At 40.8% G+C, this 56,743-nt stretch overlaps 6 protein-coding genes across 11 annotated transcripts; 3 read left to right on the top strand and 3 right to left on the bottom strand.

Annotated features, from left to right (window-relative positions):
• Positions 1-12,320: 12,320 nt before the first annotated feature.
• Positions 12,321-12,629, bottom strand: RB195_019600 (uncharacterized protein; the record flags this gene model as incomplete). The annotated part of the gene is made up of 1 exon (XM_064187526.1): positions 12,321-12,629. One exon carries the CDS (start codon positions 12,627-12,629, stop codon positions 12,321-12,323), a length of 309 nt encoding a protein of 102 aa, XP_064043407.1.
• Positions 12,630-16,268: 3,639 nt separating this feature from the next.
• Positions 16,269-33,551, top strand: RB195_019599 (uncharacterized protein; the record flags this gene model as incomplete). Of its 3 annotated transcripts, XM_064187525.1 has the most annotated exons (26): positions 18,964-19,052; positions 19,521-19,615; positions 19,677-19,828; positions 22,265-22,335; positions 22,394-22,568; positions 22,620-22,688; positions 22,740-22,812; positions 24,886-25,003; positions 25,216-25,297; positions 25,505-25,599; positions 25,663-25,784; positions 26,044-26,176; positions 27,529-27,620; positions 29,299-29,363; positions 29,702-29,797; positions 30,724-30,853; positions 30,923-31,101; positions 31,212-31,301; positions 32,291-32,380; positions 32,467-32,585; positions 32,651-32,708; positions 32,769-32,924; positions 32,978-33,103; positions 33,170-33,298; positions 33,394-33,468; positions 33,525-33,551. In XM_064187525.1, the coding sequence occupies 26 exons, from the start codon at positions 18,964-18,966 to the stop codon at positions 33,549-33,551; spliced, it is 2,706 nt and encodes a 901-aa protein (XP_064043404.1). The 3 variants fall into 3 exon arrangements, with proteins under 3 accessions (XP_064043406.1, XP_064043404.1, XP_064043405.1); XM_064187524.1 differs by lacking the exons at positions 18,964-19,052; positions 27,529-27,620; positions 29,299-29,363; ... (10 more) ...; positions 33,394-33,468; positions 33,525-33,551 and adding exons at positions 16,269-16,385; positions 16,629-16,763; positions 17,278-17,441 and having other exon boundaries at positions 26,044-26,180; XM_064187523.1 differs by lacking the exons at positions 18,964-19,052; positions 19,521-19,615; positions 19,677-19,828; ... (9 more) ...; positions 27,529-27,620; positions 29,299-29,363.
• Positions 33,552-34,790: 1,239 nt separating this feature from the next.
• RB195_019598 (uncharacterized protein) lies at positions 34,791-35,326 on the top strand (the record flags this gene model as incomplete). The annotated part of the gene is made up of 2 exons (XM_064187522.1): positions 34,791-34,994; positions 35,276-35,326. 2 exons carry the CDS (start codon positions 34,791-34,793, stop codon positions 35,324-35,326), a joined length of 255 nt encoding a protein of 84 aa, XP_064043403.1.
• Positions 35,327-35,683: 357 nt separating this feature from the next.
• Positions 35,684-38,146, bottom strand: RB195_019597 (uncharacterized protein; the record flags this gene model as incomplete). Of its 2 annotated transcripts, XM_064187520.1 has the most annotated exons (4): positions 35,684-36,031; positions 36,214-36,288; positions 37,529-37,609; positions 38,087-38,146. In XM_064187520.1, 4 exons carry the CDS (start codon positions 38,144-38,146, stop codon positions 35,684-35,686), a joined length of 564 nt encoding a protein of 187 aa, XP_064043401.1. The 2 variants fall into 2 exon arrangements, with proteins under 2 accessions (XP_064043401.1, XP_064043402.1); XM_064187521.1 differs by lacking the exon at positions 36,214-36,288.
• Positions 38,147-38,364: 218 nt separating this feature from the next.
• On the top strand, positions 38,365-38,917 carry RB195_019596 (uncharacterized protein; the record flags this gene model as incomplete). The annotated part of the gene is made up of 3 exons (XM_064187519.1): positions 38,365-38,424; positions 38,483-38,671; positions 38,732-38,917. The coding sequence occupies 3 exons, from the start codon at positions 38,365-38,367 to the stop codon at positions 38,915-38,917; spliced, it is 435 nt and encodes a 144-aa protein (XP_064043400.1).
• Positions 38,918-41,177: 2,260 nt separating this feature from the next.
• On the bottom strand, positions 41,178-46,929 carry RB195_019595 (uncharacterized protein; the record flags this gene model as incomplete). Of its 3 annotated transcripts, none has more annotated exons than XM_064187517.1 (15): positions 41,178-41,334; positions 41,428-41,582; positions 41,667-41,819; positions 41,977-42,075; positions 42,197-42,302; positions 42,386-42,493; positions 42,558-42,662; positions 42,730-42,801; positions 43,196-43,281; positions 43,346-43,504; positions 43,562-43,611; positions 43,672-43,731; positions 43,805-43,924; positions 46,683-46,777; positions 46,844-46,929. In XM_064187517.1, 15 exons carry the CDS (start codon positions 46,927-46,929, stop codon positions 41,178-41,180), a joined length of 1,611 nt encoding a protein of 536 aa, XP_064043397.1. The 3 variants fall into 3 exon arrangements, with proteins under 3 accessions (XP_064043397.1, XP_064043399.1, XP_064043398.1); XM_064187518.1 differs by having other exon boundaries at positions 46,692-46,777; XM_064187516.1 differs by having other exon boundaries at positions 43,562-43,731; positions 46,692-46,777.
• Positions 46,930-56,743: the final 9,814 nt, after the last annotated feature.

The following is a 56,743-nucleotide window of genomic DNA, read 5'->3' as shown; positions in this document are numbered from 1 at the left end:
CAGGTTACGTTTCTTTTGCGACAAGGAAGAACTTCACGAATACAATCCGGAAGAATAATTGCAAAAGTGCGCCGGGTACGAACAAGCAACAGGTAAACAGGAGGACAGATTCCATGGAAAACCTTTGTAGTCCACAGGAAATACGACACAACAAATTGCTCGATTTACTATAAGCTCCCATCGCTCTTGCTTCTACATGAAAACACTTGGCGCAGACCATATACAATTACAATTAAAAAGTAGTGAGAGTTTTCAAATAAAACAAAACCTGCTCAATATTCTTCAAATTTACAGCTTATCAAAATCAATACGACGTCTCCAAATTTATTTTATCCCCTTCAAAATAATGACCTACGGCTGAAACACTTATGCCAGCGCTTCTACTATTCTTTAGAACATTTTCTGTACTCGATTTCCGGGATGGACTTGAACGCCTCTTCGGTGCCCTAAGGTCAATGAAATCGTCCACATACTCCGCCTACTATTCTCTTCCATTCTTTTTTTTTTGTTGTTTTTTTTATTTTAGTTGTTACTAGTTTCGGTGGCATCAAAATCTGTTATTATTCCCTTTCTTTTATTTTTCTATTATCATACAAATGGTTATAAGTATAACTCACAAATTAATTAACAAATAAACAATAACCACTTTGGCTTTTTTAGCCAATTCCACAGCCCTACATTAAGATATCAGTGATGTCGTTCCGCTACTCGGTTCTCCTCGAGCAAAGCCTGGCGTGCTGCGTCAAATCACGCAATGGATTTCCACTCTGCTGCACTGAAGTTGAGGATCTGTACCAATGGCTGTCGTACTGTTAAAGAGGTTTTTCCAACATGTACGAGTAAATCGGAAAGGCGCTTTCTTTTTGTTTCAGTATTTTTGACAAAAAAAAAAGCCGTCTTGTCTGGGAATGTGAAAGCACCCTGAAATATTCATTGACACTAATTCATCTTTGAAGGTGTAACTTGATATAGAGATTGCTATCGTCTCTGCAACCTATTAAAGAATACCGCGTGAAGCCAACGGCCGCATTAAAACTCGACGACAAATCCATCATATTCTTCTGCAACCTCTATGCTGTAACTGTCACGTCAAATTGCGGAACTTGATGGGACGTTAGTATTCACCTAACGTACATAAAAGGAAATTCGAGAGTAGAATTTCGTCCGAGTTTCAGGTATGCCCATTGCTGTGTTTCTCCAGATGTGTGGAGTAAATTTTCGTATAAAAGCGATGATCGTTTGACAACGCATTCAAACGATTGGCACAAATTCGCAAAAAGAGACAGGTACCCTCGCTCTAAGCCTTTCTAATTGCGACCATCTGACTAACGAGACATATAACGCTGTCAGAAAAAAATAAAACTTGTTTCAAAGAAAAATAGCCCTATTATAAAAATTAAATGGCGAATCTAGTTTTTAATATTGGTTCTCCAGTGATTAACATGTTGGAATTGCAAACCAGTGCTTGAGAATGGAATAGATTATGTTGCTCTTCAAGGATAACTGGCATACTCTTCGATGCATGAGGAGTGGATGATCATTTCAGGCTGTTCCTCCATAAGTTTTCGGTCATCCTGAAAAGTACAGACTCCTATGACTCAAATCGTTCATACAAACTATGCTTTGCGCAGAAGTAAAAGCAAACAAGTCCAAAAATAAAGTGGTCATCTGCCGCTGCACGACGTATCACGATGAGCTGCGCAATAAAAGTATCTAATAGTCATCTAATCATCTAAGCAGTTAATTTTAAGGTTAGTGTGAAATATTCGCCAGCAGTCTTGAAAATATAATCTCGATTTCGAGAGCTCCTAACACTAGAACGAATTCACGCAGACGGGAAGGAAATGAAAGCTAGAAATCATCTTCACACTTTTCCGGAATAACGTTCGACACTTTTTGGAATGCAAAAGTGTATTTAAATTCGCGCCCATTGTTTTGCGTTGTTACATTATTTAGTCAGTGCAATACAATGAAACATTGCTGTTCTCGTTCTTGATGTGAAAACCATCTGCTTGGGAAGGAAGAAACATATATTGCCAGTGAAGATTCGTTCCAGAACTTAGTTTCGGCTGGTGAAGTCGTTTTCTTTCCATGAAGTCCCAGTGAACCAGAGACAAACCACAAACAACCACAGACAAAGTGAACTCAACGAAGAAGGAGGGATTGCGAATATAGAGAAGGAAGGCAGAGTTCATGGAGAGTGTTTCTTTTAATTTCTAGAAAGGAGGAATTCATTTTGAAGGCTTACAAGTCTTGTGAGCTCCATACATCCCTCAGCTTTATACATGTTTTGTTTTGGAACGAATTTACACAACAGGTGCATGCGCCCTTTAAAAATGAAAAAGGAGCGAATGGAAATATTGCGGCTGCAAAATTGAGAAACAAAAAAGGCTGTAACTGGACCACGCACTAAACTCAAATGTCATCTGCATAGCTTTAATGGTGGGAAAAGAGTTGATCGCTCCCAACCGTTGATGCATTGGACGATTCACGAAAGTAATTCACCCGGGATGTTTAAATGAACACGAAGAAGGAGCTGAACGGAGAAGCAGGGGATAGTGCAGCGTGTTTAGCATTTGCACCCGCCAGAGAAGGCGAACCAAAAGTTCCGATGCCACCATTTTGACTCGGGAGTTCTTGCAGCACAGACAGACATTGCTGCTACTGTCAAGAAGTTACTTATTACTCGCAGAGCGATTGAGAAATGTGTTGTTGTTGTTGTTGTTTGTTATTTTCATGTTTAACAGGTGCAAACACCAACCACCCAGTACTCGCTGCTCCAGATGAGGAGAAATGTCCCGTCTTCATGATTTGGTGGAATATATAATGAAAGCCAAGCACAAATGGATCGGTAACATTGCGAGGAGAATGGACGAGTGATGGACCAAAACAACGTTAGAGTGAATCCGAAGAGATGCCAAACGCCCACGAGGAGGACCGCCAACGAGACCGGCTGTGTTCGCTGCACGGATGGACCAGCTGAGAGCTCGAGGGCTCACACAACTCATGGACACCATGCATGGAGCTATCAAGGGGAAGAAACGACTGGAAACGATGCTGGGCACCACATCTTCACTGAAACTGTGGTGGGCCATCTGCGCATCTTAGTAAATAAGTTTATAGAACGTGAAAAGGAGGAAAACTGTAGAGAGTAACTTAATTACTCTCGATTTTCGAGTGACTTTTTCTATTATACTGTATATAATACATATATAATATTTTCTACATTTAATGTATACAACATTTTCTACCATTTGGAGTAAAATTATGGAAGATTTTTTCTTCATATTTTGTGCGAAATTCTTCTTCTACGTATCTTTTGCTAACCTATCTTCCCTTTGCATAGCCTTGTTCCTCTCTCAGTGTAAAAACTGGTAAAATTGCAGCTTCTCCACAAAACCACGTCTTCGGTAGCATGTGCTTGGTAGTGATATTTTCATTTTGATATCCAGGAGAGTTTCTTTTTTTGGGAATTTCACCGTGGTGAATAGTCCGTCGATCAAATTTCATCTATTGCCCTGGAGTTAGATTTAAACCCAATTTCCTTTCATTAATGATTCCCTGGTGCGAACTGTGTGGATTTAAAAATAGCATTTTTTCCCTGAATGAGCATAAGAATTTTTTGTTGTTTTCATTATATTCGCTATATTCAGAAACTGCCGTTTGAAAGGCCTTGAATATGTCTCATTCAGATTAGTAATGTAAATGGGCTATTCAAGATGAAGAGCGAATTCCCGCGTAATCAAGAGAAATTCTTCCTTAAAGTTCAATTTAGAGCCTTATATATATATATATATATATATATCCAGAAGCTTCCGAAGATACGTAAACTATGCATCTTTTACCTTAATTTCTTAGCAAAGCCTCTGAAACATTTAGAACACTCCTGATTTGCTAACAGTAACCATCCCATATCTCCTGAGTGAAATGAGTGAAACAACTGAATCATTCATGCTTGCGATGCGGTGTGGTGGGTCGTGCGGTGATAGCAGCGCGACCACTGCCTCAGCAAGGTCCATATATCCTAGTCCATATCCTAGTGCCTACCATCGCTTTTTTCTTCCGGGAAAAGAAATTAGTAACAAATTTGCCTGTGCGGATAAGAACACTGAAATGGACTATGATCTCGTATCGTGGTCCCCCTTCGCAAGCATCGCATGGAATTTCTGTAGCGCCTGTCTCCAGAAGTCTAGAGTCCATAGAAAAGTGCCATTTTTGTTGCACTACAATGTGATCGTACAAATAACATCACAGATAATGAGATGTGTCACAAAATAACCGAATTGGTAATAGCAAAATACTTATTGAGGAATTTGAGCATTCTATAGCATCTCCTCTATTCTTCCCTTGCCATTTATACCCTGGCACCCCGTATTTCAATCATTGAAACACTGCTGGAGGTGTGTTTTCTTAAAACACTTTGGCAGCCTTTGGTGCTCCTCTCCCCTCCCTCCCTCCCTCCCTCTCCACTGCCCCACCCCCATCAGTTTTGTTCTTGTTTAATTCATTGGCAAAAATTGAGTTCCTTTCAACTCGCTTCCAACTCTTAGTTTTCAGAAACAAGAGAAATGGAAGAAGCACAGAAAGCTGTACTCAATTATTCTTCTTATTCACGTAAATAAAAACTGCTTTATAGAAAATGTATCGTACGTCGCCTTGGTGAAACAATCATCATCTCGTAAATCAGGCGCCATCTTCCCAACACCCTCTCTCTCGACCAAGAGGTTTCGAAATCTCCTTATAGTGGAAGCAGCCGTCATCAACAGCCTGGTCTTCTGGAACCTATTTTTCGCCTATGCCACCACTTAGTGTTACTTGTTCATTTTTTATCCGACATTATCGCTGAACAGGCCATGCAGCGAGTGCTGTTAGAATATCAAGCGAGGATTCGAAAGATGTGCCCATCCTCGTAGAGAAACCGTGAGGGAGAGTGAATACGCAGATCTGTGACTGATCTATCACATCCAGCTATTTTCCACATAATTTCAAGGAAGACCTTTGGATTGCCTTTGTACCTCTAGGGTAAAGAACTTTGTACCTCTATGGTAGAATTTCTTCGAAGGAAAAAAGTGGGAGCAAACTGTTTGTTTATGAAACCAACTCATACTAGTTACTACATAGTAGTCATATTTTGTTTCTAAGCTCAGCTTCCAAAGCTGTGGCTCAAAAACGGTTTCAATGGCTTGCACCAACAAACACACAGATACTGATCTTTTCAATTAGCGCACATCTAGGAGGTCTAGAAAATCCCCTTCTGAGTCTTCAGCCAATGTCAGTCCGTGACTGACGCATGACTTTATCTACGATAAAGCGTTTCCATGAAATTTCTCATTAAACACAGAGATTTCAAGAGCGGTAGCTAAGTACTACAATTATAAAATAAGACAACTCATTGGCCATTTCTCTCTTGAAAAATGGTGAAAAAAATAAACAGAATCTTTAAAAAAATGAAAAATAAGTTCGATAACACCACAAGATTGGTCATCTTACGCCATTGAAATTTCCTCGGTTTCCTGCATGCAATGAGTCTTCCTCAAGAACTTTATAGATTTTATTTGTTCCCTAATTTGAGGGCAAACCACAGCTTTTTCACACAACCGCCAACTTCTCTCGTTAACTGAGAAGTGACGTTCACGCTTCGCGTGCTACTGCCTAAACAAGGAAATTGTTTTCGATCGCGAATGTCTTCTGGTGATTTTTCGTCGTTTCGACGCTATGTGGCGGCTCGTCTGACGGCAAAAATGAGGCAGGAGAAGCAGCGGCTCGCTGCGCCTTTTCCTCCGCCGCCAGATTTGATTTTTCCCGTCGCTTATTCGATATTCGCTCCTATACACGGTCCACATCCCATCATTTCTCGCCATTCGCACTCTTTCGAGAAGTAGTGTCAGAGTCTAGCGCTGTGCTGTGTTGGGAGACGCTCTACTTTTTGACTTGGGGTGGACCGCATGGAATAACAATTAAGGTGTTGTCCCTCCCATCCCTCAAGTTCCTCCTAATCGTCAGCACTAGAACTTCCGCCTTCGTACTTCCATCTTTTTTATTGTATATTGAAGAGTTCGAATTTCCGGATTTTGACTAAAAGCTCCGGAAAGCTAAAATCTGCAAATTCAGCAATTCAAATAAGAAACCCTGAAATTCCTTTTTTGAAGCAGAATCCTTGAACAGGCAAGCAAATTGCGGCAGTTTAAATGCTACACCCGATACAAAATCTAAGCAGTACTTGCTGGACGAAGATACTTCAATCTCATTCATTTTTCGATAGGAACGTTTCTCGATGAATAAGAAATTGTACTTCTTTCTGACATCCTTATACATGACGATTTGAAGCATGATGTGACTCAAAAATTCTGTGGAATCTAACTCAAAGATCTTATTACATTTACTCGGTCTTTCTCTCTTCTTCTTAGTGATACAAATATGTATGGCAAAACATTGAAGCTTAGACTTCAGTCTTCAGAAAAATCCCCCAAGAAAATGGCTTGGAGTCCTCGGAGGGCCGCTAAATCTTCTTTTTTTCCAACATCCCTACTTTTTCCAATATCCATAGCCTACATGTTCTGCACTTTTGGAACGCGTATGTCTTCTTATCCATAAATCCGCAGTTTATTCTTCTGTTTCGCCTGGTTCTCATTTCTACCGGATGAGCATAGTGGTTCTATAAACTCTTCTCTGAAGTTTATATTGATTTCAAGAAAGGATTGTTGCCCTCTTCCATAGTTTTTAGTGCGCAAATTGTTCTTCATTCATTGCAATGTCGTCCACATGCTATCCACTACAAAAAGATCGAAAAATTCACCCGGTATTGCTTCCTCACTTTGGTACAACTGAATTTTGATGCTGAGAAGGAAGCGTTGGTCCGTCGGATTGCTGGAGAGCGAACTCCCTTGGGAATGCACGCACGCACTTGATCGTGAGAAGGCCACATACACCAAGTTCGAAATTAATGTCTAAACGGCTGGTGGACCCTCGTAGCAAAAAAGTCAAACTCCGCAATCAGTCCACACTTCTCTAATCCTTTCAGTAAGAAGTTAACCTCTTTGCTTCCGCACATTCTGTGTCCCGCCCTCATCTCCAAGCTCAACACGTCCCTACTCTAACGATCGTTGAGGTTTTTTCATACGTAAGGTGACACCAGTGAGGACTAGTTGCTAATAACTACACGCTGTTTATAAACGGTCTTGAAATTTCGTGGCGAAGCTGTTTTCTCGGGAATCGTCGTTTGACAAATTGCTACTCCCACGGGAAAATCCTCACATTTCCGGCTGCCCCTATCGTTTCGAATACGCTGCCCCTCTCAAGTTATTATTTGATAGATCAAAAGCTTACTAATTAGAAACTTCACACTCTTTCAAGAACATTTTCCTTTTTTTTTGTTTTTTCTACTAATAAAGTTCTCTTCGGAATGTCTCTGATTTCAAATCTCTCTGTAATAAGCTTACTTCTCTCCCAAGGAGATCAACGAATACCTCAAAAGAAAATGTAAAATAAATCGAATAAATGCTCACACTAAAGCTAGGCCTTAAAAACTGCTAAATGTTGCAGAATTTCCTGGTTTACTTCAGCTTAAGGGATATTTCGCTGTCCAGAATTCTTTGAAACGGCTTTTGCCGAAATATCAAATGTCCAAATGCCATTTGTGTACATTTTTGATTATCCCAGTGCTATGGCCACTGTTAGGAAAAAAACTTCTTAAGCAAACATATTTATAAAAATTCCAAATCCATGTAGAAATTTGTATTCTAAAAAGGCGTTTCTAGAGAATGTTTCCTTTTATTAGTCTTTCTTTATTCTTCAATACGTAACGCTTAAATATGCTGTTTATAAATTATAATTTAATAATTTACAATTTATTTTATAATTTAATAAGATTTATAATTTCTTATTGCGATGTTCTCTTATGTGTCTCGTGTAATTGAAATGCAGTCATTTGTTCTAATGATCCGGATTATCTGGGAGAGCATTTGAGTTGGGAAGATCCGCTGTCCCCTGTTTCTGACTCTGGACGTGAGTTTCCAGCACATCTGCATCTCCTACAACTTCTCCTCTGTTTGAATTGAGAATGTCGATGCTAAACGATTTTATCCATGATCTGCATGCACTTCCGTGTGCAAATAACTTTTTCTTTGTTTTGAATTGCTCTTTGAGGAAATTGTTACTTTTTTTAAACTGGTTAATTAAGTCCAATTACTTAGAATACGCTCTACTGGTAAGAAACACCAATGCAGTCACGAAACAGTGATATTGAATCTGTACTATGTACAAGAATTAATATTAGATATATTATAGACGTTATATTAAAACTTCTCTTCCCAAAATAAATTCTCCCCAGGTTCCAGATCCAGAAGTGTTCTTCCATAACTTTCAATCCACTGCGTCCTTCCACATGTGGTCTCAGGCGGGTGTTTAGTGTGAGAGGCAACGATATTCGACTACATTCAAGCTTAGATGTCCGCAAACCATGGTGCACGGTGCAAGCAAATCCTGCGTCGAATCTAATTTCTCGGCAATTTTGAGGCAAAAAAAAACTATCGCTGACGAAAGTAAACGGTAATTTGCATCTTTCGTGCAAAAAAGAAAACCGTAGAATTCTTAGGAAGAAAATCCGTGGATGTTTAACGTAACACTTTTCTAACACTTGTAACCTACTTCTAAAATATTCAGTAGATTTTAAAGAACTTTTTTTCTTACGTTAATCCGCAAAATTCATGCATCGACGTAACCCGTTAGATGTCTGTTTCTGATGTGTATAATGTTTAAAAACACTTTCGAATGGGTTTCATATTTTTCTTACGATAGATTACATCTGCCTAAAATTACCCCGCTAATTATTTATCAACTATTTTTGTTTTCTAGAGAGGCGCTTGTTATTTTGCTCCCGAAAACAATTTATTTTTAAATCCTCTTTCAGTGCATATCGAAAAGTGTTAGGAGCAAATGCGATTTTCGTATCTTCCCACTAAAGGCATTTCAGCGGCGAAACCTCTTCCTTACTTCCGCATGCATGTTTTTCAGTACACAGATTCCAGACTGTCATATTCCTCTCGTCGCTAGAGCCACGCTGAATGAAGGCGCCAAAGTTCTGCGACGATGTTCGATTGTCATGAACTTTTGTCCCATGGGCTGTCATTCCATGGGCGGAAAAAAACGGGAACTTCCCCAGTGAAAAACTATTTACGACAAACGTATTCGGTTAGCCGGGCGATCGAAGCCTTCATGTTGTTCACTCCACGGAATACCCAGAAGAGTTCTCTGAGTCCTCCACAGATGTTTTCCGAGTGGTGGATATGTGTGGATTCAGCACGATTCCGCTGCTCAATTAGACCGATTCAAGTTTTTTTTCGACTCTGTCAAAATGAAATTTACTCAATACGAGCATCATCAGGAACCGCACACTATCTTTACAAAGATCTTTTTTCTGGACACGACAAACACTTGACAAAAATACTTGGATTTTTTTGTATTCATGATTTCATTACACTCTATTTATTACATTATTTTTTGAATACTGAAAGTTCAGTAAATCAAGAATTTTTCAAAAATATTCCTTTCAATTCCAATAAATAGAAGAGGATGAATTGGTTTGTGGGCACTTTTTCTTTTTATTCCGCTTTGTTCTCTGTGTTTAAGGAATTACGTTTGAAAGATAAAAATTTTTTATTTGCCGAATTTTCATAACTCGAATGAATAATGTTATAAATAAGGTGTAATGAAACAAACCTTTTATCATTTATGTTTTTATTTTACGTTGTGTACATTTATCTGCTCATTTTATTATTTTTTACTCCAGAACTCTTTACTATTAATTATACCGTACGTTGTAGACCTTTGTCTTTCCTGAAATTCTGGAGTGTGACGCACAAGTTATGTTTCCTTCCTCTCTAATTCCTGTAGGATTTAACATTTGGAAGATACTTCATCTTTATTCTCCGGCAAACAATTTTTCTTTAACTTCAGTTTTTGTTCCACATTAGTCTCTCATTTTTAACGTATTTATTGCTTTACTCTCAAAAACTTTTCCGGAAAAGTACTGAAATAGAGAAAAAGAATGCTGTAGTTAACATGTGCAAACCGTTGAGAAATCTTCTTTGGGAAACTTTCTGATGTTAGGTCAGGATAATCATGAAAATGCAATTTTATTGGACGGAGTGAGTGAGGTTTCAACGTACCTATAAGGAGATTTCGTTTGAAAATCTTCATTAGAACGTGAATCGATCATTTATTACGACAACCGCCTACTCCGCTGGTCATCTTTCGTTGTTTTTATCGTATCAGCATTCTCCAAAAGCTCTCAAAGACGTAAATTCATTCATCTTGCCCGCGATTCATGTTTCACTTCTTTTATTCTCGGAGCCGGATGACGCATTCAAGAAAAGGAGGGTACGTGGCTTGTGAGAAACATTCCCTATTCACATCAAAAATCGGTCAACACCCTGAAAAGGGAAGCGATTTCAAAAACAGCGAAACACACAATGAAATCAGCGCCTCAAGTCAACCTCTTCAGTTAGCAGTTCGTTCGTAGCATAACCCATCCTCGTTACTTCCGTCAGCTGGCGTCACGAACAAAAGAATGCATACTCTCTTGAGAATCGTGCTTTGAGGTGACTGGATCTCACATACTCTTGGAAAATGCTGCGACCAGTTGTCAGAGGGTTTAGATGAAGGTCCTCGTACCGTGGAGTCCCTTCAAGTCGGCATCAAATGTGTTCAAGCGGTTGAGCACGACGATTTTTCTATTCATTATCACACCCCCTTCACCATCCGTTTTGCTCAAAGGCATCACCCTACGACTATACGGCTTCGGATGTTCCGGCGCTTCTGGCGCGCTATTTTCTACAAGTAGTTCGATTGGAGCGCCCCACCCTTGTGCACGCGCCGCGTCTTTCGGGCCGTTTTTTTCTCTCGGCAATTAGGAAAAAATGGACGGAATCACCCCCTTCTCCATAATCTACGATCCCGTATACGAATGCTCCACCTGAAATCCGTACCACCTCAAATTCGTGAGGTGATGCCTTCAAATCGAACACACATCACGCTCACCCCGCTGAGAATGTTTGAATGAGAACCATACGTGCGCCCGGGTCTCTAACCGTCCCTGTCCCACCTTAGCTGAGTTATTGTGAGAACCGGGGCAAATCAAAGACACCTCTTCGTCGATTCTGTGCAATAGCTGATTGCTGCTTATGATTCCTTTTTGGGACGTGAATGCGTCAGTTCAGAGATTACACTGTGATTCGTAAATATACGATCCAAGTTTCTCTCACGCTTGAAGCGTGGAGGTGGCCACAAACTGTGTGTCACATCGTTTGGGAAAGAGGGTTTGTGTTCTCCCTCACTTTTTTGTTCTTTGGCCAGTTGAATGCAGATTGCGCTACTCGCGAGATGTACATTCAAAAGGGAAGGACAGTTTTAAATGTAAGGTCTGAGCTCAACTTACGGCAAAATCAGGTGATGCCGCAAGTTTTTCTTTGGTGGATTAAACAAGACTCAAGAAGCGTTTCATAACGCCACGTTCTACAGAGATTTTGTAGCATTTCATCTATGAATACCACGTGGGACTGTAGGGAACCAGTGCTAAGTAGGTGTTAGGGTTAAGAAGGTGTTAGATGGGTCAGACGAGGCGCGATTGATTCCAAAAAGGCTGATCAGCGCCAAACACTGTTCTTCACCATTCAGACAGCGCCAACAGGTGAAGGCCCTTCACTCAGCAATCCACAAGCCATGCTACGATGAGATTTGTCGTGCGCGTTTTAGTATTTTTTTTCTTTCTGAGTCGTTGAGGCTATGAGCTCATCTGCGTTGAAGATTGTCAGTAATGATTTCGTTTACTGTGATTTTGCAATCAATTACGCTGCAACTAATAATGTCCTATTTTTCAATTCCTGGAAGTTGTTGAGCACATATTGTGTGAATTCCACTTAAACCAAGAAGCTCATCTTATCCGCTCCCCTAGGATTTCTGCCGAAGCACTTTGCGTGGAGGAACATGAAACCTATCGTGACTGCTAGACATCAAGAAATCAACATAAACAAAATTAGGGGGCATGTTAAGGTTCAAGCGTAAAAACAATGTTTTTCTCCCATAGCCGTTAAAGAAGAAAGGAAATTATGAAAAATTCTTATAACAGCAAAAAGTTATCTCTGTAATTTGTGTCCATACTGTAGTGTTCGTTCTCTACATTCTCCTTTACCTTCGTAACATTTCTTTATCCTTCTTTTAAATAATGTACAAACTAATAAATTTATTCATAGAAATTCTGTCTTATTTAGAGGAATGTGGCGGAGTTTACTGAGGCAAAAGAAGGTGACGGAGCAGTTTTTACGTCACTCAGAATTCAGCAGATCGCTAGGACTTCCGATGACGGTAGCTTTAGGTGAGCAATTTGGTTCGAGTCTAAGTTTGGTGAGCGTTGAGCCGCTATTCAGCCGAGTTTTTGCAGTATGCGCCTGCTCGATTCCACTGCTCATCTTCGTGTTGATGCCGTTTTCGTTGACCACCTTGGCGGGGCCATCAACACTTCTGGCTATGTTGATCACTTTTCTCGTGGTCTTGATGTCATGTGGGTTCTTGGCATTGATGTCGAAGCTAACTCCAAAACATGGAACATGGAACTCCGAAACTCTAGGTTCCATCTTCGTGGATGTCGAAAAATTTCAAATGAGCAAAAACAGTAGATTTAAAATCTTAAAAACATTCAAGCACTTGGATTGAGTGATCACATACAAAACGAAAACGATAGAAACGCATCGCCTTCTCTTTGAAAATATTCAGAGTAGTACTAAGAAAAGTTATTTTTGGTACATCCTAGTGTACCTATAATTTCGGATCACCTGCATCCTCAACTCAAGCATCCTTAGATTTTCTCGGAAAATCGCAAATACCAAGAGATAACTGCTTATGTGAATCTAAGACTGCAGCAAGAGCACACGAATAAAGTTCATAGCAGAGTACAAAACTGGCAAAGTACCAGTTTCTCTCCTCCTTTTAAAGAAATACTTAATTAGAACCTAGTGTTTTGCAGTACAATCAAATTATCAAGTAATTTTTGAACGTTCAGTTTTTTCGGACTGTTGAATGGAGCTCTGAGAAACATATGCCGGCTATCATATTTCTGTTTAGAAATATTCTGACGTACATAAAAATTCAAGGTACATTAGCTTACACGACATTTTGCAGAAATAATACGCCCAGTGCTCATTTTTAATTAGTCGTATTGCTACAAAAAAATCAAAGTAATTCAGAAATTACTGCAACAAAGGATTGTTCCGGTAAGAATTGTTTAAGTTTGAGAAGAATTGAATTGTAAGGTCTGAGACAGTTGTAGGAGTAGTGAAACAATGGTGTTATGCAGAGCCATATCCGACGTTAATTACAAGAAAGAAGAAAATAGCAAGGTGAAACTATTATAAAGTTTGGATCAAGTTTGGACCAAGTTTGGACTGCATAGGCTTGACCCCAAAGTGGTCAGCTCGGCTTGAATTTGCTTGCTAGCTAGATAAAAAGCACCTTCTTCTGACGACACAGAAAAAGTCTGGATGTATCCTTGTATAGGAAGTAACCATGTATAGACCTTATGTATTAAAATGAAGGTCGTATTCCGTTTTTTCCCCACCTGTAAATCTCATTCGTTCGTCATTCACGTGATTCGCCCAATATTTTTTTTATTTCAATTTGAATTTATGGCTAAATAAAGTGCTAAGAATTCCTACGTTCTAATCGAAAATTATTTTGGAAGAATTCTTACTGATGTGGTACATGGGATACATTACAAGAAGTCAAAAGTTTGAAAAGAATGGGAAAAAACGAAAAAGAAAAGGATTTTCAGAAGAAGGAAAGATGCAGAAAAGAGTTTTCCAAAAACTTTAAGTACAGAAGTAGTCCAAAGAAACCTCTCTTCGAATTGTCAAATTAATTTTCAGGTTTTTGTTGTTGTTGTTGTTGTTTAGAAGAGACAATCAGTATCAATTACTTGTTTGCTTGATCTGTTTGTAAGTTCTAATACTTGTTGCTCAATTTATTTACTGACTCATCTTATCCCAGTTAACAAACAAACAAACAAACGGGAAAGAGGTGTTAAACACAAAGTATTGAAGAAAAAATGAGCGTCGTTAATTGCACCGCGCGTCTCCTGATACAGTTATAATCCCTAAAATAAATTATTTTCTTTTTTTTTTTTTTTTTTTTCAAGACGCCCCGCCCACGCCACCCTCCCCACCCACTTCGCCGCGTCTGTCACTCTTACGACGATTTTTTCCACCGCGCTTACAGCTCTTATGATGCGCTTTTAAAGTAAACGGAAGGAAAGTACCTGGTATTACATCTTGTTTGAAGGTTACATAAAGTGTGCTTGTAAATTAATATAAAGAAAGGAGGAATGAAATAGGTTTGTATAAGTGATATGCCATTTACAAATGAAATTTAGAATAAAAATCCTTTTGGGGTTTAAAAATTTTTAAAAAAAAAAAAAAAGAAAAAATGTCTTATCGATTCAGCGAACTACCTTTTCGTTCTCTACTGATTTCAAAACCAGCAAACTCGGATGACAATGGTTTTGCCGTTGATCACCAACCTAACATCAAAAAACACCCAATAGTATGACGTCTCCGAAATTAGGAAGACCGCATAGGGCGTGTTGATAGATCCTTCTACCAACGGATCTGAATTTTGTTTACTTTTTTACTTATTACGCTCGATGGCGTGCGAAACGGATATGGCAAGGATGAATACAAATAAAAGCAGAAAATGCGGAGTAAAAAAGCACTAAAAAAACCGAATGAGCAGGGATTAGTCCCGTGTACTCCCGTGTTTCGGATTATTAAGTGATCAAATCCTTCCCAAACTCGGGAAGTTAGCTGTTAAGACCTCAGGAATAAAAATTAATGGTTATCGGCTGATAGTATGTTTGCTGCAATAATACGCATTTGAATTTTTCGATTTCTTCTTGCAAAACTCTTACTAACTCAAAAACACTGAGTAATGCTGAGTAATGCAGGTCCCATTTTGCCCAAGTTTTATAAGGTAATCTACAAAAATCTAAGGTGGACCTTATATAAGTAATATAGTAGCACGTTTTATCGAATAAAATTAAAAGAATGTTGCTAGAAGAAGTTAAGAAATGAGTTAGGCATCGTTTCCGATGGAAATGTATTCACAGTACGTTAAGAAATTCTGAAATGTTTTTTTTTGGCTTAGTAGCGAAGTTTGCTTTATTTCTTTTCCATTTTATCTTATTTCATTGGAAGAAACAATATTTTCGAACACCGATTTTTTGTTGACAGTGTAGGATTTCCAAAAGAAGACAAAGGAAACCGGAAAGGTGTAGATTTCTTTGTACACAGTTGAACCAGCGGATGTATGTAGTCATCATTTTGGCTTCAATTATTCTTAGAGTATCGCTTTATCGATCATGCCTTTGAACAAAAAAAAAGAATATTTGAAGGTGTTGCGTAAAGGACTCTCCTTATTTCATTGAAGCACTGACACCACTTATTCTCAGCAAGAGCTTGAATTGAAATTCCTTCTTCCATCGTGATAGAATTTGAAGTTATTTGAAAAGAACATTAACTTTCTATCTCCTTTACATCATTTGCGTTTCAAAACATCTATTTAACAAATATATTTGTGTTTCGCTTATCATTTGAAGCCTCACTTTAGCGTTTCTTTGCTGCTGTCTTAAGACCTCAAAATCGAGAATGTGTCCGTTCATCAGAGTATACACCTTTTCCGATTTTTTTTCGTAATTCCTGACTCGCTCGCTCTGGATTACACTGGTCACTGAAACTCTGGTAACCGTTGTCCTACGATAGTGTTCTGGACTTGGGGAAAATATTTCGTATGGACGCTTCTCAACTTCTACAGAAGGAGAAGAATCTCCCACCCCGTGTGCAGCAAACAAATCCGGCTTTACTCTACAGGAAAAAAAAAATTGACGAAATTCTGATGGTTTCTGTTCCTTTCTGTTCTTGTTTGTGGCATGGTGTTATAAAATAAATAAATAAATAGTTTACAGCTCTTCACCTGGCAGAGTTGTCTTGTGCGCTGCCGAAAAATTGCGTTCTGTACCAGTTCACTTATGTCACACTTGGAGAGTTACCTGCCTTCATTGTCGCTTGGACAGCAGTCCTTGATTCAGTGTGCATCTCTACCATACTTTGTAGAGCGTGGAGTGACCATGTGGTATGCAAATGATTTTTTATTTTCAAATTTCCTTCACTTCCTGGTAAAACATAATTCTATAGAATTTGCTGTTCCGTCGATATCTCCATTCTTACATGACCCTCCGGTTGCTTCATCGTGATTCTGGATTATGGATTATCAGCGAGGAGTATGACTTCACAGCGTTGTGCGCTGCACTTTTTTCCGTAATTATTCTCTGCTGCAATTTGCGGGTAAGTACATACTTGACGTCAAGCGTGTTCACCCGGATGAGCGCTACGCGTTCGCACGCTTTTCCGCATCTTGGCAATCCCCACTTTTTTCCTCTGCCCTAGCCGTATCGAAGAACAAAGACGTTTTGCACCAACCTGATTAGAATAATTCGGCGACGACTAGAAGTAGTATAGATCTACGCGTCTTTTTGTGCAAATCGATTGACCCTTCACGGAATCGAATCTAATATCAGTGTTTTGCAGGTGGTCGGCACCGTTTCACTGTGTTTAGTTGTGGTCGCAGTTCTAATGACTGCCAGCTGCACAATGGTTGGTTTTTTCCATGCAGACCCACAGAACTGGATCGACGCGAATTTTTTCCGATTCGGCTTTGATGGCGTAAGTTAACTTGTGCATCGTTATTCTGGCAGTTAGAGAAAAAATCAAACATTTTTTCTTGAACGTCATATAAACCACTAAATAATAATGTTGGGACTCGAGAATAAGTATTTAGGATTACTGTAAGAAAAATACAGGAAGCACTGCATGATTTTGGCTTTTTTGTTTATCGAATTATTTATTAAATTTTCTAAAAGAATGTGATCCAATTCATGCAGGGCAAGGTATTTTTAATTTAACAAAGTTAGGCAAAATAAATCACTAAGAATCTTATCTTAGAATGCTTCCATGCTTGCCGAAATCGCCACCAATGCATTGAACTCTGAGCAGTTTGCGCAATAATCAACTAACCTTAAGACTGTGTTAGAAAAGAGGATGCCAGCAATTGTTTCTAATTATTTTCGGCCGACAAATCACTCAAATCCGAGAAAGAAGTTCATATCTACTGCACAAATACTGTTACTGTACATACTATCGCAACTTACAGTGAGCTCCACAAGATCATCTTGTTCAGATTTTAAAAGCTGTGAGCGCACTGTGCTGCGCGTTCGCTGGAGTCGATGCAACCTCGTATCTTTTCGAGGAAACTAAGAATCCACGAAAGAAGGTGCCCGTTCTTCTGCCAATGATGGTCACCTTCCTCTCCTTGTTCTTTTTTGTTGTTGTAATGATTTTCAGGTAAGTGCAGTACAGAAATGTCACTGTTTTTTTTAGAACTGTTGAGATAAAGCAACATAACTGCATAGATAGCGTAATCATAATGAATTTTACCACTTCTAATCACTTTGCTTCGTTTTTCGAAGAGCCATCAAGCACTTTGAGGAGTCACATAACATCTATCACACGTTTTTTTGAACTCTGCTGTACAGTAGGTAACAAAATGCGCAACCGGAGTGATCCGCGTCCGCTCCGACGGCAGACAGTAGTGTTAGGGGCTTATCAGCACGGGAAACCTGCATCATCGACTAACCTGTCGTCAGAGACAGATCATCAACTCAACCCGCGAATCGTTAGCGTCCCGTTAGCGCGGTTGAACTCGGCTCAATAGAGACTGTACACGCTTTTGTTCTCGAAAAGCAGCCCCAGGATGAATGCGTATAGCAATCCCAACCAGCATTCGCTGCGTATTCATCTAAAAAAATAATTCAAGAAGCAGATGAAGACAATGACGTAAGCCGTGAGAAGCAAATAGCATTCTTTCCAGTCTTTCAATGGACGTCTCTAAACTTCCTCAAAACGTGCTCGTTCCGGAAATGTTTTCTGTTCTGAATGTACCGGCAGCCAAGTTGGTTCTTTCTTCTTCCCAGATTAATTTCAATAGCAACAGAGTGCTTTATTTTTTCTTTTTTTTTTGTTTTTTTTTGTTTGATAGTGCGTACATATTTCTCTTTTTCTATCGCTACTGCATGAGAAAAAAGCAATTCTAATGATATTAACGATGAAAGAGTAATTCCCCACGGTAAGGATTTTCTCAGTGGAATCATTGATTTAATCTAACATTCGGTAACAACCTCAATCAGAGATGTATCTGCGAGGTGGAACAGCTTCTACTGGTTACTTATTTTATACTAGTTGACTACTAGTGGATTACGGAACTTGGATAACGACAGAGTCCTCCCCTTCTATCGCGTAATAGGTGGCTTAGTAGGAGAAAGGGTGCAACAGAAACTGGTACTCAGTTTCTTCAATATAACTAGGCAGAAAGCGGCGTAGTAGCGCAGACGGTAGGAGGTTCCGTTGTGGGTGCACAATCAACAGGAGGTTCGAATCTGCCCTAGAGCCAACCAAGCCTTTCATCCTTTTGGGGTCGATAAATTCGTACCAGATTTGTTTGAGGGGAAAAATGCTGGCCTGATACGCAGTCTCCTTCCGCAAGTCATTGTAAGGCTGCACGCGCGTTTATAAACCCCAAACGAAGCCTGAGTTGAAGTCGAACGCGTAGACGCATCCCCTTAGGGATTGGTCAGTGCCGTCCACGTTGTCCTACCTGACGGAAATGGACGTAATCACATTCGTAGTCATGAACACCATTATCTATGCGCGGTGAGATTCAAATATCGTGAGAGGGTAATATTGTGAGAGGGTCCCTTCAACTAAATGACGTCCCAAACTTCTCGCTTGTTCCATACATCCATGATTTACGTACATACAACAAATTGTTGCTTAGCTAATAGCAAATCTTTGCTATAGAACTTCTTGCATGAAACTAGAAACAGTGGACAGAGCACGCTTGCAGCAGGGACAAGAAGACCTGAAGCCTGCTGCAGCTGCGCAGGGGCTGCTCTCGATGTGAGACCCTCACGCAGCTTTGCAGTTCGTAGTTTTGGACTGAAAGAGGGTCCCATAGCGACCTCGACCGAACTCCAATTGGGTCAGGTCATTTTGATATATTTATATCTAACAAACACTCTTGCCAGAGACTTAATGAGAGCACCACTCGTTCCTACAAGGTACGTGGATCTTTTTTGATAGCGACCTCCCAAATGACTTTTCTATTTTATTGGTATATACGGGTCACAATTTGTTCAGAGTTCACTACGAAGCCGGCTTCCAACGCATGCGGTTTGTTGCAAAATGAGTGCACGGCTTTTTTTAGACAGCTTTTCTTTTTTGTTCTCTTCTTGCCCGTTGTTTTCGCTTGCTTCTGGCCATTTTTCGACAATTTCCCTTCAATCACAAAAAAGCGTTCTGTGCAGACCGCTAGATCGCTTCCATTGAAAGAAGACCCTTCTTCTGAAACACAATGAATACTTTTAGATACATGCTAACAGTGTCAGCCGTCTGTGGATTGTCCGGTGCGGCGCTTTCCTCATTTCTTCCTGGTTCGCGGATAATTAACGCTTTAAGCTCAGGTAAACACACGAATGAACGATATTTCGTTACTGTCCTCTTGAAAACTCTGAGAATTTCCAGATCGCCTCCTGCCGTTACCTGCTGACATGACGCGTCGTCCTGTGATGTCGGTCTTTATATTCTCCATTCTTGTCTCATTCGGCCTCCTCATAGACCGTAACGTGCTGCTGATGCTTGTGTTTTTTACAACTCCTCTCAAGATGATCATTGCTGTAAGTTGACAGATTCAGAATTGAAATCCCCTGTCCAGCTGTTCAGTTTGCAGCGGCATATATATATATATATATTATATATATATATATATATATATATATATATATATATATATATTATATATATATATATATATATATATACCAGTCTGGATGTCCGGCTAAAGTCGGACTTCAGACTTTTGGTGGTTTTAGCTTCGCTCCCCTTCACTGATCAATGAAAGTTAATGGGTGTGGTGTTTTATGTAAAATTACATTTGTGTTTTTTTTAACAACGCTTTCCTTCTCTTCTTTATATTATAAATTAAGGCGAAAGGTTACGGAGTTTTCCTTCCAAACGCGTCAATTCTACATTTGGAGAATATTCGATCATCAGCTACAAACACTCCTTCGATGCCAGAATAATAGATAATAGAATAGATACAATTTGAAAGCATTACTCGAAGTATGGGTGTTCCTCCTGTTTTCCCCCAATATTTATCACAGAATGATGTTTTAACATAAAATAACGTGAAAGACATCATCCTACTGATAAAGATAACGTTCCACGTCAAATCACATAAACATTTTGCTACTATTTAAGCAGCCAGTTTCTGAGAACGGTATGCTACAAATTTGAGGCGAACGAAGAAGGAAATAGGCACGCGGAGGAGTCATAAATGTGAAAAGCAAAGCGCCTAGTGGTCACGGCTATGAAACGGCTGCAACTATTTATCTTTTGCGTCATGAACACTAAGTTATTGCGCACAAATGACCGGGTCCACCGACGCCGGCGCACCAATCTGACGCCGTTGGGCCCGTCGCCCCCCCCCCTTCATAGGTATCTGGCGCCGGCGCACCAATCCGACGCCGGTGGACCCGTCACACCCCCTTCTATAGGTAACTGGCGCCGATGGACCCGTCGCACCCCCTCTTTTTGAATTTCGTGACTCACACACACACACACACACACACACACACACAGACACACGTGACAGAATAAGCCCGTTATTATTCTGTCACGTGTGTCTGTCTGTGTGTGTGACGTGGGGTCTTTTTCTTCTTCTATATATATATATATATATATATATATATATATATATATATATATATATGGGATATCAAGGATTAGGAAGGAAAATTGCTTAATTTATATAAAAAGGGTTAAAAAAAACTAATATTATATATATATATCATGATCATGATATATATATATATATTTTTTGACCAAGAAGGCATCGTATGACTAGAAAAAGCTCTTTCTCATTACTTAAGCTCACCATCTAACCACTCCCAAACTGAGGTTTTATTCTTATCTGAAGAACCTCTGCGGATCCATCACTAGAAACTTTTTCAATAGATTTTTTCTTTCCAGCTTCCAATTTTGCTTTCCAGCCAAGCACCTCTGAGTTAACAAAAAATCTTTGTTAGGTGTTGTCATCAACAGAACTGATGTCTGCCCGAAGTCCCTCATCCAAAATGCGTGTCCAGGTGGCGAAAACACAGAGCGAACCGACAGGCTCTAAGCTGAATATGGACGCACATCGAGACCAGCTAAATAACTGTAGAAGAAACCTTCACGCCATGCTCTAGTGCAATACATCAGGCCGTTTTGATGGAATTGTACGTCAATATGTGTGCGTTGTGAACGCCATCACACGGAGAACAACTATCAAACATTTGCAGAGTCTGGCCGACATCGAGGATACTAGTTCTCATAGAAAGGGATTTTGTCATGATCGTTATGGGACTGGGCTGCAGTAGCCCAGTTGGTAAGAAGTTCTGCTGTGCAGCATGATCCATCAGAGGTTCCATACCGCCGTAGGGACAACCGAGCCTTTCATCCCTGCGGGGTTGATAACTTGGTAAAAGGCTTGTCTGGGAGGACAACACTGGCTTGATACATCCGCTAGCCCCCACCGTTCAATGTATAGGTTAGATACGCATCCGTGAACCTTAAAGGATTCTGAGCTGAACTGAACGCGTTGGTGCATCCCAGGCGGATTGATTAACGCTGTTAATGATTTTATCTTCTTTGTCGTTACTGATAAGTTCATATACCACTGACGAATGATCACTATATATCATTATTCGCCAAAGTCGCTGATTTCGTCCAACTGAAGCCAAAACGACTCGAATGTGAAGGGCACCACCGACAAACCGACAACTTATCAGTGTGGCGGAGCTATGTACGCTCGACCTACATTCGGGTTTGTCAGAAAAGCAAAAACCACTGCTGACTTCGCCGCGGATGCTTTGTGAAATTGTAGAGAATCTTTCATCCGAAATTCAAAAAACCATAGCCATTGACAAGGCAAGATCGTCCACTAATAAAGGGATGAGGATCGTAAACGGTATTCGTAGTTGGGTTTTAGAAAAAAATTGTTTTCCAACAGTCACTTACCTGAAGTGAGACCAGTAAGGAAAATGTACCTGATATACAGCCTAGCCATTTAGGTTTGTCTGGTTGTGCTCCAACACTATCGCCCTGATCCAGTTGGAATCCCACAAGAGACATGTCAATATAAGTATGAGAGGTCACGGTCATTACTGTAACTGGCCTTAGAAATTGCTGATGTTCTCCAGGTCCATACGCAAAAAACGACAACAAGTTAGTTTGACTGAAGAAGACGGTAGCATCGTGACCAGCACGTTGACGCATGACGGCGACGACAGCGACTGTTCCGTTGACACTTCCGTTCTCTTGCAGATGGCAGTCGCAAAAAAAGAAACTTTACGTCTTCAAGGACGACTAGAAAAGGTTGCCTTTTCCCAGTTTAGGTCGTTCTATTCATAGTCAGAGTGTTTTCAGAAACAGGATAATTACCTCTCAGAAAAAGTGCCCGTACTAGCAAAATCCGTCTCACACTACAATTCAATGGTAAATGATTTCTCCTACTAGAAATTACGCAGCTGTGAGATTTGCTTCCAGGCACCAGTAGCGGAATGTCCAGAGGTGCACAATTGCATTGCAGACCCATGTTCTATACGGGAGGACTCAGACGGTGAGTTGGTGTAACTGAAATAACAATTTGCCGAACTATTAAGAACTTCTAACTCTGACTTAAATAAATAAAGAAATCAGAAATTGCATGGAAAGATTGTCAAAAAAATTGCTTGTTTACTTTCTAGTTACTGTATTTGTTTACATCTGTCCTTACCCTATTTCTCGCACATTCTTAGGACAATTAGCACGGAATATTCCTTTGCAAAAACGATTCGACTCATGGCGCGCCTCTGCGTTCGTAGTGAGGCTATCGCTAGCTCCAACCAGACTGCGAAGTCCCACCGCGATGTTCCGAGCGCAACCGTCTATTCATCTGCATCACAATAGTGATCGTTTTGACCCGACCACAGTATCGTGTATTTTATTAGAAAAAGAAATCTGCTTACTTATTCAAAACATTTGGTAGAACAGCAACTAAACGTTGACAGAAAGATATGTCAATTGACAAAAAAAAAACTGAAGAAGAAACTGGAAAGAAAGTTCAAGTCATCTCACAAAATTGGAGATATTAGGATCTTACCTGGAATGAACAGGGCATTTCTCGACTATGCTTTTGAATCGCGCCCAGTTCTTTTGGAGCCGTTGTTCCCCTTCCTTTTTTCTTCTTATCCTTAGCCTTCTAAATAGTATTTCTCAATGTTTTCTTTTTATTTATAAGTCCTGGAGTTCGTTGTACTCATTCGTTTTCTTTTTCGTGCTTATTGCTTCCGTCCACTTTTCCGTTCCCTTGTTAATGTTGCACTGCCTTCACGCTTTCACTGGGCTAAAGCTCTATCTCGAGTACATCTTTCTGCCGCTCCAATCTTCCTCGCATTTTACATGCAAAAGCATGACGACAGCACAGCGAAAGAGCACACTACGAGTTAAGGCATCAGCCACTTATAAAAAAGAAATGGTTGTCTACGCGTGAGTAGGTGGTTTACAAAGATGTGCTCAGTCCTATCTCAGACCTTCCTCAAAAACCAATGACGGGAAACTTGTGATCCAGCGTGGACCTCCCTTTAACCCAATATATATTTTGTTTAACACATGCAGCGTAGTAAGCAACACGATTACACAATCGTTCTTCGTCAACGCCAACCCGATGTCTTATTTGGTTCGGAATAAACTCTTAGCTCTACGATTTCCTATTCTGAGATTATTACCAATTTAACGTAATTTGCGTCTCGCTCAGACAAATCATTTCAAAAGGGCGGAGAAGTCTGCTGTTTAGTTGGTGGCAAATTCCATGCGGTTCTCATTCCAGTCCAGCACGAATGGAGGCTAAAATGTTCTACCTTAAACTCTTCTCTCCTTTTCCGTTCCTTAAGGGCATCACCCCACGAATCTGAGGTGGTACGGATTTCAGGTGGAGTATTCGTATACAGGATTGTAGACTATGGAAAAAGGGGTGATTCCGTCCATTTCTTCCTAATTGCCGTAAAAAAACGGCTCGGAAGATGCGGCGCGTACACAAGGCTGGCGCGCTCCGATCGAACTACTTGTGGAAAATAGCGCGCCGGAACGCCCGAAGCCGTATCGTCCGGGCCGTTTTTTACGGCAATTAAGAAGAAATGGACGGAATCACCCTTCTCTCAATAATCTACGATCCCGTATACGAATACTCCACCGGAAATCCGTACCACTCCAGATTCGTGGGGTGATGCCTTTAAACCCTTCTCTCCTTTTCCGCTCCTTAGGTTCACATTACTCTCTCATGTTATTAGCCATATTTCGTCCCCCAGATTCTGCTGGTTTGACGAAGAAACATTGTTCGATACTATTTTTGAACTCTGCCTTTCTTTACCTAAAATCATAATTTTGGACAACTCTGATGTTGACGTGAAACCAACTCCACTACTGAACATCTCAAACTTACTGGAAAGCGTTTTGTCCAAGACATCGAAGTTTGAAATCTGCCTCTGCCAGATTTCAGTCGTGCAAACTATTCCAAGTTACGGAAACATCTCGCTTGTGTAGACTGACAAAAAGTCTTCGACAAGTTTGATATACAAAAGATTCCAATCAAAACATAAAATACGCAATAATTGGAAGTATAAAAGCATGAGCTCACTAAGTCCAGTGAATTCAGATGATGGTCCACATCAAATTCACCTCTACAGTCGGGAAGTACCGGAACTACCTTTTGTTGAGAGTTTTCGTGGAGTCGATCGACCATCAACTCCTGTGGACGCCAATGAACAATACAGGTATCCATACTATAGTGTTAATGAGTGCTTGTTCCATGAAGAGCTTTGTCCGAAATATTAGAAATCTTGGGATGTAATAACTGAGCAAATCCAGCATTGATTGATTGCTTGCTTGGATTGCTTTTGAATCCTCTACAGATTGGTGTCATCTACAATTCCTGGTCTACCTGGTTCATAAATCGAATCTGTTCTAATTAATTGATTGATTTCAGGAAATCCAAGTGGGTTCTGACCCTCTTCATCACATCATCAGTACTTTTCACCCAGCTGGCGGTTGTCTCTGGCTTTGACACTGTGAGTATGAACAATCAAATGCGCTGGTACACAACGCTGGCCCTTGGCCTATTTCTGCAGTGCTGATAGGCTAATCCGAACACAAACGCTCGCCCGGCGCGACGCGCCGCGTCTGCAGGTTGAACGCATTTGGCGGCGACTGCGTACTAGCCTGCTCGGATCACTGCCTCATTTTACCTCTATCATCTGTAAAGTGTTAATTCCTAGGTCTCCTCATCGATACTACTTTCACTGTTCCTTGCTGTTGTGTTCCTATCCATCATGTTAGCATCGAAGCTTTCTACCAACCATCACTTACAGAGGTTTGTTCCTCTCTCCTTTTTCGAGATGTTGTGATTTAGAAAAAAGTGAAACTGTACTTGCAGGAGACAAGCGAGAGTCCTCTTCTTCCCGTACATGTCCTACTTCACGCTCTTTCTCCTCATTTTTGTTCTTTCGACGACTAAAACGTTTACGTTTCTCTTATTCAACAGCTGGATACTTACAGGTACGGAAATTCTGTAATTACGGGCATTTAAAAACTGGTTCTACAGTCGGTCGAAAATCACGTGGTCCCAACGCTGCGTTCCATCAACCGTTCGCTCTCAAAAGTCTACGGAATTTTATTTCGGAATGCTCATTTTTCCCTGCGAGAGCAAAGCTGTAAGTGGGTGTCCCACAACGAAGGCATCGCCGACGTTTGACAACGGAACGCAGCGCGAAGGTCTGGTGAGGTTAACCCTGCGATCCCAATGTGCAGGTTTCAGGTGTACTGCTATATTTCATCTACGGCCACTGGAATAGCACTCAGAAACATCGAATTCACGATGGTTTTCATGAAGACGATGATGCTGAGATGTACCGTGCAATTATTGGCAACGACTACGCGATACAGTCCGAGTGACCGTTACTTGATAGTGATCCTTAACCAAATCTTTCCATTGTGCTGGTATGTGAGCGGTTTCAGGAAATCACAGTGTCGTCTTAGGAATCCTTTGGTCGTTTTTACGCTAGCTAACGGTAATTTGAATCCAGGGAAGCTTGCGAGATTTCTAAGATAAGATGAAATCCCTACTCCACACAACTCTTATCACGTGGTATCTCGTGTAGTAGAGAAAACTGCCTACTCGAAATAATTGAGTTGTACCATAATGGTAACTGTAATATTGCGTGTTCATCACATTTTGAATGCATGACATATGTATGTGTGTTTTCCATAAATAAATTATTTTTATTGGTCTACGTAGTTTTGGCTACATCGTGCCAGTTTCATTTTGCGACCATGTATTGCCAGAAAAACTGCAGCTAATAGTTAAGAACGCACCTTAAACTAAATAGAAGACTTGGCTTCGACAGAAGCTATGTACGCTATGAGCGCAGCAGTTTTTCTGAACTGTTCAGAATTTTATTCTCAGCTCTCTCTTCTTTCAATATATTCAAATGATGCAATTTACTTTCAAAACGAAATGGATTGAGTAAATTTGACTTTCAAACGAGGACTTCATTCGAAAAAGAGCCCGTGACACCTCAGCAAATTATGCCATCCGGAAAAAGCAGCTGTGCAGAGTCTAGGAAGAACCAATAAATGAAAAGCTTCAACGTCAACGAGATTTTAACAGAAAAATCACTATTCTATAACAACAATAATTAAAAAGAATTTATGTTTTCTGCAAATCACATTTGATTTGCGATAATAATCCTCGGTTCATGCTGAACGATTTTCCCTTTCTCCGCTCAACCTCAATCTCAACCCCGATATTAACTTTTGAATAACATTGATACAAAGTTACCTCTGGAAAAAGAAAAACAGCAGTTCAAATTAGTGATTGCTTCCTCCAGTGGAGCAAAAAGCACAAAAAGTTCCGTAAAAACACTCATGTATACTTTGGAAGGTTATTCGGCGCCATTTTCATCCCTTATTCTCCACAATAACATAAGAGTAACCTTTATTAACGGTTTTTCCCACAATTCATTCTATTTTCATCATTCATTCAAAACATTGCAAAGGAAATCCTAACAACGATGTAATCGATAGCACAAAAGGTTCCTTCATCTTTTAAAAGGTCGGTCCTTGTCGTGATAGAAGCGATACAAAATTTAAAAAAAATAATAATAGTACTCGTAGCTATCGTCACGTAAAAACTGGTAGAGTGCTCCTTCAGTTGTGGACTCGGTACTTACCTAAAAAAGTTCGATGAAAATATTTTCGAAGAAATCGATGGATTTCTAAACAATCTTTGAATTTCTTTCAGATCCCTCAAACGCGACGCTGTCCATATTCGCCTGAAATATCTCGATTATTCATCATTGAACGATGATCTCGAGAAGAAAACTTCAAGATTCTGTATGTGCACGATCCAGCAGTGCTCTTTGGATTTTCTGAAATTGCGATAGGAATACCGTAGGACTGTCAGCTAGTCTGATAGATAAGAATTGGGGATCAAACCCTATTGTTTATGCCAGAAAACTGCGTTGGATTTTGGAACAACTAAGTCACGAAGACATGGGGAAGTCCACCCAACACCTAGCAGCTGACCTTGACCTTTAATTTGTGACAACAAGTTGGTACGAAGAGAAGTGAAAGACATCCCGGTGACATAAAAGTGCGAGTCTTTCACTACTTCATTGATTTTTCACCGCGTGAGTGATCCACGCGTCACATCCTGCGCGGTGACTTGTGAGTCAGGCGAGAAAATTTGCAGCAGTAGACGGTTTGAATAGCAGATATTTCCATGGTACCTTACAAAAACTTATGTTCAACCGGTTTTATAGATTTCGTATTCGCAAATCGAGTAGTGTTCGGTCCTAGGAATAGAAAGCAGAATGAAAGGAGTTAGGACTAAATAAAAACAGAAAGAACAACGAGCTCCTGCGCCCTTTTTCGTTTTATGTGGGAATAATAACGTCGTGGTTGCTGTAATTCGCACAGAATGGAACTGTTTGTATAGTAGATTAATTTAAATTTAATTTAATTAAAAGGCATGATATTTTGCTCACATTCATGTGGCAGAACGTTTTTGTTTTGTTATCGAGCTTGCAAACGCCATTTAGAACAGATGAAATCGATAGATATGTAGGATCATGGCGAGATATTTTGAAGAGGAGAAAGAAATAGAAAACACAAGAAATATCACAGACACATTTAACTGATCAAATCGTATTTATTAATCTGACTTCCTCTCAATGTTTGTCAACCATTCCTAGATACATTTCCACCTAATTTAATAATGTATCCAACAAATGAATGCAATAAGCGATCTGCCAGTGGTGCTTTCTTCACGAGTTCTTCTTCAGTTCTTCTCTATACCTTCTTTTGTATCTTATCTGAATTTTTTATTCTCTTATTAGAGTTATTAATACTTGGTTCTTATTAGAAATTTGGAATTTCTTATTAGAAATTTTCCTTCAAAATGCTCTTGAAACGTGTTCATATGTTTATGTATGAAGGTGGAAATAAATAATTTGCAAATGAATATTGTAGGCGTAAATAATTCAAACGAAAATTAGGTTAACTGAATAAGAATAGGATTGGATATTAGAAAAGTTGGGGAAAATTAGGAAATGACAGACTTTTCTCAGGAAACTACGATCTTCCTAGATCAAAGTCGTCGAAGATCACGTGCCAGCCTTCGTTCGTCGTACTTTCTCCACTGCTCACTTTGCACTTGCGGTGGCACTTCCACATTTCTCCCTTTTTACGACCGTCGAATTTGTGCTCTCCTCCGTTGAAAACATACCTTTTCTGCAACGTATAACAAGATTTGACTGTACCCAAAAAAACCTTAGTTTTATAATGCTAAAATTTTTACTTTCAAGAAACATCACGGAATATGTTTCAGAGAAACGTTCATACCAACACCTCATGCATTCGCATGCGTACTTCCTCCAATTGTTTCTTTTTTTGAATGGTTCTTTGATTTTTTTTTTCGACGCCTCTGTCCGATTTATTGTCAGTTCATTGAGACGTTAGATTGGAGAGAAACGGTGAATACCACTTCAGAGAACGATATCGATCGATTTAGTTAACTTCTTCGATTTTCTACCCGCATTTCAGGACCTTCTGGACTTTATCAGAATAGAATTTTATGTGAATTGAATTGTGAAGTGCTTTAATTACTACAAAGATCGGGAATTAATGCGATTTTTCTTTGTAAAATTGAAACGAAATGATTTTTACACACTTCCATTCTCAGCTAATGATGTAATCATCTTTTGCACAGATGACATTCTTTCTTATAGGCAAATTTCCAATTCTGGAGTTGTGTGGTGAAGACGGTTTTATTGATGAAAAAATTGAAATTAAAAAATGACAATCAATATTATGTTCCGAAATTCCTCATACTGAACTATTCAAAGAAGGAAAATTATTTGTTAGAAAAACCTGTCAGGCATAGAATCCTACCCGAATACTGGCCTACTGTTCAGATGGGATCGCTGACGTCATTCGTATCGAATCCGAAGAATCTCACGCAGATAGCGGAAGGAAAGACAAAAGTGATCTTTGATGTCAACGGCCACGAGGTAATCTTCTTCTCGTATTTTTCCAGAAATGTCTCATATATGCTAACTAGTTTCCGACTTTTTACGTATGCAAAGATTATATTTATTCTTCGGTCAGAAAAATCCCATTCATGGTGGAATGTGAGGTAAGAGGTTACGCTCAATATTAAAAAAAAACTAATGGCTTTTTTTACGTGACCGTATGATTTCCCCCTGGATGGTTCCAAATAGGAGACGGTTTTTATCATTGTAGCTGACAGCGTAGGCTGCATCCCCAATACATGCCATGACAAAGGGGCTGCTTGTGCTCCCTTCCTGAGATTGCATCAGGGTCTTCAAGGCACTTTTCGGATTTCCCAGCAATCACCTAACTGTTCAAGAAATAAGCTAAACGCGAGTGTGCAGAGATTAAACATAGATTCAGCGCTGGCCTCTGATCACTCAGCTCGACTTTTGGAATGTTGTGCTCTTTTCGCTGCAACCAGAATAACAATTACGCGCTCATCATTTCTACGACACACAACTTGACGAGGAAATCGAATCATCTACTGGGAAATTTCTTTAACTGTCAAAATGGCAATTATCCGTAGGGAGCTGTGTTCTCTCCGAAATCACTTACCAAGACACAAATGGTGCAAAATCGCGTGTATGTGATTAGGTACGTAGCGGAGCGGTTTTCAAGCGTTCTTGGATGCGATTTCCAGATCAAACGGCACAGCTAAGCTGTTTAGGTCACTTTACGCGTAGAGTAGATCCGTCAAAGCACAATGGATCGTAGAATGCGCCCTGCAGCTTTCTTTCACTGTATTCCACTTGAGTTGATGTGGGTAGTCGTGATGGATATAAACAAATTACGCGACTTGCAGCGGAGCCTGCATTATCATATTGAGAGCTACGCGTAGAGAGACTCCTAGGGAAAAGACAGAAAATCCCTTTTTCTATTAAAGGGCTTTGTTCTCATACGATCGAAAGATCAACTGACCGCTTTCAATGCCGCTCGCAAAAATCTGTTGGAGGGCAAGGCTCGGATCGCCAACAAGACAACGACGAGCGTATTCAAGTATCTGCAGGACATAGGTAGTCACCGCTTTCACTCACTTTTCTGCTTCTGCTGCTGCACTGCTTTGCCCAGCGATACTCTTTTAGGACTTGAAACACATTTTGTGGAAGAAGCAAGTGAGACGGATTTCATCGCGAAGAAATGCCAAATGATTCCTATCGAATGGGTAGCCAGAAGAGTTGCCACAGGATCGTTCCTGAAAAGAAATCCGGGTGTCCCACAAGGATATCGTTTCCATGAACCGAAGATCGAGACTTTTTTCAAGGTCTTTCTCACCTTTCTTACTACACTATTTTTGTTCCACTGAGCATTCTTTTTTCTAAATTACCATAGTTTTTGGAAATATTTGTTGTCGTTATAACAAACAACTTCTAGGATGATGCCAACGACGATCCACAATACTCTGATGAGCAAATAGAATGCGCCAACTTTGAATTCAACGGAGTGAAAATAGGGAAACCAGAGGTAATTTTACTCAAAAGCACTTCCAAGTAGTGAGAAAATGAATTTAAAAAAAAATCATGCTACATATCCATCGGAGAAGTGGTGTCTAGAACAGCGTTCAGTAGTTTTCCCCTATTTTCTGCAGGAGCAGCGTTTTCTCGTTGAACGTTGCCCTGTTCCCGTAAAAGTTATTCCCAAAACCTACTTTTTAATAAAGGACATGGAGACAAAGAAATCCAAAAATCAAAAACCTTTATCCCCGCCTCCCTTCGAGGCACAAGGCGCTGAAAGTTCGTGTAAATCTTATACAGGTTTTCATTGAACACGTACCACAGAACTGACGATGTTCGGATTTCTAAGTGATTAGGTAAGGATAGGAGTGTAGTTCACGAGAACGAGCATGGTCACGCTCCATCCACACTACATCACTAGTCATCCAGAAAAGGCGTGTGAAATAATTTGGTTGCACCGGTATCCACAACGATGCAGCTTACTACGCGTAGTAGAACGGTGGGGATACGAAACGCAGGTTGGAGAGTGTCTGCTGCTTTTTTAGTTGCATTAGTTAGATTACGGATGGTTACGGAATTGCCCGCATTCTATCGCGTAACCAGGTGCATTGTAAGGTGGACAGGCTCAATCAAGACTGTCTCTCACGCTTTTTTTCTGTACTGCGTTGCGGAATTAAGCCTTCACAGTCGTGAACTGCACCCGATGATGCGAGATGCTGTCTTCGACCCAACTGAGGAACCAAAGGTCCTGCACAGATGTCGTTAATGAACATTGCCTCAATTTAGTTTGGTCTGAAAATATGCACTGCTTGGACGACTCCAAACGTCCTCAATTTCTGGTTAGAAACATAAACGCAAACCGTATTCAATCTAATGCACACAGTTGCGTTTCTCATTGGATCAATGCATCACATATTAGGCTGATTTTCGTTTCACGCTTAGGATCCGTTGTCTTTCCCTTGATTTTATATGTTTTGTGGATTTTTGTTGTTTTTTTAGATCGTTTTGATGAAGAAAATGACGTCTGTAATATTCCGTGCACTTGAAAAAGCTTGGAACAAAGCTAACTGCGCCCTAATCGACATGAAGGTTAGCATTTTTGACCCAATTCCTCTTCCAGTAAGCAAGTTGTGGGGGATGTCATTCATATCTGTTCAAATATTCTTCGTGTAAAGGTAGAATACGGTGTTACTACCGATGGAAGGATCGTATTGGCTGACGTAATCGACAATGACTCGTGGAGAGTTTGGCCACACGGTGACAAACGTCTACAGTTGGACAAACAGTTCTACAGGTAATCTTGACTCACTATTTAGATTCGCAGAGGCAGTTTCCACTTATTTTCATCGGAACTTTTAGAGAAATGAAAGAAGTGACATCAGAAGCACTGCAACAACTTATATCCAACTATGAAAAGGTTGGTGAGATGGAAACCTCCTCGCGCTGTACGCGATAATCATTCAACATCGTCGTTAAGGTAATGGAACTGACGGCTGGCTTCTCCTCGACGTCCCAGTGTCGGGCTGTGATTATTATGGGTTCGCCGGCCGATTTGTCGCATTGCGAAAAGATCGCCGCAAGCTGCAAATCGCTGGGAATCACTCCAATCCTGCGCGTCAGCTCTGCGCACAAGGTGTCGCCCGTGCGAAACCACGTGAGCTTTCGTAAATTTTTCATGATTTTCAGACCACTCGTGAAACATTGGAAATTCTGGCTGAGTATGAGGACACGGATATACCTACAGTGGTCGTAGCAGTAGCCGGACGCTCGAATGGATTGGGGCCAGTGCTGGCGGGGAACACTTGCTTGCCAGTCAGTTTGCTCCTCCTTGCAATCGCATAGCAAATAAAAGTAAAGCGAAGCGGGAGCTCATTTGAGGTGATCAACTGCCCTCCAGTGACGGAAAACAATGTTTTGACGGATCTGTGGTCATCGCTGAGGATGCCATCAGGCATCGGCTGCAGCACTGTGATGGGAGCAGAAGAAGCAGCGCTCGCTGCCGCAAAGGTGCGACTGTGTAATGTCTGGGCTGCTATAATTCATGCAGCGACCTCGAAAATTCCACAGAGTCCATAAATTTGTCCAAACATGCAGTGATTTAGATTCTGGCATCACATGATTACATGATTTTCGGCAAAATTCTATGCCTGAGACTGAATAACTCGTACAAACTTCTGGTAATGTTTTCGATGTAGAAATCCGCTTAACAGCAACTGATAAAAATCTTTTGCAGGAATCAGAAAGGACCCTGCAGAAATGACGAATGAATATGGGTTGATAGAGCATGTCATAAGAAATTTCCAGACTTCTACTTAGAAGATTCAATAAATTTATTAGTTTTTCGACTTTTTTTTTGTTGTTGTAGAGTGCGTGCAACACGTGGAATGACGTCAGAACGCCGTTGAGGTTGAGTTTGAAGCGCCTTTTTTCTTCAAGACTCAGTCGCACGGGGATCTACAGTGGGTAGTCAGTGAACATAGTGGAAAGGGCGCAGTGATCGCGAATTTTTGACCGGACTGTTGTTCTTCTAAGCCTAAAAACGCTTCCGATTCTTGGCAAATATGCCGATTAGGTAGCGAAATTAAATCTGACTTTATTTTGGCTAAGCCCATTCTACGGGAAGACTTCAATACCGCATGCAGTAGCGTCCGTTTGAGCATAGCTCGCTGCTTTGCCACCAAACAATACTTAAGGTGGGAGATGGATGCCCTAAACCACCACGTTGTCTTGGAAATCAAAAACCTTAGGTTCTCAAGCCCTATGTCACTGTGTAATATGAGCCATTCGGTAGTATTCAGTAACCGAGAAGATTTCAGAGCAGAATGGTGGTATTGCGCGAAACTTATCAGCAATAGCATGACCGAATGGAGATGATTTTTGGTGACGAGCTGTCCTCTGTAACAGTGGATAGAAAACTGAGTAGAATAAAGGATAAGGTTTCTGGTGTTAATCAGTCCGCTTGGGAGGCGCCCCACTTTCACTTCAATTCAGAATCGTTTGAGGTTTACGAACGTGTAACTGGCCTATAAAATGGCTTGCGGGGCTAGCCGATGGGTCAAGTCAGTGTTTTTATCCTCCCAGACAAGTCTGGTGCCAATTTATCGACCCCGGAGGGATGAAAGGCTTGGTGAGCACTAGGGCGGATTCGAACCTCCGATCGATCGTGCAGGAAGCGGAATCTCTAACCGCTACACTACACCCATCCCAAAAATGCGTAGATACTATGAAAATAAACTTACATGACCACCACCCTCTTGACACATTGGTTATGATGATTCCACTCCGAATGGGCGTAGGACATTGTAGCAAGGAAGACTGGAGTTCTCATTTCATCTGTAGAACATTTTTTTCTGCTGCTAGGGAGAAAGCAGCGTGGAACCTTTAAGAATCCCTTGGATGATGTTAACTGTTGCCAACAACAGCATTTAGAACAGCCTAGCTCACCGACTTACTCTTCCACTCTCGATGTCATCGTTTCCACTACACAGCTACTGAAACTATGGTATTGAATCCCTCTCATGGACAGGAATCAGCCCGAATGAAGACACGCATTACCTTTGTTACCCACTCGACATATTTACCGCAAATCCAAAATACTTCTAGACTCAGAAGAAGCACACTCCGGCCAGAAATTACTAGCTGCGCAAGCCGTTACATCTGGTGCAGAGATCCAAGCGATGCAGCAATTGTGAAAGGTTCAGACGTGAGGCTTCACCGGCTCTTTGTATCACTATCGGACTTCAAACTCAACCGAGAGGTTTAGGTGCTCTTGATTTATTTCGCACGGATAACATTCGTCGAATAGAACGGACCAGTGCTGACAATTCCTAGAACATTGTTGCCAATGCTCTGATCATTTGATCTTTCTATTTTTCGATCTTTGATCGTTTAATCTTCTGATCTCGTTTTTCTTCTTTGCGACGCGAAAAAGTAGTTGTACTATGCTATGTATCTCGCAATGCAGTTCTCAAAGACATTTTTCAGGAGAAAAATCAATGCAAAGAATTACGCAGAGCAAATCCAAGCAACTTTTGAGTAAAGAAAATCTTTAATACAGTGTAAGATGTACGTGTAGATGTTATATTATGTAGTTCTGGTTAGGATTTAGTTCGAAAGCCAACGGAAAACAAGCTGGAAACGACGTACAACTGGTAGTATTAGTGTTACCCATCATTCGTCGTGAGATACATTTATGACACCCCTATGGGTGTTTTCAAATAAATAAATAAATAGTTAAATAAATAAATATGTATGAAAGGACTATTACATGCATATATACAGCATCTGAGCAAGTGATAACGCGACGTTAAACACCAGCTTAATCCATAAAACATAAACTACAAGAGAAGAAAGCTCCTTTTGAGATCAGTATGGAAGCGTTCTTCCTCGATTTCATGTAAAACGTGACTCCGAATCCTCAGAGCTTTGACGGGATCCATCGTACCGGTCCTGCATACTCCAGACTGTAGGCGTGGCCAGCGTAGTACGTTGAATCAATCGTGACATAAACTCGGAGTCATCTTCGACTGCCTTCTTCTCAATCACTGAATTTGAGTCGAGTTCCCTAACGGGCTCGCGATCTACATGCAGATCTCCGCTTACGCGAGTCTTCCACGAGGTCACTCGTCGAATGACTTTGCTGCCGTACGTCTTCGACATCTTCAACCCTTTCACGGATTCATCCCGAGGCGATCTGTGGACCATCTGACCAAAGTGGAGGAGTCGATTGGGATGATGCAGCTGAAAAAATGAGTCCGCTTTCGCTATTCCATATTGCTATTCTTAACTGACCTTTTAAATATGATTTAAAAAAGAAAAACTGTGTATCATGGAGCAGTAACGTGGACTACGGTAGACGCGTCACGCCCACTCGCTCGAACAAATTCAGCGCGGACTATAAACTATTAGTCGGTATCTCTCACCTGTCGTGGCCTCGATCGCGGTATGTTGTTTCTTTTCTCGGAATTTACTAGGAATTCAGCACTGTCGATGTTGTTCTAAAATTTACAAAACTTTTGGGGACAAAAAGAAAATAAATAAAATAAAGGGAAAATAAAATATCATTTACTTTGGCATAAAAAAAAGAAATCTGCTTCAGCGATGCAGGCACTCAACATTTTGTAGTTTTGGAAAATTTGTTTCATTCACATATCTAAGATATCTGTTCAGCAGGTAGTGAATAGTTCAACGTTTTCATGAAGTCACGGGTTTTTTCCTCACAACAGTTCTGTAGTTTTCACTCTAATTCTATTTTTTGAAAAAAGTAAACCGTTTGAAGAAACTCTAGACTAACTTTTGGTTTAATTCTAATTAATAATAATAATAATTCAAAGGCTGATGTAGTGTGGCGGTTAGAGGTTCCGTTTCCTGCACGATCGATCGGAGGTTCGAATTTGCCCTAGCGCTCACCAAACCTTTCATCCCTCTGGGGTCGATAAATTGGTACCAACCTGGTCTGACAGGATAAAAGCACTGACTTGACACATCGGCTAGCCACCGCAAGTCATTGTATAGGCCAGATACACGTTCGTAAACCTCAAGCGATTCTGAATTGAAGTGAACTTGGGGGCGCATGCCAAGCGGATTGATTAACCCCAGACACTTTATCCTTTATCCGCTTTTAGTAGTAATTGAATTGTTATGCGTCTTTCAGGTGGACATCTCCTAACGCTGATCGCTGTCGAGGTGTTGGTTGACTAATAGTAAGGCGCACAATTTCAAGTACTTTCCAAGTTGAGACTATCTTTGTCAAAAGAAAGTTACAATTTCAAGTACAACATCCCAGAGCGACCCGTAGAGAGTAAGAAATAAGGTGTCTGGCGTTAATCAATTCGCTTGAGATGCGCCAACACGTTCACTCCAATTCAGAATTGTTTGAAGTCTAAAAGCGCTAAAGCACAGAGACCTGCGAGGGAGAGAGGAAGATCAATGGAAATAGTTTATCTATTTCAAGAATGGAAAATGATACATCTACCATCATCGTCGTCAGAAATCTCGAAAATCTACTTTCTGCCAAAAAAGTGACCACATAGAATCATTATCTGGACACAAGGACGAGGATAGGTAGGAAATGTTGAATCTTTTATTGCCTTTGAAAAATAGCAAACTGTACCTGACAAACTCGATCTCCTGTTTTTTTTTTGGAGGGAGAAGGGAAAGAAAAAAGACCTTTCTTAGTTAACTTTTGCAGTCCCAACAAAACAAATGCAAATACTTTACAGAAGTAAAGAAACTAACGTAGTCGAATCGACTGTGGTAGAAATCGCGCTGTAGTGACCACTCCGAGACTGAGAGAGTGCCAGTATCGACCCAAACACCCTGAAAAAAAAATGGGTATCTTTCTTAGGTGAAGTCCCGTAGTTTTTTAAGGATGCTTTTTTATGTATGTCCAAAATATGCAAGGATACAGCAAAATTTTCATGTTTTGGAAGGTTCATCCACAAATATCTGAGGACCGGCGATTTCGTGCATTTGATAGATTGTTGCGCGTCAAAATTAATGTAGGTAAAAACATAAAACTGTAATTTTGCATGTTCGCATCTAGGGAAACATATTCTTCTGACCATTAGGATTGTTTTGTCGTCTAAAGTATTCGAAACGTTTCCTTCAAAAGCATTCAGAAAGTGTTAACTGCCAAAAGTGGGCTGCCTCGACAATTCCTGAACGCATCACTTATTCCAATTTTTTATCTAATTAATTTTATTCTTGGATATGTTTCGTTGTCATTTTTCCTAAATAGTACGTGGTTCAATTTTTTTCAACACATACAGCCTTTAAGCCAAAATCAAAACTAACTTGCTCGATATTGACGAGACCTTCGATTACAATTATAGGCAGGAGGATTAGCGAATTCATGCAACCTTATGAGGTGAATGAGGTGTCGATTGGCAATTGACAGCTCCAGCTCGCTCGATTGCCATGGAGGTTTTTCGACGAACTCAAATGTGTAGATATATCTGCAACTACACGATAATCCATACCGAGTTCCACGATCCGAATGAGTTTTCTCGTTTGGCGGCGCTTCTTTCGCCGCCTATAAAAGAGTTTTTCGGTGGTCGTAATGGCACAAGATCATGAAGATCATTTTCATTGCTTGTGTTGGCCTTTTGGTCATTGCTGTTAACGCCCATCAGGTAAGACAAGAGTTTAGCTGGGGATTTCTGTTCATGGATTCATGAGGCTCTTTTTAAGGCTAAAAACGACGAAGAAAGCGAGATCGCAGCGGTTGAGGAAAGCAACGATGCCGTGGCACTAGGACTAGAGAAGACGGAACTCGCCGAATCTGAAACACAGCTTGAGTTACCAGCGACCAGAGTGAAGAGAGGAGCCAGAAGAGGCGCCCGAGTTCGAAGAATAAGAAAGTCCTTGGCCAGAAGAAGGGTATGGTTTCACGTGGTACTGATTTCATTACAGGCAATATTGTACATCACCTATTTCCAGCTCCAACGTCGCCGTGCCCACGCCCGACGACATGCGAAAAATATTCGCCGCGCCGCCGCAAAGCGAGCCCGTCATCATCGCCGCGCCGCCAGAGTCCGTCGCGTTCGCCGACGAAACCGCGCTCGTCGTGCACGCGTCGCCGCTCGTCGCGCCGCTGCTCGTCGTGCCGCCTCTCCTTCTCAATAAGCGACAATTCAGTCCAGCTAATTTATCCTACTAAATCTTCGCCCTTAGTAAATATTTCCTCAGTGCCTTGTGTTACTCATGGCAAAGACAATTCATACGAAGAGAGAAGTCAGAAAGTTAGCTCCGAGCTAATGACGTTAATGACGTTAGCGGCAGCTGCACCTGACAGTGCAGCAAGTTCAATTCCATGAAAAATAGACCAACGACGGATGGCACACGTTTACAGTTCATATCATATGGTTCCTTTCTGCCAAGTAATTTCAAACAGAAAAGGATGCCATAGATCCATCAACAAAATAGAAAGCAACACCACAAGTCATTCCTTTGCATTTTAGGTCCTTGGGATAACAATCTGAAGAGGCAAGCCAAAATTTCCCAAAAGGTGTTGGAATAAGGAGACTCTACATCGCATAAAATAATGCATTATTTCAAAGGTGTCAACGCCTTCGTTCGTGTACTTTCGCAAATGTGATCTACGAAGTTTTTTCTTTTTTTTTTCAACGAAATAACGGCTTTATTGTTCCTAAACAATAGAATGAGAATATGAGAACAACTTCAATGAAAAGGAAGTTTTCTGTGTAACTCTGGTGTCCCATCTTGTCTTGAATTGTCTTCTCTGAAGACGTTTTTAAAGGCATCACCCCACCAATCTGAGGTGGTACGGATTTCAGGTGGAGTATTCGTATACGAGATCGTAGATTAAGGAAAGGGTGGGGGGTGATTCCGCCCATTTCTTCCAAATTACCGTAAAAAAACGGTCCGGAAGATGTGGCGCATGCACAAGGTTGGCGCGCTCCAATCGAACTCGTAGGAAATAGCGCTCCGGATCGCTCAAAGCCGTATCTTCCTAGCTGTTTTTACAGCAATTAAGAAATGGACGGAATCACCCCTTCTCCATAATCTACTATCCCGTATACGAATACTCCTCCTGAAATCCGTATCACCTCAGATTCGTGGGGTGATGCCTTTAAGGGAACATCATGAAGTTCTCACCAGTCCTCCACCATTCTGTACTTTGAACGAGAAAATTTAGTGGTATAGCAGAGTCAAGACGATTCGAAGCTTGGAGCAGTTGCGTAAACGGCTGCGCTTCTGCTAATTCTGTATGAATAATTTTGAGCAATCATTGAACGGAATTTCAACGCAATCCCTGAGAATGTTTCAACTGTTCCTCAAACATATCACTCACTAAGATCTTATACTTGAAAATAACTGCTTCGAAAAACAAAAATGACTACTCTAGTGACAGCTGTTTTTCAACTGTGTTCAGGTTACCAGCACAGTCGAAGACGATACCCTTCGGGATAAACAGAAGTGCAGAACATGCTGTTAAGCAGTCAGCACGGATACATTATCATCAACTTGCGGATCACTTTCGGTTAGTGTTAATTTCCATAGAATCCCTGCTTCATTTCACTTAGTCCAAAACTTCAAAATGAAAAAAAAATTTCAATAGTTCCTTCATTTTTATCCAATAAAACTACGTCAAATTGTGGATTTAGCCCGTACAATAACCAAACACTGAACAAGTCGACTACTTAGCTCTTACAGTACTTTTAAGTCTTAATCTTTTCATGTACAGATAAGCTTACGTCAGCATGCAGGCCATCTGGATCTCCCTTATTACTTCCACTTACCATTAATTTCTCTTAATCTTCATCAAGTTCCATTCCTAGTCGAGATCATCACTATCGCAGATGTTGCGCAGAAAAGCAAGTAAGTTGAAGTAACGGCGATTTGCCACAACTCAACCACACCATTTTTCGATTCTAGTGTTTCACATGAGCTCCGTAAGTTTATTAACTAGTATTTAAATCACAATCTCACCGATGCTGAGCAGCAACAGCATACAATCAACAACAGTTCCAATAATCAAACTATATTCTATCAACTACAAGCTACAGCAACTGAAGGAAGCTAAGACTGTTCGTTCTAGCATAAAACGATGACTATAACATTTTGTTTTAGAAAATACATATCGCAATTAAGAACACATACCACTTTGTATGTCTCTGAAATATCACATGACCTCTTATAAAAGTCAAAAAACAACAACTAAAAGAACGTTTGGCTTTAAACATACAACTTCCATAAAAAGAACACTGTCAGGAGAAACATCCGTCAAAGTTAACATAATAACCTATCGTGCAAACAACAGTCGCAAACAATAAACCCTCACTGCAACTATGATAAAGGCAGAATCTAGTAGAAAGACATTTGAAATTTAATAGGAAATTTTTTTAAAAAGTGGCTAGCTATCTTAAAGGATGTTCGAACACTCAACTTTAACCGAACTTCTCTTGACACGTGGTTCCTTGTCTAGAACCTTTCTCACCATGGGAATGGGTCTCTCAGCTAATCTTGATTGTGGAGAAGATGATATTTGAGGTGATGATGGATAGAGTTGTAGTCGGGAACTGAAATTTGTAGAAATTGTAGAGATGAAACCACAAACAAATTAAAACAACAGATAACGGTTACACTTAGCAAGGATTGACTCCTATGCTTACCGATTCAGTTTCATGTGACTGGACACTAGTTGATCAGTAACCAAGGCGGCCATTAGTGACAATTCTCCTGCTAATACCGTTGAACAAATCACTTCAGCCAAATGACGGGCATGCGCACCAGGCGTAGAGGGGGAAGGTCCAGCACACGACAGCATCTGAAAGTATTTCTCAGTCCAGGACTAGAATTATGGGAATTGTGACAAGATTCAGACATGTGTATGTAGTGCTTGTTAAAACACCTGTAGACATTCGTTTTGGGGACGTAGGATCGTTCCGCCACCAACCGTCCCAACTTCGACACACGGCATCGTGCAGCTCACATACAGGTTACCATCGGCAGTCTCTTCCATGCGCGTAGAACACATGGACGAAGAGACTACTTGAGCGGGGTCCTAAACGTCGGTTCAAAATACATCATGTTTGGGTGATTCAAAAGAAACTGTTCAGATCGGTTGAAAACATGGGTGAGTAGAATTGGAGTAGAAAGAAAACTTCAATTTCTCAATAATAGGTAATGATTAGTAATTCTAAGACGAATGATCTTATTACCTGGCCAGTAGCTAAAAATATGGCAGCGACCACATTTGCAGCATGTGCATTGTTTCCGCCAATACATACTGCTCTGTCGGATCCTGATTGGAGTTTAGACTGGAATGACCATTTATTTTATCGTGATAGCATAACAAATTCTTGTGATCACAGAGGAAAAATCCGCCATATAATTAACCATTCATGGGACGTTTTCTAGATCAGACGCCGCAAACCATACCTGCGCAGCTTCGGCCATTTGTTTTGGGGTGGTTTTGAAAACTGAAAGGACCACATTGGCTGGAAGAGTACAATCGGCAACTACGGAGCGACCACGTCCCTTGATCCTGAATTGCTATCGCTTACGACGTCACTCAACGCAACAAGTATCTTTCTCGAAAAGTTGTTGCAGAAAGTCGTGCAAACGAACCAGTTTATTGCCGCTGCTTTCTTATCAACACAGTAATTACCACTAAGCGCTACCAGTTGCATTCCGGGGAACTTTTGTTTCAAAAGATGCATAGACAACGAACATCCTCTGCAATTTAAAATTTTGTTTAGGACCGGTCACATTATTTATATATCAGTAAGGATTCTTTTACTTGGACACCATATTCATTCCCATCGCATCCCCGGTTAGTGCAACAAACCGGACGAATGCCAAATTACCATCCACAGCAACCTCGACGTTGCGTAACTGTGCGAACCTGCAGACAATATTTCACAATTGGCAACCTCTATCACGCACTTCTACACAGGAAAAACAAGAAATACCTGCTAGTTGACTCAAATTCAGCTTTAACCAGCGCAAAATTCTCATCAACTTCGAACCACCTTTTCAACTCACTGCAAAAAATTTATAAAAGATCAGCACCTCTAAGTGTAAAGAAAACGGTTAAACCCAGTATTAAAAGTGAAAAGTCGATTTTAACGGAACTCTAAGGAACTAACGCATAGTGTATTTATTGATTTTATTCACATTAGGGACTGGAAAAAATTCTGAAGGCAAGTAACATTTGGCAGTCCATAAAACAGGAGTCTGGTTCAGTCAAAGAATTGCACACACGTGCAAATGAAAACATAGTTCGAAGCGAAGAAAGACCTTGGCAACACTGCTCAAAGAAGACTCCAGGAAGAGAGAGAATCATTACAGGGATTTATTACAGGCTATCCGGAGAATCCACAACACTTATCTTTAATTTGTGTTGCACAGACTCGTACACTAGAAAAAAAAACATACACAGCTTCCTGAGCCGTTGCGAATTTCACAACAGGGGCACGAGTCATCCCTTCATCAAAAACGTTCGCTGTTACACCACCACTTCTCTGAATTGAAATGAAGTTCAATATTCAGAACCGCTTTCACAACTCTATAGTTGAAAGATCGTACTGTAATAGCACTGCAGCCCCGGTTCGTACTAGCCACAAGCGCGCCTTCTGTTGTGGCCATAGGTATGTAAAACTCCTTTCCATTTAATCGCAGCGGTCCAGCGACACCCAGCGGAATAGGCATGTAACCAATGACATTTTCACAACATGAGTTTGTCACCTAGGTAGGTAATGTTCGGACATGTAGTGGAACAGAAAACTACCCAAAAATACATACATATTTGTAATCGTAGTTTTGAAATGGTAACTGCTTCAATACTTCAGGAGCTACAAAAGATCTCCTAACAAATATAGCCGTCTCGGCAGTAAGGCGTGACTCTAGCTCACGACACTTGACGATCCCACGTTTGACCAGGCGAAGAGCATCCGAAGGCAAGACGGCTTTCCCTGTACAAAGACTGAGAGTGTAATCGAACCAAAACCTAGAAAGTCGAAACAGTTGATCGTACGTGACATTTACCTTCACTCCACTCTCGTGAAATCTGATCAAGCGACTTAGTTGCTGCTTCTGAATCCTGCTGCGTGTCTTCTTCGCACAGCGTTTGCGTCGTGGCATCACAAGTGAGTGGTGATTCATTGTCTAGAAAAGAGAACATAAGGGATAACTGATACATATGTTCCAAAGATGTTCGTAATCCAAAATTTTGAGTCGGTGTTGTTTAGTACTTAATGGATTTTCCAAATGAAACATAGCTTTCTCCTATCTTCCTACATTACTCATTTTCTTCTGTATTTGCTTCGTGTTTCCACATACTCTTTTATACTATACCAGAACAGCAAAGAAAAGTCAGCACTTTCGGGTCCGGACATCGCTTGATGAATACGAGCGAGAAATCAAAGATGTGCAACAAGGAAATTCTTCTCAAAACTGGCGTTTCTCAATCGTACTGAGAACATTAAAGGCATCACCCCACGAATCTAAGCTGGTACGGATTTCAGGTGGAGTATTCGTATACGGGATAGTAGATTATGGAGGGGATGTGATTCCGTTCATTTCTTCCTAATTGCCGTAAAAAACGGCCCGGAAGATGCGGCGCGTGCACAAGGCTGGCGCGCTCCAATCGAACTCGTGGTAAAAATAGTGCGCCGGAACGCCTTCCGGCCCGTTTTCAACGGCAATTAGGCAGAAATGAATTTCATCACCCTTCTCTCAATAATCTACGATCCCGTATACGAATACTCCACCGGAAATCCGTACCACCCTAGATTCGTGAGGTGATGCCTTTAACTGTTTCTGCGAATTCTCAAGCTAGACAAACGATCTTAACAAAGAGGAAAACCAATTAATACTTTCTACACTCGTACAATACGCAGCTGACTATCAGTTTTGCTTAAAGGCAGCATACCAACAAACTCGAAAATGTTACGGTGTGTAGATAACTGGTATGAGCGTGATCACGTTCAATTCTCCTAATCATGTTGAAAATACTGCATGGAAAACAGTCCGAGTTTTCTCACAAGGCATCCTGTAATGCGCTATCGTTGTGCTTGTGCCGCGTATGCGAAAGATCGAATGAAGATCCATGAGAGCATCTCGGTAGTCTACTTAAACAAAACAAAAAGAGGCTGCCGAAAGGACCGGTACGTGAGGAGGACCCTCAGGAAAGACGCGATATAGTGGGGAAATTACAGTAAAAGTACATCGTGGAGAAATTCGAGCTCAAAAGCCGTCTTCCTCGCAATTTTTCAAAACGATTCGGAAGGATTGAGCGCCTTCACGCCCATATCCGTAATCTACACCTCTAACACTACCTTTTCATGGAGAGCTCCTAACATAGTCAATTTCGTAAAATCGGGCATGTAACAGCACGGAAACGCTACCTTGGATGATTTTAACACTTGGACTCTTTTACGATTACGAAAAGATTACAAAAACAAAGAATGATGAACACGCATAGAAAAACAGATGTTATAACTCAGCTTCCTTCGCCCTAGACCAAGTAGAAGTAAAGTTTCCGAACTTAGATCTACAGATTTCTTATAATACTCTTAAAGGCATCACCCCTCGAATCGGAGGTGGTACGGGTTTCATGTGAGTTATGCCTATACGGGATCGTAGATTGTGAGGAAGAAAAAACGGCCCGAAGATGCGGTACGTGCTCAAGGCTGACGCGCTCCAATAGCACTCCTTGTGGAAAATAGCGCCCCGCAACGCTCAAAGTCGCATCTTCCGGGTCGTTTTTTACGGCAATTAGGAAAAATGGACGGAATCACCCTCTTACCGACAATCTACGACCACCTATAGCAATAATCTACCTGGAAACCGTACCACTCCAGATTCGTGGGATGCTGTCCTTAATAACATAACAAATCGACCCTGCGTACAGGGACAAGGTAACCAGAAATCGTGGAAAATTTGAGCAAAACAGATAGAAAAATAAAATAAAATAATATATATATATAATACGAAACCTGACTCTCACATAGTTTTGGAACCAAAAAAAAAGTGGAAAAATTAGATCTTCAGACACCACTGATATGAACACAGGTAACGAAATTCACAAAGGGAAGAAACGAAAACGAACGAAATATGCAGGGAAATAGCATCGCTATGAATGACACAAAACCCTCCTGGCATACTGTGAATCAAGCGAGCTTCCCTCCTTGTTTTCTGGATTCGAGAGTTATGCCACTGATCTATCAAAAAGTTCTTATTTGGAATGTATGAGCGTTGTTGGGGTTCTAAAATCACTTCTGCTCAAAGTAAGTAAAGTAGAGTGTATGCGAACATGAATCGTCACTGCGGCAATGAAAAATAGAGTGCAGGGCCTGTTTTGCGAAGGATGGAACGGGATAAGAAATTGTTCTTTACTTCATAAGCCAAAGAATAGAACCATTAAAAAGTTGTTGTCAATGCCTTTCTAGTAGATCTACTAGCGCTTCATTGACGAACAGTTTTCTCAGCGGAGACCACGAAACATTCGATTATATAGTCGGGTCAAAACGACATGAATCACGAGTGTGTTGCGGTGCATTTGCGTATGCGCTCGAAACGGCGCGGTATGGGCAGCAGTTGGAACCGAAGCGGGACCGTCTCAAACTGCAGCTATGGGTGGTGCCAGCAAGGATTTCACCACACTCCTAGCCGCTACGCTCCACCGGGGCGCCTTAGGAGAACAAGCCGCGTACACGATTGCGTGTACTTCATGTCGTTTTGACTCTAATATACCGTGAATGATAAAATAGAATAGTTACACAGGGATCACGAAAGGAGTACTAAAACTGGACGGGCAGTAATGACTACGGATGTGTGTGCGCATTTATTCGCCTTATCAAGGTAGATAAGAAGTGCAAGTATAAGCAAAACACAACCTATAAACAACAACAGAAAGCTCAACCTTTGCTACCTGAAGGCTCGAAGTCTAAGTCGCCGATCGAAAACCGAGGAACGCGCTTCTTCGGCTTTTGTGGACGGATTTTTTCGGCGATAAATCTACGTAAAAATAGTGAGGTATATCAAAATAAAGAAGGTAATGTGAATTTAGATAGAGCAACTCACCGTTCCACATCGTCCTTCCAAGATTCCGTAGTAATATCTAATGAGTCCAAAAAAATTCGAACCTCGCTCTCTTCTCCGTTTGTCATAGCGCTCATGGATTACACGATTAACATGACAATCTACAAAATAAAAAAAATCCTCCGAAGTACTATAAATTTCCTCAATTGAACACCATAGCAGCAGCGGTCGATAGCCGGCAAAAAAGTCATTCAACCGAGAATGCACTGCAGTGGATGAGAAATTTTCGCCAGAGTGTGATGGAAGATAAAAGGCAACACAGGGCAACAAAAAAGTTAATACCACAAGCATACATAGCTGCGGTTGCGCTGCTATCTGACGGAAGCAAAGGAATGAATGGATGAACTTTGGGGAGAAATGGGCTACAAATGCAAAGAACATTGAGGATTTCCAATATCCAGAAAAACACTCGAATATGCAGGCCCTATCACGTCGAGCACAAAACACAAAGATGCATAAGATTAATTAACGAAAACAAATGATGAATATTCAGCTCGGACTCTGTAGATCTGAGAAGTGAACTGAACGCTTTCAAAACGAAGTATATGACTAATTCCTAAGAAATTGATCGCCCATGACGTGAGACGGCGGCTGTGACCGCAATTGCAGAGACCGCCACATCATTCGTATAGCGTACGACAGGTGGGCTGTGCTGATCTTCCCAAGGAATACGTTTAGCGTAAGAACTGAAATATGCCATATAGATTAGCAATTTCTCGGGCAGGAAATCCAGTGGGTGATGTGACAGATACGGTCGTTTTTCGCCGTGTTCTTCTGGATGACCAATGTTGCTGCAATTCACTAAGCGTCACCGACGTTAGATTTTCCTTCCCATTGACTGAATTTGAGCCCTTTTTGGCTTTGATCTGACAACTACTGAAAGATTGATAAACTGTTTCTCTCATTCCTTGATTAAAGGCATCACCCCACGAATCTGAGGTGGTACGGATTTCAGGTGGAGTATTCGTATACGGGATGGGAGACTATGGAGGGAGGGAGGGGTGATTCCGTCCATTTCTTCCTAATTGCCGGAATTAGCAAGAAATGGACGGAATCACCTCCTTCTCCGTAGTCTCCCATCCCGTATACGAATACTCCACCTGAAATCTGCACCACCTCAGATTCGTGGTATGCTGCCTTTAACCGGGTTAAAGTCGAAGGCAGAAGTCGATTTTGCAAACTCGTGCCAGTTTGAGAACCGAAGTCTTTCCCGTTCACAGTACGCCCTTTTCTCAGTCACAAAGTTTCAGTCTTTTCAAATCGGCTGACTAGGAGATCTTCGCGGGAAAACGAATCCTGAACGGTGTTGAGAGTTAATAAACTATCGTCTCCAGCGAAAATATCTTTGGAAGAAAAACTTTGTTCTGAGAATCGTAGCCTAATTAGTATTCTGCTGCGTGGGTTCCCAGTTACTGTTATATTGTTATTAATCGTTTTCTTCCATTTTTGAATTGAACTGCCGTGCTGGGACTTTTCCTGTCTTTAATGATGTGATGCTCCTCGATAGCGTTACATTGCAACCGTTTTCTTGAGGAAGTTGCAAGGGTGCCCGCCCGATGGAGTCTGAACCATACTGGCTGGCCTAAGTGCTCGCTTGTGCCGGAAGCAACTTTGTGAAAACTGTTACGCATCGGATGGTTGATCACATCCTGCTGTATTTCTACATATTCTTCACTCCTTGTTTGGTATTAGGTTGTAAACTTTCGAGAAGCACTTTTTTTCAAGATTTTGCTAAGAAATTTTCCAGAAGCCTCTGGATTTATGGGGAGTTTTTTTATTGAACCTTATTTTAAATTTAAATAATATGTATTCCGTTTTTACACCTGCCCCCATTGTTAATACCGTTTTGAAACGCCGCCTACAAGTTGTAGTTGGTGTGTTGTAGAACGTATGGCAGGGGTTTTTTGTTTTGCACTCCACCCCTCCGCCGCTCTTTCTACCGTCCGCAGCTTTATTTGCTCGTGTCCATCCCCGCCGCCCGCGGTGCATCTCCTCACCTATCCATTTTTCAAAATGGTTACGGTTGCCCTAATGGTTTCTTGGCCTCCAAATCCTACTCGTTAAATCCTATATTTTTTAAAAACGTAAAAACAGAGCAGCTAAAAGGCTTCTAAATTATTTATCTCGTATTCGATTTCATTGGTATTCCCTTAAATTATGGAACTTAAACCACGTGACCTCCGACCGCTTGGACTTTAGGAGTTTCGACAAGGACGTTCCGCTGCCATGGCCCTTCGCAATATTTGTTTAGTAGTGGGTGGAAATGTCGTTGCTTATTCCACTGTGGGACATTGGTTCAGGAAGTTCATCGAGGTATCTATGAGCTTGACGACCAACCTTAACCCCCTCCCTACGCACAATTAAAATTGATTTGGTTAGATTGAAAGCCGCTATTGAAGCCGATCCTTCTCGCACCACTCGTCTTTCAGATCTTGCAACCGAGTTCCAATATTCACATACCATAATTGCCCAACATCTTCATGAATTGGGAAAGACACAAAAGTATGGCCGAATGAATTCTGCCCCATGAATTGTCACCTGGTCAACATAGAGCGAAAATCACTGAGTGTACGATTTTACTAGGTTACAAACGGAAATTCGACTGGCTGAAGAACTTGGTTACTGCGGATGAGATGTGGGTGATGTACGCAAATCAGAAGCCCAGAATCAGAAACCAAAGTCTGAATTGCACCCCAAGACGGTAATGCTTAGTGTATGCTGGAGATGTTCTGGAATTATCCATTGGGAGCTACGAGCTGAAGTCACTTTGAAGCAGTCACTTTTGAACTATATTGTCCACAACTGGATCGTGTGGCAAGCAAACTCAACGGCAAACAAGACAGTATATTTTCTACTCGACAACCCCAAGACTCATGTCGCCAAAATCACAAGCCAAAAAATCTTGAAGTCTTCTTGGACCTTTGTCCTTCATCCAGCCTACTCTCCGGATATGGCTCCTACAGACAACCATTTGCTCCTGTCGCTTCAGAATCATAAAAGGATAAAGGATAAAGTTTCTGGCGTTAATCAATCCGCTTGGGATACGCCCCCACCTTCACTTCAATCCAGAATCGTTTGAGGTTTGCGAACGTGTAACTGGCCTATACAATGACTTGCGGTGGCTAGCCGATGTACCAAGTCAGTGTTTTTATCCTCCTAGACAAGTTTGATACCAATTTATCAACTCCGAAGGGGTGAAAGGCTTGGTGAGCACTAGGGCGGATACGAACCTCCGATCGATCGTGCAAGAAGCGGAAACTCTAACCGTTATACTACACCCGCCCTTCAGAATCATGCGGAAGGAAAAAACTTCGACAACTTGGACCATCTCGAAATGGAAGTTGAGAAATTTCTTCATGAGTAAATCATCAAACTTGTACGTACATGGTATAAAACTATTACCAACAAAATGGCAACGCATAATCGACAACAAAGCTTCACCATATCTTAATTATATTCTGTTTGGAAGAAATAAATAAAAAAAAAATAGAAATAAAAATGTGTGAAAAATGCTTCTCGAATGTTTGCAACCTAATAATTTCCCCACTTAACGAAGATATTTGGGGATTACTCTAGCGAACATCCGACGACACGCAATAATTCGTCCCAACTATTCAGTCGCCGCACGTTAATGAACCGTTAACTCAACTCAACTTCCAACTTCATCTAGTTCCAATTTCTCTCAACATGCTAAGATTATCTAATAGGATTTTATGCCTGTTTCACGAATTTAATGCTGGTAATAAGAAGTTCCTGGTGCGAGTATAGCGCAGTCGGCTAGAGGTTCTGCTGCCTGCACAATCGATCGGAGGTTCGAATCATCCGTGGTGCTCACCAAGCCTTTCACCTCTCCGGAGTCGATAAATTGGCATCAGCCTTGTCTGAAAGGATAAAAACATTGACTTGACTTATCGGCAAGCCACCGCAGGTCATTGTAGAGGTCAGTTACACTTCCGTAAACCTCAAACGATTCTGAATTGAAATGAACGTGGTGGCGCATCCCAAGCGGATTGGTCAACGTCAGATAGTTTATCCCTTATCCTTTATCCATGCAGATGAGATGCATTATTCATCATTAATTGCGAGTGTGGCAAGTTTTCTTTTTCCTTTAATAAGAAGCTCCATCGTTTACTGTAGTCCAGTACTTGCTTTCTTGCAACAGCTTCGATACCGTACCGTTTTTTTCTACTCTTTCCTTTAATTTTTCCATTCATGCATTTTTTGGTAGTGGTAGGGTATTTGAATGAGATGAAGAAATCGTTCTTCGAAGCTTATTTAACGAAGCAGTTTTTTTTTTCTAGTTTATGGCTGTGGACGTTAAAAGACGACGGTAAAAGGATTCGCTGTGGCTGCACGATCATTCGTTGATTCTAGACCGCCTTAGTGCCTAGCAAACATTTCATGCATCCGTGGTCGAAACGTTGTTGGCAGACTTACTTGGGGGGATAAAAACGCTGAATTGATTAATCAAGTAATCTCCAAGTCCTCTCTTCTTGAAACCTCATTTGATAGTGTATTTATGTTTTCTTGTTATGCCAACGAGATTTAGGTGAAACTTTTTTATTGGCCTGACGTTTCGACAAACTCGTCTTTTTCAAAGGTCTGAAAATGGTTCGAGGTCTTTGATACCATGCATATCCCATCAAACTCCTCCTCTCTCCTCGCCAACAATCGATTTTGTTCCAAGTATACCACGCAAGACCTTAAAAGGAAAACAACTGACCAGTTTCACCTACTAGCGGGGTTGGTAAACCACCGCGTTCTTAAAGATTGTCACCAAGGCGAATGAAATCTACGCACTGTGCAGTATCCTTAAGTACTGGTGTGTGGATAACGTTAAGGAACTGCATGTGGGACAATCCTATAGCTCACAGAGTGTTACGAACGGCAAGAAGTCATTGGTAATTGATAAGCACTCATTTTTGTTATTCATGGACGGATTCCTGACGGAAATCCAGAATGCTTGCAATGCCTTCCTAGCAGATATTTCTTTCTCGTGCGCTAATATTGTGCATTTTATTTCAAACTCATTTCCGTCATGCTTATCATTTTTTTGGTGCCCCAACGGTGTCATCGAACTCCCTCGCCTTTTACCAGCCAAATATTCCTTGATACGCACGTTCAGCATTCTTCCAGTTTCTCCAATATAAATGGCGTTTCACGTTAGGCATTCTATTTGGTAAATAACTCCAATGTTCGCGCAATCACCGGCCTCACCGAATGGACAAACCACGCAACATTCTGACACGCATTGCCTATCGTAGAATCTATTGCGAACTAACTGTCGCTTGATGCTGTCGTTCGGGATGTTCACCAACACAACACAACACAGGAATCCGTCCATGAATAACAAAAATGAGTGCTTACCAATTACAAATGACTTCTTGCCGTTCGTAACACTCTGTGAGCTATAAGATTGTCCCACAAGCAGTTCCTTAACGTTATCCACGCACCAGTACTTAAGGATACTGCACAGTGCGTAGATCTCATTCGCCTTGGTGACAATCTTTAAGAACGCGGTGGTTTACCAACCCCGCTAGTAGGTGAAACTGGTCAGTTGTTTTCCTTTTAAGATCTTGCGTGGTATACTTGGAACAATATCGATTGTTGGCGAGGAGAGAGAGGAGTTTGATGGGATATGCATGGTATCAAAGACCTCGAACCATTTTCAGGCCTTTGAAAAAAACGAGTTTGTCGAAACGTCAGGCCAATAAAAAAGTTTCACCTAAACCTCGTTGGCATAACAAGAAAACATAATCAAGTAATTTCCGCAAGTCACTATAGACCAGACACGCGTTTTTGAGCCTTTGTGAATTGAAGTGAATGCGTTGGCGCATCCCAAACAAATCGTTATTCTTTATTAGTGCGCCATTATCTTCAAACTCTACACTCGACGAAGAAATCCATAATAAACATTGAAAATGCACTTTGCGTAATAAAAATATATTAGAGGTACCCATAAGTAATCAGTTATTTCAGTGACAAAAAAAAAACGAATTTGCTTACATTTGATTTTATCTTTAGTCGATTATGTAATCTCCCTCTTTGTCTAGGACCTTCTGCCATCCTGCCATCTTTCTCTCCTCTGTTCAAAAAATTTCGTTTCCTCTGAAGAAAAATATGATTCTAGGTGAACATGCACTTCATCGACATTTTTGAAATTTTTAATCCCTTAGGGAATGTTCCCTTGATCGGAATAATTGAAAATTAGGTGGTATGTCTGGAGAATATGGGAATGTGGTGAAATGCCCAGTTTAGCTGCCTTATTTTTTCGTGGGTTAATTTTGCTGTGTGCGGCCTGACGGTGTAGAGCTGCAGTAAGTGCGGAACACATATGCCCTCCTTGTAAACCTTTCCAATTTCTTGAAAATGTCTTTGGACTGTTGACCAAGTGGCCTAAAGGGTGTTTGCTAATTCCTAAGTACTCAACTTTGGATCAGTTCCCACCACTGATTTTAAAGCGTCATTATCAAACTCGACAGGGCGTCCACTTCGATCGTTGTCAGAAAACTCGGACTCACCGATGAAAAATTTTCCAAAAAGCGTTGACACTTGTTGACTTCCAATACGTCTCCATACACATCACAAATTTTCTTCGTTGCACCGGCGCATTAACACCCGATCGAAGATGAAAGAGCACGCGATGACGTGAGTGTTCTTCAGATGGTTGATTGTCCGCCATTCTACAACGTTATAATAAAAGCGTTTGAATTTGGTTGTCAGAAAAGTGAAGCCTACGAGTTGCAGTGTTGCCATATAAAGCACGTCTTTATGCATTCACGCGCTGAACTAGATGCTCTGCCCTGAAGCAAATATTCCACACTTATAATAATTGATTACGTATGGGTATAATTTTGAAACAGATCCCACATTCTTCTCTTGGTGGATTTAATGCGGACCATTCATATCAAGGAATGTAGTGCGGATAGAACAGTTTGATACTGCGAGCATGACATGACTGCAGAAATCTCAGAGGTTTTCAGATGCAACGAAGAGCTGGGATTACGAGCATTTTTAACATTTTTTGAGTTGAGCACCTGACAATTTTTTAAACATGAAGAAAGCGAAAATTTGTAAAATTCCCAAATGCAGACACATTCAACTGCTCACTTCGGTTTTTGCCTAAAAGAATCTCAGAGGTAAAAATACCCTGAGGTGATTGGTAAAGGAGAAGTACGTTTAGCTTTACAGATCTCCGAAGAAGAGAAGAAAGACCCAAAATCTTCATTTACGTCGACTGCTCATACTAGTGGTATAATTAAATGAAAATACAAATCAGACTATAATTAGCACGGAGTTCGATTTCACTGCAGTTATCCACTGCTGGAAGAAGTCACTTCATCCGGCCAACCATCGCCTCTGAGTTTTCGTTGCTCTCGGTCGTTACCACTTCGACCTTTACGCATTTCAGTTTGAACTGTATCTTCGAACGAAAAAAAAAAACTTCAAACGCTGCCTCTGATTACTTGACTTACAGCTAAAGTTTCTGGAAAAAAAGCAAAGGTTATAGAATATATTGTACTCATCGTTGGTAGTTTTGAGTCTCGGTGTGTTCCACTGTTCAGTTCTAACGACTTGTGATATCTTAATAACAGAAATGTGTAATTTAATATGAAGGCGTGATTAATGCTACATATTTACACCTGTCTCTGTAATCTTAGCAAAAAAAACCTACTCAATAGTTGCACTTTATTCCATTCGACACCGATTCTTATACTTTGGTTATGAATTCATGAATTCGAAGCCCCACAACCGCCGCTGAGAAAAATTACTGCTATTAACGTTGTTACTCCCAAGCACTGCACGAATTTAAAGGCATCATTCCACGAATCTGAGGTGGTGCGGATTTCAGGTGGAGTATTCGTATACGGGATCGTAGATTATGGAGGGAAGGGCGATTCTGTCCATTTTTTCCTAATTGCCGTAAAAATCGGCCCCGAAGATAGGGCGTTCTGGCGCACTATTTTCTACAAGGAGTTCGACTGGAGCGCGCCAGCATTGTGCGGTGCCGCATCTTCCGGGCCGTTTTTTAAGAAAATTAGGAAGAAATGGACGGAATCACCCCCCTCTCCATAATCTACTATCCCATATAATACTCCACCTGAAGTCCGTACCACCTCAGATTCGTGGGGTGATGCCTTTAAGTTCCTGAAATTTACTGCTTTGGTGGCTCAAGATTTTTTTTTTACTATGGACAAGTCACTGCTGCAACCTTCACAATCAGGACCTTGTTTACTGGTTTACTACTAATTAGTACCAGTTACAAACCATCATTTCTCACGTTTCTTCTCTTCTCTCGTATATTATACGAGTTTTATGTAAATGATGATAAAAAATAATAATGTTCGAGAAATGTTGGCGCTGCCCACTGAGAACGTCAATGTTTGTGTGCTCTTTCTTTAGAAAAAAAAGAAGGTGGGACGAAAATGGAACCTCAAAACTGAGCTTTGTGCGACAACATTAAATTTCAGCAAAACTGCATAAAAACAAGATTTTGAAAGTGTGACCAATGTCTTCATTTGCGTTTTGATTCAATGACTAAAACTTTTGTGCGATTTTTTGCATAGGTTTTAAAAATTTGCGAAAGAAGCGAATGTCCGGAAAACTTTGTCGATCTTTCAAAAACTCTTGTCGGTCGATAACATTGAGGTTTTTCTCCCGGCTTAAACCATACTTATTAATATGTAGACAACTTGAACGTATTCAGAACTTATTTACAGGGTATAAAAAAAGAATAATGACTCTTAGAAGACACGTGTTCAGAAATCTTCCATTCACTTGAAATAAACCTAAATTTTTTCCACTACCCATTCGCTGTCAAATGAAAAGTGTTTGATGATGTCTCATAAAAGTTCGAATGGCTGAGTCCCTCGAGTTCTAGGATCTTTTGCATTGTAAAACAATGTGTTAAACGCCCTCAAATCACATGTTTCTCAAGCTATTTCCGAGCTAATTCTCTCTTCATTGATCCTGCGTTTGATTGCGGATGAATAAATGAAAGCAATTGCAATTCCTGTAGGGTTCCAATTAATTTGAAAAAAAAACTGTCCAATCACTACGTATCAAATCGTTTCCTTCCTGTGTTTCCTCTTTTCTCTCCTTGCTTCCTGCGTTCTCACTTTTCATTTTGTGATTATTCTTTTTTTAAGTTATGCATATTATCGAAGCAATATCATTGTTTATGCACGTGGTAGGAACCGGATACTAACGACGCAAAAAAATAAGGGACCCTTTCTGTTATCGTTTGGAGCTCGGAAGACCAGTCGTCTGAGAGAAATATTTCAAGCTGCAGCATCATTGAACCTGCTCTGAAACCTGATCAAGAAACCTATATGTCTTTATATTGCCTTTTTATTATTTGTACTAGTTTTATTTTATTATTTGATCTATTTTATTCACTGTCATATTTTTACGTTGTCTATTTTTTTGTTTCATATTTTTATATAATCTGCATATTCACAGTCATAGTCACAGTCGTTAATAGTCGCATCTGTAGCCTATTAGTGATGTTCTTGCTAACACGAGAGCACTATTGCTTGGTTTATGGGACCTCGTGTTCGCTTGCTCGCAACGCCTGAGCGGAGATTCAGAGATTAAGCAATTTGTCGTACGTTTACTTAGTCTAGACGTAGAGATTCTTTTTTCGTCCTTTTTTCTTCTCCTCTCAAAACGTCTATGTTTTAAATAAGTGGTGTCTTTTCGGGTGCTAGAAAAGATTACTAGTGCTCGACGACTAATGACAGGAAGTCGTTCTGCGTCGAAGAGCATTCCACCCCCTAAAAGTCTTGACATGCCATCCGTTATCACGCCGGCTTTGTTTTAAAATAATGATTGCAATTGCGGTATGTAATTTCTCTTATACTTTAGCGGATCACCAGTTTT

The sequence above is a fragment of the Necator americanus genome, chromosome II, assembly GCF_031761385.1.
Source record: "Necator americanus strain Aroian chromosome II, whole genome shotgun sequence".
In the NCBI taxonomy this organism is placed as follows: domain Eukaryota; kingdom Metazoa; phylum Nematoda; class Chromadorea; order Rhabditida; family Ancylostomatidae; genus Necator; species Necator americanus.
This window is presented reverse-complemented; position numbering and strand designations above follow the sequence as displayed.